At 35.4% G+C, this 72,089-nt stretch overlaps 1 protein-coding gene and 1 long non-coding RNA gene across 10 annotated transcripts; one reads left to right on the forward strand and one right to left on the reverse strand.

Annotated features, from left to right (window-relative positions):
- Positions 1-1,838: 1,838 nt before the first annotated feature.
- Positions 1,839-33,399, reverse strand: LOC147398387 (uncharacterized). Of its 9 annotated transcripts, none has more exons than XM_086447575.1 (8): positions 32,387-33,399; positions 23,646-23,836; positions 22,929-23,002; positions 21,508-21,846; positions 19,309-19,591; positions 19,106-19,205; positions 18,208-18,341; positions 1,839-1,984 (listed from the first exon to the last, which is right to left on the reverse strand). In XM_086447575.1, exons 1-4 carry the CDS (start codon positions 33,314-33,316, stop codon positions 21,836-21,838), a joined length of 1,206 nt encoding a protein of 401 aa, XP_086303701.1. In that variant the 5' UTR covers positions 33,317-33,399; the 3' UTR covers positions 1,839-1,984; positions 18,208-18,341; positions 19,106-19,205; positions 19,309-19,591; positions 21,508-21,835. The 9 variants fall into 9 exon arrangements, with proteins under 9 accessions (XP_086303701.1, XP_086303704.1, XP_086303703.1 ...); XM_086447578.1 differs by lacking the exon at positions 1,839-1,984 and adding an exon at positions 23,418-23,514 and having other exon boundaries at positions 17,788-18,341; positions 32,387-33,398; XM_086447577.1 differs by lacking the exons at positions 1,839-1,984; positions 22,929-23,002 and adding an exon at positions 23,418-23,514 and having other exon boundaries at positions 17,788-18,341; positions 32,387-33,398.
- Positions 33,400-36,099: 2,700 nt separating this feature from the next.
- LOC147398388 (uncharacterized) lies at positions 36,100-39,031 on the forward strand. Its single transcript, XR_015180162.1, has 2 exons — positions 36,100-36,679; positions 38,186-39,031. It is a non-coding gene; the product is annotated as an uncharacterized LOC147398388 (long non-coding RNA).
- The last annotated feature ends 33,058 nt before the right edge of the window (positions 39,032-72,089 follow it).

The raw sequence follows: 72,089 nt of genomic DNA on the forward strand, positions 1-72,089 counted from the left end.
GATCTGTGTTCAAGATTGACAAAAATACCATTGGTTCTTATGTAGTTGCTGAAACTGTTGTTGCTCTGGCTGCCGCTTCTTTGGTGTTCAGTAAATCTGACCCTTCTTACTCTAAGCTTCTCATTAAAAGAGCTATCAGTGTAAATGAGTTCTCTCATCGTCAATACATACATATATATTCCCCCTTTTTTTTGTTCACAAGGTTCAATCTCTCCATGATTAGCTAGTCATCCTTGGCATTAGCCCTTGTCAAGCAATACTAGATGTCAGCACAAGAAATATATCTTCTTATTGGATTAAATTATATTTTTTTTGATAATCTAGAGTTACTTATTGTATGTGCCTCATGATAGTTTCACTACATTGAATATGCTATTTCATTAATTGGGTTGATCATGCAGTTAGATATTGCACTATCTCTATAATGGATGAGGTGACGGAGATTTGTGATCCATGTTCTGAAGGAGGCCCGTCATCTGAAGTAGTTGAGAAGTAGTTACCGAAGAACCGTAGTGTGGCACATGACGAAAATTTGTTATAATTTCAACTATGATTCAAAATGATATAAATTTATCATTCAACAGTTTGTTCTAAAATATAGGGGTCTCTTAATAAAATATCATATGGAGATTCTCTACCTTTTGTCGAAACTTCTCTATTAATTGTCTAAGTAAGGGGATAATCGAGATGTTAACCTTGGCATGATGCCAAACTGGTTATTTAATATCCATCTTTGCTCCATCATTCTTTGTCATCTTAAATTTTAAATCTTTGCTCCATCATTCTTTTTTAATGTTGTTTGTGATGATGAGAGAATTCCAAGAAGTTAAATAAACTCTTCACTGATTTTCTTTATAGGTACCTTTGTAATTCATTTAATACAAGTGTTACAAACTTGAAAAATAAAAAATAAAAAGCATCAAGAGATGAAACATTATTTTCTACATTGACAAGACTACATCCAAAGGTACCATCAGGCAGGTCATAATTCTTCCTTAGAGGTTTAGTAGATTAAGGTAAGAAAGCTTTGGGAATATGTATTTTAAGAGATTTTACCTCTCAAAACGGCAATCGACCCCTCAAGAGTTTCCATATCAATGAAATAACATTACAACAAGTTTGACAGAAGAAAAAACATCTACTCCACAAATAATTTTTCAAGCAAATTAATTTTCAAAAATAAAGAATACCCGATTCTAGATAAAGAAGTGGCAGGAACACATCTCTTCCTCCATTCAATTCTGTACAAAACTACATCTTCTGTTGAATGAAATGAATGATCAAAATCTGTCTTTATACAAACAGAGTTTCTGATAGAACAAATGCTAAAAAAAATACTTAATGAACACAAGTGTTTGATGGAAAGAAAATAACAATGACTATTATGACACTAGCTTTCATATGCAATAAGAAATCATAGACTACCTTAGAGCACAATGCCTTATTGAGGAATATATAATATTAAGATTGATAGGTAACATTGTTACCATATTCAATGGTTCAACTCATTTCTGCCTAACTTTTGATTTAAAATAGATCTTCTAATCAAGTTTAAAAACAGAAAAGAGCTTAGCAAGATCAAGTCCAACTTAAATAAAATAGGCTAAAGGTAATACAATATACATTCACTCATCAAAATCCAAAATCAATTATTTCCTTAAAAACTACTAAGTTCAAAGAAAATACAGACCTATGAATAAAGACAATATGAAAATAACTATACAAATTATATGCAATCTATTAAATACATTAGATTTTTTCTTCAACTTCATATGCTTCACTTCATCGAATTCTTGCTTCAAGTCATAGAAGTGATCCTCTACTTTATAAAAAAAAAATTTAACTATATCACGATTATGCATATCTTTGATAAAATGCCTTGTGGCTTCCTCGTACGATGAAAATGATTTGTAACAAGCTGACGGATATCTATCCACGTACTGGTGACATTCTTCCCAAGTGAAAAATATACCGATCTTTTTCCCTACAAAGACAACATAAAACTTGCCCATTTTGATAGCAAACCTGACAAAACCAATTGGTAGTGGTTTCACAAAAGAAAAATTAACTGAATAGAAAAAAAAAAAAAAATACGAGTCAGTTGAATTCTTGAGCAAAGAAAGAATAAAGAAAACAACCATTACCAAGTCAATAATACATGATCCATAAATTAATCAAAGTAAAAATCTAATTGATTTACTTTTTTTTTAGCAATGAAAAAAAAAAAACATAATAATTTGCTTTAATAGAACTAGTCTTAGAACCCGCTACTAAGTTCATATAAGTACTCCACCAATTGATGACAATCAAATATGGAAATTAAAATTTCCATCATGATTTAAAAAAATTCATATTTGGGACACCAAGGTTAATCCTATATCTCGATGGACTTGGGTTAAAACTACATCATACATCCGCATTTTAGGTGTGTTTGGTTGCAGGTGTAAGGGAAAGATTTCCATGGACGATGACTATCTTCTGATCCATGGAAAAATGGGAAATTGGTCTTCTTTTTAATTCTTTGATAGGTACGGGGAAATTGGCCTACCTGTGGAACAGAGTTTTAAACAACTAGATGAAAGTGGTGGTTTGAAGTATAGACTTATAGTTTATTCCTCATCTCTTACTCTTATTCAAGTTGAATAAGAAGATAAGTTATTATGTGAGCAGAAGAGTGAAAATTCCACAGCAATACACTCGAACTACCACGAATCCATCAAAACCCTTGCAAATGTTCCCTGAACTCTAATGGACAAGTCCCATTTTTTGCTAGTTAAAAGGCAAACAAGCCTAATCATACCAATCTTATTACAAATATTAATCCAAAAAAATAGGAGGGGATTTTCGACCAATGCCCATTGAATTTATTTCAATTACCAAATTAATGTGGAGATGAAAAACTATCAAGATATTAATCCAAAAAAATAGGAGGGGATTTTCGACCAATGCCCATTGAATTTATTTCAATTACCAAATTAATGTGGAGATAAAAACTAATAGGAATCCCAAATTGGTAGGAATCAGGAGGAAAAACTCCTTCCTTGGTTCATTTAATGTATGATTAGATCATAATCAATTTAGACCATAATCATACCAACCTAAATAACTTTGGATTTTTTATCCTAATAAAATCGGAAATCAAATCACAAATATACATATTTCGCAGAATAATTCTATGATAGTCTTTTTTATTTCAAAGATATTTGATTAGATTTCATTATTTGGTGCTGATTATAATTAAAAAATCACAACCACCACCCCTTTTACCTTTGATTTTGTGGCATCAGCACTAGTAGTTGGTGTGGCAATAACATCTATCAACAATAGTTGGTGTGGCAATAGCATATCTCTTTTATTATAAATACAGTAACTATCTTGTGGTAGAATAAGTTAGATAGAAATCTATAAAATTAGAGAGAGAGCTAGGAGAGATTATAAAGGAAGAAGTTGATTTTCTCTTTGGATAAAAACAAAATCAAGCCTTCTTCTTGAGACGAACTTGCGGGCTGTGCAAGTTGTTGGTTTTCTTCATATAGTGGATTCTCTCTTCACTCCCGTGGATGTAAGCACATCGTCGAACCACGTAAATATTGTGTAAGCATCTCTTTATCTGCTATTTACGTTTGTAGTTAATTTTACTTTACTTTGATTGCTAGGGGTATTGGTCATTGCTTGTTGGTGTGTTTTGAAACTTGGTATAAGTTCCGATAAAGGGTTTCTCTCTAGGTGGTTTGCTTCCGCGGCTCCCCTCACAACAATGGTATCAAAGCTCTTATTCAAATCAGGGTGGTTAAGCTTCGATTTGAGGTATTTTCTTGGGTATTGTATGGTGTACACAAGTTGTTTATTGAAATTCCTGAGATAAGCTAGTGTTGTTAAACAAGAGGATAATGACGTCTACTAGCGTAACCGGCAAAGTGGGAAAGTATGAGATAGAGAAGTTCAATGGGAAGAATGATTTTTTCTATTGGATGATGCAAATGAAAAATTTGCTAATCTCACAGAAATTGCACAAAGCATTGGTAAGAAAAGAAAAGAAGCACAAAGACATGTCTGATAAGGATTGTGAAGAGTTAGATCTCGAAGCACGAGCGTCGATAATTCTATGCCTTAAAAGGGATGTAGCTTTCTTGGTGGATGGAGAGGTAACGGCTGCGGGTGTATGATCAAAGTTAGAAAATAACTTCATGACGAAGACTATAACAAATCGGATCTATTTGAAGTTCAGATTGTATATTTGCAAGATGGAGGAAGATACACCAATCCAAGAGTACATCAACAAGTTAGATAGGATTTAAAAGCGCCCTCGATCCGCGGGGTGCGCGGATCCGCTTTTGACCTTTGAGGTTTAGGAGTTGCCACCTAGTTATTACAGTCTAGGAACCAAATTTTGACTCTAAAAGGCAAATAAACTAATCTACGAAAGAAAAATAAGGATCCGGGGATCACGTTACGGGGTTGGAAGGTGTTAGGCACCAACCCCGCCCGGCAAACGCCGGTGTGGACACAGGATTTCGAATATTCTTCAAACATCCCTCCACTTTGAGGTATTTTGGAGTCGCCACCATTCAAATTGGTAAAGGGGTGTGAATGGTCACCCGGATTTGTATTTTTGAAAAATCATGTCATTTTGCCACTTTTTTGTTGACTCTCGTAAGATAAGGTGTATGGTCCAACCTTGATTCAAGGTAAGGGGGTCCATTTATGGAGTAGGGAAGGTGTTAGGCACCCTATTCCATCCACGTAATGTGGTAACCTCGGATTCGGTTTTTTTTAGAAATAAAAAGAAAATGAAAATGAAAAAGAAAGAAAATCGATGTGTACCCTCAAATATGAGGGACTTTCAATGTTGGATTCAATCATTAAGGGCACCCTTATGTAGAAGGGGCCCTTTGGTGATTTAACCCATGGTGGTGTGTGCAAATGTGTGGGAAAAAGGGAGAGTAGAAGAGGGGATGTAGAGGGGGTGTTCCTTTTGTTGAACCCACCTTGTCCTTGAGTTGATCTTCAAAGCTTTTCTTGATGTTCTTCTTTTGAGTTGACTTGGACTTGCTTGAGGTTGTGGAAGATTGAGTTGAGAGTGAGGTGTTGAGAGTAGAGTAGAGTAGAGAGTTGTAGTTTTTAGAGGATTTTTTATCAAAATTTCATTAGTTGTTGTAAGAGGAGAATGGAGGGGTTTTTATAGAAGTTGGGAGGCATTTTAGGGGTATAATAGGGTGAGGGTTTAGAATGAGGGGTAATGACATGGGTTTGAGAGAAGAAGGGTATGAAATTTGAGGGAGAAATAATGGTAGTTTTGTAATGAGGGAAATGGGTTGTGTTTTAACCCAAATGGTTTGGATCTTACCCAAATCCATTTGGGTAGAGTGTTTGGTGGGGTGAGATGAGTGATGGTTGATGGGAGGAATGGTGGTGTAAGGTAGTTGTTTGGAGAAGGAGTGTTGAGATGATTGAAGAGGTATGGTGTTTGATTTGGAGAGATGAGTGGTGATTGATTTGATTTTGAGAGGATTGAAGGGATGATGACATGTGGCAAATGGAGGGATGAAGAGATTAGTTGATTGGTGATGGTAGTTGGATGATTAGAGAGAAGAGTACGGGGGTGATGGTGGGAGGTATGGGTTGAGGTGATTTTGTGGGAGTGTTTTAAGGGAAGGTGATGGTTGAGGTGTGGGAGATATGGGTTGTGATGTGGGTGGTTGATAGTGTTAGAGTATGTAGGGTATGGGTTGAGTTGTTGGTTGTTGATGATGAGAGGATGGGGGATAGGTTAGGTTAGGTTAGGGTAGGGTTATGGGTTGAGTTGATTAGATGAGGGAGGTGGAAGAAGATGATGACATGTGTCATCTCTTGGTTATTGGTTTGATGTGATGATGATGGGTTGGATTTGATTTGGGTAGTGGATTGGACTTTGGGCTTTAGTGGTAGATTGGGTAAGGTTTTGGGCTTAGGTGATGGATTTGGGTTGGGTTGTAGAATAGTGTTGAGTTGGGTTTATGTTGGATTGGGCTTGAGTTGGATTGGGTATAGGTTGAATGGATTTTGGGATGGATTGAATTTATGATGGTTTGGGTTTTGGGATGGATAGTATTGGGTTGATTTTAAGGATGTATGAGAGTGGTGAGGTGTGCGGGTCCATGGGCCACGTAAATGGTCTCGAACATTTATTAATGTAGATTTGGGCTTTGGGGCCCATCCCAAATTTTTTGTTTTCGGGGTATTTTGCGTCGAGGGCCCGCTCAAATTCTGGTGTCTACAGCTGCCCTCTTTGCAGGAGTTGCGTGCAAAGAACTGCAAAGAATAGACGAAACCCTGATTTGTGCGGGTCCTAGGATTTTGCTCAGACAAGTTTTTGAAACACCGATTTGATTTGATGGTTAAGAGATGGCTACCCAAGCACGGGGTCTGACAGGGTGTCGGTCGATTTCCTCGACCTCGTGGCGCGGAGCTCGTGTGAGGTCTTAGATTTGTGATGATTTGAGAAAAGCTTTGACTTAGGTATTTTCAAACGAGACTTTAAGCAGTTGATTTTGGCTTTCGCAAGAATACCATTTTGATTTTTTGATTTTTTGATTTTTTTTTTCTTTTTTTGGTGATTTTTTATTATTATTATTATTTTTTTTTATTTTTTATTTTTTTTTTTGGTTGTCCGTTCTTGAAGCACGGACTGTTTAAATCTCATTCGGTCCGTGCTTCAAGAACGGACTCTATTTTTAATATTTTCGGTCCGTGCATGAAGCTCGGACTGCGCAAAATTAATTCAGTCCGTGCTTCATGCACGGACCAGAACATTTTTAAAAACCGAACGTCGCGCCTAGACGTTTCACTTGGCTGTTCTTCTCCGTTTTCTCCTCTGGTTCTTCGTCTTCTCCTCTGATTCTTCGTCTTCTCCTCTCTCATTTCTCTCTTGCGTGCTTGGGTGGTCGAAGAGACATGTCGGGCGTGTGGATACTTGGATTTGGAGCACTCTTGGTACTTCTTTGGATTACTCCTTCGATAGAGGTTAGTTCATCTTCTCCTTTTAGATTAATTTCTTTTTGATTTTGCAAACCTTTATTGCATGATTACCTGCTTCGAACAATCCATGACAGACACACAAACCTTGTTGTATGTATGCTTGTTAGACTAGGATTCTTGTTTATGCCTCGATAGCTTTGCCTTTACCTTCTCCTTTCCCTTCTCGATGTGGTTGACAGCCACGAATTGGTACGAATGGTAGAGTGCCTTGTCCTTTGTCATTTCGATATTAATGAAAGGCACGTCTGGGGCTCTCCCAGCTGGAATAAGGTTCTCTGCCAATACTGATATCATCCTCTGCCCCATGATAAATTTGACTCTTTGGTGCAATGAGGAAGGCACAGCCCCGGCAGTATGGATCCATGGTCTACCCAATAGTAAGTTGAATGTCGTTGGTATCTCCATGACCTCGAACGTTACTTCGAACGTACATGGGCCTATTGTGATTGGTATGTCTACTTCGCCCAGCGAGTCCCTTCTCGAACTATCGAAGCCTCGGACGACCTTGTTATTGGGTTTCACATGCAACCAATCGGCGTTCAGCTTTCGGAAGGTCTCAAGTGGACAAACATTAAGCGCTGAGCCGTTGTCAATCAACACCCTGGCGACCATCATGCCCTTGCATATGACCATAATGTTTAGTGGCTCGACGTGCCCCGTTCCTTCAGGTGTAAACTCATTTTCTGTGAAGATAATAGGATTGGAGGCCATGATCTGGCTGACCGTTTGCTCTAACTGCACCGGTGTCGTGGTCGAAGGTACATGTGATCCCCCTAGGACTTTCAACAATGCCTCTTGGTGCTCTTCCGATTTTTGTATTAGTCCTAGGATGCTGACTTGGGCTGGCTGCTTGTTCAACCTGTCTACTATATTATGCTCTCTCTTGAGGATGAGCTTAATAAAGTCTGTGGCTTCTTTGTCTGTCACTATCACCTTTTCTTCCATCTTCGCATCCTTATACAACTTGCATTTCCCCTTTGCTTTTCTTTTGTCTTCGTCGGTCACCTCTTCTGCAGTCTCTTTGCTTTTTTCCCTGATTTTCACCCCATTTTCTGACAATTTCTGGCACTTTCCCGCCCTGATTATACGGCTGATATCAGCCACCATTGCTTTCTTCATTGTTTCGACCCCGGCGGTCGTGGTGATGGTAGTCTCATAGCTCCAAGGAATTGCCTGATCGGAGCTATATGGGAATGGTTTAGGTGAGTGTATGGTTATGGGGGGTGGATCGGGTTTCATATTGAGAATGAGAGGAGGTGGTGGTGATTTGGATGTAGTGCTGGTGGAAATTGGTGGAGTCGATGTAGTGTATGGGATGACGAGTGGTAGACGTGGAGATGAAGTGTATGGTATATGGAGGGGGGTCGAGTTGATCCTTGTGGATATGGTGGTATGTACGGTATGACAAGAGGGGGTCGAGTTGAACTTTGATGATGGGGTGATCCATAAGGTATGACCAAAGGTGGTCGGGTAGCAGCATTTTGGTGAGTGGGATAGATGGTGAGGTCGGCCAATCTGAGTGGTGGTAATGAATTTTGGGATGAATTTGTCGTATAATGGTTGATTGTACTGACTGTTGGCGCTTCTGGTCCCTGAGTTAAATGCACCCTGATTTTGGACCCGACAGGTGCTATCAAGACAGACGGATTGAAATCGAGTTCCTTATGAATGACATTTACCCTTTGTCCACTTCCCCCTTCATTGTGGGTAGGTAGGGGGTTCTGATTGATATTCTGTTGTTGGGGTGGGTTGGGAGGTCCATCCAGGATAAGAGCCTTCTTATCAATCAGGTTCTGTACCTGATGTTTGAGTTGCCAGCATTGATCCGTAGAGTGCCCCGGTGCACCCATATGAAATTCACAGAACAAATTGGGGTTGTACCCTGGCCCTGACAGCCTTGACAGGATTTGGCGGACGTTTTGCGAGATATTCACCCCTAAGCAAGATTGGCAGTAACTCAGATGGTGACATGGGTAACCTGGTAAATACTCTATTTACTCGATTCGGTCTTGCTTGCTGATTCTGCCCATACTGTTGTGCTGGCTGTGCTGGCATGGCTTGTGGAGGAACTGTTCGGAAGGGATTCTGCGGTGCTGGAGCCCAAGCAGCTCGAGGTATTGGTGCCCAAGGTGCCTTAGGTGCCTGTGGCCTTTGAGCTGGTGCCTGAATGATGAGAGGTTGGTTGGGTTGTACATTATTGACCTGGGTATCCTCTTTCTTTTTTACAAAAGGCACTGATTTCTTTTGTGACGAGGTCCCCGCTGCTGCACTCAAGGCTGTAAAGTCAAATATTAGACCAGTTCGGATCCCGTCTTCGACCCGGTCTGCTACTTGAACTAAGTTTGAGAAGGTGCCTGTAGTGTGTCCAACCAAATGAGTGTAAAAGGCATGCCCCAGTGTCGAGATAAACGTAGTGTTCATCTCTTGTTCAGTCATCGCAGGCCGCACTTGTGAGGCGGACTCTCGCCATCTTTGGGCATACTCTTTCACTGTTTCTTTGTGCTTTCTCGTCATCTTAGCCATATCATTGCGATCCAAACCCACGTCTGTATTGAACCGGTAATTATGCCAGAACATTTCAGCTAAATCCTGCCAACTTTTGATAAGTGTATGATCCAATCCTGAAAACCACTTGAGAGCCGGTCCTGTTAAGCTTCTTTGGAAAAGTTGCACCAATAGTCTGTCATCCTCGCCATATTGGCACATTGACCCACAATACAATTTGAGGTGTGACAGAGGGCACCCAACACCATTGTATTTCTCGAATTCTGGGCATTTAAACTTGGCCGGCAGCTGTGCATTGGGGTAGAAGCATAGGTCCCTGAATCTTGTTCCTCCCAAAGTATTTGTGCCTTTCATCCGCCGCATTTCCTCCTGGAGAGATTCAATCTGTCGGGCCATTTTGTCGTCAGTAGCACTCTTAGCTTTAGGAGCCCTAAAGTTACACTCGTCATCTGGGATCATCACGGGAGGTGGTGGATTCTGTGGTATATAAAGCGGAGGACCCTGATATATTGGCACAGTAGGAGGTGGGGTGGTTTGTTGTTCTGGTCGTATTTGCTCAGGGGGTTCGGGGTTTGACCCGGATGCTTGATGCTGAGTTGCCTGTGCTTGCAGAAAATTGGTGCTACTCAAGACAGCCGCCAAGATTTGTTCCTGCCTTTTCGTTGTTTCTAACAGCTTTGCTATCATTGCATTGGCTTCGGCCAGTTCATTTGTCGCAGGTTGTGGTTCATCTGAGTTACTCATAGCTGATGAAGATGATCGGAGAAAGTATGGAGGCTTCTCAGGATGTTTGTGCTTTTTTCGTTTGGCCACCTGTGGGTACAGAAGACCAAGTGTTACTATCTTACTTACAAAAAAGGAAATGCATTATGTTTATTAGGTCCGGTAATTATCATGGGATGGTATTCAAAAAAGAAAACATAGTTCGTCAGCGCGGAGCTGGATTATTTTTTAGAGAAAATAATTACATCAGCATGAAGCTGGCATTGACACGGGGTCGGTAAAACAGTTTGAAAAGAAATTACATCAGCGCGGAGCTGGCATCGACACGGAATCAGTAAGGAACTTACATCAGCACGGAGCTGGCATCGACACGGAGTCGGTAAGGTATTTTGAAAAGAAGTTGCATCAGCATGGAGCTGGCATCGACGCGGAGTCGGTAAAACATTTTGAAAAGAAATTTCATCAGCACGGAGCTAGCATCGACACAGAGTCGGTAGAACATTTTGAAAAGAAATTTCTTCAGCACAGAGCTGGCATCGACACGGAGTCGGTAAAACATTTTAAAAAGAAATTACATCAGCATGGAGCTGGCATCGACACGGAGTCGGTAGAACAGTTTGAAAAGGAATTACATCAGCACGGAGCTGGCATCGACACGGAGTCGGTATAGCATTTTGAAAAAGAGATTTTCTCAGCACGGAGCTGGCATCGACACGGAGTCGGTAAAACATTTTGAAAAAGAAATGTCATCAGCACGGAGCTGGCATCGACACGGAGTCTGTAAAGCATTTTGAAAAGAAATTACTTCAGCACGGAGCTGGCATCGACACGGAGTCGGTAAAACAGTTGAAAAGAAATTATTTCAGTACGGAGCTAGCATCGACACGGAGTCGGGAGAACATTTTGAAAAGAGATTACATCAGCACGGAGATGGCATCGACACGGAGTCGGGAAAACATTTTGAAGAGTAGTTTTCTGAGATAAATCGAGTTAAAATAACCCATAATTTTTGGTAGCCTCCAATTCAGTTCTATGAAATCATCGCCGGCCAAGCAGATCTCCAAGGAAGAGGTGGCGCACAATGGCACTCTTAAATCACCTTGTTCCCTGAATAGACGTAGTCTATCCCCCTCGTATCAACAGGGTAAGATCTTTCTAGGCACCGACTTTGATCAAGGACTGCAATTGGTACTTTCCGAAATCTCTTCTTTTTTTTTTTTTTGTGAGAAAGTTGCATGTACTTGAATTGATTGATCTGTTGTTATCTTTGTTAATTCGATATGGGTCATAGATCTGGTTGAAATAGATCTGGGTCGGACCCAATTGGATCTGGGTCGTGGACCCAGTTGGATTGGATCTGGGTTGGATTGGATCTGGGTCGTGGACCCCGTTTGGTTGGATCTGGGTCGTGGACCCAGACCCAGTTGGATATGGATCTGGGTCGTGGACCCAGTTGGACATGGATCTGGGTCGTGGACCCAGTTGGTTTGGATCTGGGTCGTGGACCCAGTTGGAAATGGATCTGGGTCGTGGACCCAGTTTGACATGGATCTGGATCGTGGACCCCGTTTGGTTGGATCTGGGTCGTGGACCCAGACCCAGTTGGACATGGATCTGGGTCGTGGACCTAGTTGAGTGGATCTGGGTCGTAGACCCAGTTGGTTTGGATCTGCGTCGTGGACCCAGTTGGACATGGATCTGGGTCGTGGACCCAGTTTGGAATGAATACTTCATGAAGGACAAGTTTGGTTATGATTGAGATCGATAGTGAGCCGCGTTGGGCAAAATCCGTTTGGAGCGGGATCAATTATGAGTGGTAGGCCTTGAGTTTTATAATAAAGTGAATCATTTGATCATTTTCAAGCTTTAAAACTCAAAACTAAAATAACTTCAAGAAGAAAAGTTGTTAAGACTGACGTAAGGAACAAAATGAGTAAAAAAAATTTTTTTTTTTTTTTTTTTTTTTTAGGGTCCGTTTTTCAAGTACGGACCTAAGACTTTTTGGCTGGTCCGTGCTTCAAGTACGGACCAAAATATCAAAAAAAAAATTTTTTTTTTTTTTGGGTCCGTTCTTCATGCACGGACCTAACACTTTTTGGCTGGTCCGTGCTTCAAGTACGGACCAGAACATCAAAAATATATTTTTTCTTTCACTGGTCCGTGCTTCATGCACGGACCTAAGAAAATTTGCCCAGTCCGTTTTCTAAGCACGGACTTGACAATATTTCTTGAGTCCGTGCTTCAAGCACGGACCAGAACCTTTTCTGGCCTTCCAACCTTGCTCTGTTTTTTATCCTCATCCCATTTTGGCCATGTTTTTCTGGATTTTGAGGCACATAGCCTCTGTTTTTTGGCTTGGGCCACAAAAATGTCACTTTTTTTTTTTTTTTTTGATGCCTATGATGACATGGAAAAAAAAATAGATTTCCCCCTTTTACCTAGGGGGACATATAAATGAGAACAAAAATAAAAATCCTAAAAATCTATACAACTTGCCTTCGCGGGCTTAAAAAAAATACATCACATATGAACATGGGATGGATACGGAATTAGTTTTGTAAGCCTTAGTGTCCTTTTTCTATTAATTACGCTTCGATGCATGCGGTTTGTAGGTGATTTTTCGGCTACCCATTCTTCAAACCTCGATGTACACCGAAGTGTACATGTCTTAGGTTGGTGAATGAGGTGGATGTTCTCCTCCCAGCCACCCAAAATAGCGATCTCGGGGGCTTGAGAGTACCGGCATCCAGGGTTAGAAATTGAAAGAGGAGGGGGGTGGCTTATGCATAGGGGTGTGAATCGCATGTGCATGTGCGTGCATTTTTTTTTTTTTTGAATCGTATCCATCCTTACATTCTTTGCTCCAAAATAAAAATAAAACAAAAGCATATGTAAATAAATATTACAACCATCCAATGTGAAACTTGTGAAATAAAAGAAAAAAAAGAAACAAAGCAAACGCGTTAGTAGATAAACCAAAAGAAATAACACAAAAAGAAAACAAACTCCTTTTTTTTTTTTTTTTGAAATAACCGAATCAAGGAAGAGGATCGGACCCACTAGTGTGTACTCCCCAGTGGAGTCGTCAAGCTGTGGACACAGGATTTCGAATATTCTTCAAACATCCCTCCACTTTGGGGTAATTTGGAGTCGCCACCATTCAAATTGGTAAAGGGGTGTGAATGGTCACCCGGATTTGTATTTTTGAAAAATCATGTCATTTTGCCACTTTTTTGTTGACTCTCGTAAGATAAGGTGTATGGTCCAACCTTGATTCAAGGTAAGGGGGTCCATTTATGGAGTAGGGAAGGTGTTAGGCACCCTACTCCATCCACGTAATGTGGTAACCTCGGATTCGGTTTTTTTTTTGGAAATAAAAAGAAAATGAAAATGAAAAAGAAAGAAAATCGATGTGTACCCTCAAATATGAGGGATTTTCAATGTTGGATTCAATCATTAAGGGCACCCTTATGTAGAAGGGGCCCTTTGGTGATTTAACCCATGGTGGTGTGTGCAAATGTGTGGGAAAAGGGAGAGTAGAAGAGGGGATGTAGAGGGGGTGTTCCTTTTGTTGAACCCACCTTGTCCTTGAATTGATCTTCAAAGCTTTTCTTGATGTTCTTCTTTTGAGTTGACTTGGACTTGCTTGAGGTTGTGGAAGATTAAGTTGAGAGTGAGGTGTTGAGAGTAGAGTAGAGTAGAGAGTTGTAGTTTTTAGAGGATTTTTTATCAAAATTTCATTAGTTGTTGTAAGAGGAGAATGGAGGGGTTTTTATAGAAGTTGGGAGGCATTTTAGGGGTATAATAGGGTGAGGGTTTAGAATGAGGGGTAATGGCATGGGTTTGAGAGAAGAAGGGTATGAAATTTGAGGGAGAAATAAGGGTAGTTTTGTAATGAGGGAAATGGGTTGTGTTTTAACCCAAATGGTTTGGATCTTACCCAAATCCATTTGGGTAGAGTGTTTGGTTGGGTGAGATGAGTGATGGTTGATGGGAGGAATGGTGGTGTAAGGTAGTTGTTTGGAGAAGGAGTGTTGAGATGATTGAAGAGGTATGGTGTTTGATTTGGAGAGATGAGTGGTGATTGGTTTGATTTTGAGAGGATTGAAAGGATGATGACATGTGGCAAATGGAGGGATGAAGAGATTAGTTGATTGGTGATGGTAGTTGGATGATTAGAGAGAAGAGTATGGGGGTGATGGTGGGAGGTATGGGTTGAGGTGATTTTGTGGGAGTGTTTTAAAAGAAAGTGATGGTTGAGGTGTGGGAGATATGGGTTGTGATGTGGGTGGTTGATAGTGTTAGAGTATGTAGGGTATGGGTTGAGTTGTTGGTTGTTGATGATGAGAGGATGGGGGATAGGTTAGGTTAGGGTAGGGTTATGGGTTGAGTTGATTAGATGAGGGAGGTGGAAGAAGATGATGACATGTGTCATCTCTTGGTGATTGGTTTGATGTGATGATGATGGGTTGGATTTGATTTGGGTAGTGGATTGGGCTTTGGGCTTTAGTGGTAGATTGGGTAAGGTTTTGGGCTTAGGTGATGGATTTGGGTTGGGTTGTAGAATAGTGTTGAGTTGAGTTTATGTTGGATTGGGCTTGTGTTGGATTGGGTATAGGTTGAATGGATTTTGGGATGGATTAGATTTATGATGGTTTGGGTTTTGGGATGGATAGTATTGGGTTGATTTTAAGGATGTATGAGAGTGGTGAGGTGTGCGGGTCCATGGGCCACGTAAATGATCTCGAACATTTATTAATGTAGATTTGGGCTTTGGGGCCCATCCCAAATTTTTGGTTTTCGGGGTATTTTGCGTCGAGGGCCCGCTCAAATTCGGGTGTCTACAGCCGGTCTTTACTAATTCCCAAATAAAACTACATTGCTAACAAGACCTAAATAATAATAATAAAATAAAAATACTCACATTTTCCGAGCGCAACGATTTTATTCCCTCAGATCTGATAAAACCGTTCCTTGTACTCCTTGCTTCGTTCTGTCTCCGGATCTGATTTCTGATCTCCGAGGCAAGGTATCTCTTTCTTAGATCTGGATTCTTCGAACTTTTTTGGTGTTTTTGAAGGGTTTCTAGGTGTTTTTCAGGTTAAAATCGAAGTATGGGTGTTAGGTAAGGAGTTGGGACTTCAAAATTAGGGTTTTGGGAAGGTTGTGGAGGCTTCTTGACCTACTTTTTCTAGGATTTTTTCTTTGATACGAAAATGGGGTGTGGAGGCTCCTATTTATAAAGTTTTTTAGAAGAATTAGGGTTTGATTAGGGTTTCTTTTAGAGTTTTAATTGGGATTTTGACTTTGATCTTATGAGATTAACTTAGTCTTTAGGGTTTTAATTTAGAGTTGTGACTTTAGTCTTATGAGATTGACTTAATTAGTTTAGATTAGGATTTTGAATTTAGTCTTATGAGATTGACTTGATTAGTTTAGATTAGGGTTTTGATTTAGGGTTTTGACTTTAGTCTTATGAGATTGACTTTAATACTTTGACTTTAGTCTTTCTTGATTGGCTTTTAATATCTTGACTTTAGTCTTACTTTGTTGACTTTAAGATTGACTTTAGTCTTACTTGATTGAATTTAATTTTTGGAGAATCTATTTTTATTATATCTTTAATTCTTTGGGCCCCCAGATGGAGGGGTCCTTGAATAAATATCCTGACAACCATCAATAATTTTGCCTGAAAGCCTGATTGATCGATTTTTTGGTTTAAATTTTATTAATGTTTCACTTTACATTATTTAATGTTTTATTTATTAATTTTGAAATTTTTAATTATTAAATTTGTGAAATTACCGTTTTGCCCTCGGAGAGGATTTTTTTACGTTTTAAGTCGTTTTTCAATGTTCTAAGATGTTTTGGAATCAGTTTTTCATAAGGAATTCAATGAGAATGTTGGTTTTTGTCATTTATGAAGTTTTTTTGTATGAAATGATCGTGAACTTTATGAGGGGCATTTTCGTAATTTTGTCGAATTCTGTGAAAATTGGAGAAATGATTTATTTGGTTTCGATTTGTTATTTTATATTTTTGAATGAGTTTTCCTAATCGTAACGTAGGCTCTAGGGTTGTTTTGATGTTAGGGGTATTTTGGTAATTTGATCATTTTTAGTGATTTTTATCGTGAAGCTTCTTTTTGGTCTGCAAGATGATGATTTCTATGTTTCTAGGGTTGTATTTTCCTAGCGTAGCGTGATTTCTAAAGTTTTGTCGGTTCGAGATACCTCATCCGGATTTCTGAAACATATCTGGTAACATAATAAAGCATTGGAATAAACATCCATCATTGGGAATCGTTGCGATCGGGTTGACGAGTTGATTAATCAGGCGAGTGCAAAAATGGAGTGTCTACAGGATCATATCAGATTTAAAGGATATTGATGTAAAGGTAGAAAATGAAGATCAAACACTTTTTCTGCTTCTTTCGTTGCCAAAGTCATATGAGAACCTTGTACAAACATTGATGCTTGTGGGTGAAAATTTAACGATGAATGAGACTAGAACATCACTTCTAGCGGATGATCTTTGAAAGATTACAACTAGTGGCATGGCTACTAGTGGAAATAAGGAGCAAGCACAGAGGCTATTTGTAAGAGGAAGAAATGAGCGAGGAAAAGGCAATGGAGGAAAGTTTAGATCAAGTTCTAGACCTCTTGCGAAAAGACCGTGTTTCAAATGCGGTGAGCTTGGGCATTTCAAGGAAAATTGCCCTAACAAAAGAGTAAGCAAGAAGAAGAATAACAAAAGCAAGGTTAATGGGAAGTAATAAGGCAAGCAAGAGGCTAACTATGCATCGGAAGAAGGGGGCAACGATGAATGCTACTCCGTCACGAGTGATGAAGAAATCTCCGGTAAGTGGATTCTTAATTCGAGTTGCTCTTACCATAATTGTCCAAATAGGAAGTGGTTTACTACCTACAAAGGTATTGATGGTGGAACCGTATTGATGGGTAATAACCATGCTTGTAAAACGGTGGGGCTTGGTTCAATTAAAATCAAGATGCATGATGGAGTGGTCAGAACCTTGACGGATGTGAGACATGTTCCTGACTTGCGGAAAAACCTTATTTCTGTTGGTGCTTTGGACTCTGGTGGCTGCAAGATAATTACGAAAAATTAAGTGAAAAAGGTTGTTCGTGGTTCCTTGATAGTGAAGGGTATTCATCATGGTAATCTCTATGCTCTTTTGGGTATTACAGTTACAGAAAATGTAGCGGTTGGAACAGCTGGAAGTGGTAGAGACCCAATTAAATGCACTAGGTTATGGCACAGGCAGCTTGGGCATATGTCAGAAAAGGGTCTAAATTTGCTTGGTAAGGAAGGTTTGCTGAAGAACATGAAAAAGCCTTGCATGAATTTTTACGAGCATTATGTGTATGGAAATGCACACCAGGTTCAGTTCTCTTCAAGCAAACACAGAAGCAGAGGTATATTAAACTATGTATATACAGATGTTTGGGGTCTGACTACGGTAACTTCCAAAGGTGGTTCTAGGTATTTTGTCTCGTTCGTGGATGATTATTCTAAGTATGCTTGGATTTATTTCCTTAAACATAAGAATGAGGTATTCGAAGCATTCAAGAAGTGGAAAGCAATGGTTGAGAACAGAACGAATAGAAAATTGAAGACATTACGATCTGATAATAGTACAAAGAGGGTGCTTTCAAGGAATTCTGTGATCAGGAAGGTATTGCTCGACACTAGGCAGTCAATAAAACACAACAGAATGGAGTCGCAGTGAGATTGAACCGAACATTGCGGGAGAGAGCAATGTGTATGCGCTCGTATGTTGGTTTGGGTAAAAAATGGTGGGCAGAGTCGGTTGCTACAGCTTGCTACATAGTGAACCGGTCTCCACATTCGAAGTTAAATAGAAATGTACCTTACATGGTGTGGTCAGGAGAGCATGCAGATTATGAGAAACTCATAATTTTTTATTTCATAGCCTATTACCATGTCAACGAGGGTTCTCAATAGTATTGAAACATTGCATCTCTCATCCATGGACGTAGCTTTGTCAAACCGCATAAATCTTGTGTTTCTTCTTATTTAACAGTCCAGAATTTGCATATTCAGGTGCCACATACCTGAGATACACATGAGAGACTTCAACAACAGTATAGGCCACTTGTTCAAAACATTTTACAAATTGGGAGATACCATAACATATATAGAAGAACCATAAACAGAGAAAAAATAAAATAAAAATTTAGATATACCCAAATGTCCCTCAGATTCTTCCATCTTCATGATCCTTAACATGAACAGAGGATCCTTCTTAGACTCCACTTTCTTATATTGGGAGAGTTTCAATGTTCTAGTGACAAGTATTAACAGGGGGGACACATTTGAGCATCTTAAAACGTGTAATGTGCAAGAAAGAAAATTAAATTAAGAGATAAGAAGGCACTATATCATGAGGAGTCCAACACTAAATAACGTTGTCATCAAGCACCAAATCAAAAAATATCCCAAGATATTATTTGTTCTATTTGACTAATAAAAATGATTCAAGAAAATACATAAGATCCTCTTCATTATAGTCATGAAGAACCTCTTGACTAACACAAGGTGAATTGTGAATTCTTTTATATGGCATTTAAATAAAATTGCAGGATTTTCAAATCACAAATCCTAGGCAACAATTCCCTTTGACACCAAGAAATGTTCCATCATCTATGTGTATGGAGTAACAGAGACTGATATAACAATTTCTCAATCTAATGAGACCAGCATAATTTGGTGAAGAATTTGTACTCAATTGAGCATGCTATTTGCTAGGAAATTCCAAGATTTCAAGTGAAAAATCAACTTTTACAAATATCAAGTGGCACATAATAATGTCTCTCACCTCACGTATGGTATCTGTTCCATAATCTTTTCTCCACTAAAGCGTGTATTCCCATATTTGGATGGTTTTATCAATGTTGAATTCTCTAGCTTTCAAAAATCTGTACCAGTAAAATGAATCAAAGGCAAACGAAGAAATGAAAGGAAACAAATTTGTAACCTCAAATCCAAAATGGGAATAAATGAATTAATGTAATATCTTACATGGAAAGATTAATTCTGTAATCCAATTAGCGTCACCATTTCAGTTCTGACAGAGTCGGCAAGACTTAGAAGTCTCTAATAGAGTCATAGAGTACCCCAACCATGATCAATCCAAGTTTGGCAAATCAACAACTTGACACTTCAGGAATCTATGTTAACTGGACACTTCAAACTAGGTTTTATTATATTTTAGTAACCAAGAATAAATGAAATGTCATGCCAGTGACCATGGCGGTGTGATGTTGTGGTAGTCCTCCCCGAGATTAGACGTGGTGCGCGCAAGCTGGCCCAGACACTTGGTTAGCACAAAAAAAAAAAACACAAAACAAAACAAAAAAAAATGTTGTGCCAGTGATGTACCCTAGCATTGCTTCTACAGTACCAAGGAACATCAGGAAACATAAAAAGGGGGAAAGAAAAGCTACAAAGCCAAAGTGCAAAGCCTCTAAGTAGGCGTTTGGATAGGACTCCTTGGCTACTTCTGACTCTTGCGGGGAGTTAGAAGTCGTTTGAATGGGTTTGGATGAACAACTCATTTGAAGAGTTACTCCGCGCAAGAGCAAGAAATTACTCTTTGTGAAGAAGTCGAGAAAACCTATTTCTCAAAACTCATCTTGCGGGGAGTCAAAATCTAACGGTTCGTTTTACCAAAATACCCTTAACTTTATTAATTTTCTATGAAAATATTCCTAATTTATTTGCCTTAAATCAAACGAAAGAAACCTTTATTAATATTTAAATTTTTTTTTAAATTTTGAGCATAATTGATTTAAACACATTATATTAATATTTAATATTTAAAATATTATATTATATTATATTAATATTTATAGTTAAAATGTCAAAAACAAGATAGTTTGAAGGCATATTATGACACTAAAAGACAGTCTGTCAATTTGTTTTTTTTTTATTTTGAGTATAATGGATTTAAACACATTATATTATATTAATATTTAAAATATTATATTATATTATATTATATTTATTATATTATATTAATATTTATTATATTATATTATATTATATTATATTATATTATATTATATTATATTAATATTTATAGTTAAAATGTCAAAAACAGTATAGTTTGAAGCATATTATGACTCTAAAAGACAGTCTGTCAAATTTTTTTTAATATTATGTCCTATTATGTCAAAAACAGTCTGTCAATTTTTAAAAAAAATTTTAAGTATAATGGATTTAAACACATTATATTAATATTTAATATTTAAAATATTATATTATATTAATATTTATAGTTAAAATGTCAAAAACAATATAGGTTGAATGCATATTATGACACTAAAAGACAAAAAATAGTAACTGGTATAATATAAGGGTATTCTGATCTTTTTTCTAGAAGTCATGAGAAGTCAGTATGGTTCCCAAACAGACTTCCAGCACAAAAGTACTTCTGCCAGTACTTCACAGAGTCGATTGCCAAACGCCCTTTCTGCACAGAATTACTTTTCCAGCTCCTCCACAAAGTAGTTCTGCTCCTGTTCTTTGGAACAGTAGTTCTGCTCCTGGTATCCAAACAGGCCCTAATTATGAGATTTCCTGATTTTTTCATAATGCAACTCTAACACTGGAGAAACCAATAGTGTTGCCATAAGCACTTTGGATGGATACTCTTGTTTTCATTAGTGTCTAGTCTAATTAGTTTGGTGGTTAGTAGAGTATTTTTGGTGTTTTATTACTTCATCTTGCATCAAATTCCTAGGTATTACTTTAGCATAAGAAAATTACCTAGATGGATCACAATAAAACAACTACTCCAAGCTCATATGCCAAATGTGACGACTCTAGATTTAGAAATCTTGCCGACTCTTTCAGAGATTTATAGGTTGTGAATTCCACAAGTTTACAAAAGCCACAAACTTAACGATGTCTTCTTTTCAGTTCAATGCCAACATTTGTTTTCCATTTTTAAAGGCCCTTTCATGTTTATGACCAACGCAAAACAAGTTGGGCTAAATTTTTTTTATAAATCAATGTTTGTCAAGTAATAAGTTAGCCCCAACATTGTTATTAGACAATTTCTGTAAATGAAAAGTGGCGCTGATTGTGTTTGCAGATATAGAATCCAATGCACGGACTTTGATTTTTTTAGTTTAGACAGTAACGAAGCAATCCATCAAATTAAGCAACGAGTTCATATAAAAGGAATTGTAGAATATATTGAAAGGAAATGCAAACCTAAATAGTGTGTGGTAGTCATCATCCCTCAGCGGCAACAAATCTCTAGCAAGTAATTTCTTAAGCAATTCATTGACCACACTCTCCTCCTTTGCATTGTGTAAGTCCTCTATGGAAACTGAAGGAACCCTGTAATCAAATTGAGAATATATAGTGGAAGCTGATCCACGCTTCTGTTTGTCTAAGTAGTTGAAGTAGGGGGTCTCATCAGAGAAGGTTGTGGTGGCAAAGCTGTAAAGGAATAGGTGAGTCTGGATGAAGAATTAGTAACTCCAGCAGCAGCAGATTGAGCATTTGGAGGGAAAGGATCATGCTTTTGATCTTTATATCACTCCACACCTGCAAAACCGAAGAGTGGTTTAATCATAGATTCCCAGGACAAAAATCAAGGGCTTCAACCACAAGTAAGAAGAGAGAACATAGAAAGGGTGGTCCACCAAAAAATTAACATATCATTGGTTTTTTATATTTCAAATATTAACATAGGAATTTTTTAAAGATGATTCATAAGACATCTTCCAATATACGGATGCAAAAGAAAGTGCATGTGCTAAAATCATTTTAGTACCCTCCTAGTATTCACTTGTAGTTATAAGAGTATTGAAGAAACAAAAGAATCAGCTCAAATCTAATTAGTTGGTCAAGCAAAGAAATCATTTTGGATTTGTATTATGGGACAATGGACAGAGTATGTTAGGCAAGAACTTCAATTCAATGTATGGGTTGATTCTGAAAATACTTTTGCAGTCTCATCCCATTGAATAAAAGTAAGAACTAAGGTTCAGAATAAAATTTTACAGGGTATTAGGCATGATACCAAGTTACCTAGAATATCATTGCCAACTTCCATTCTCAACCGAAGGAACACCCTAAGAATTGCCAGCCGCATAATTTCCTAAAACATCTATGAACCTGATATTAGTATAGAATCCCTAGGGCGTGTGGTTATGCTGAAATAGTACAAAGGAGACTTATCCAATTACCTGAATAAGCAAAAGAATTATGTCTTGTAGTGTGGAACAATGCAAAGTATGGTAGCCAAAATAGTAGAATGTTATTGAATTAAGGAAATATAACTTTTTTTATAGCTCAACAGTAAGATCTTCTTGACTAAGACCTCTTTAGGATAATCTTGGTTACTACCAATTAATAGAAAATGTCTTTAAATATAATAATTATTTGGAATATTTCTCCTAAAAAATGTTTTATGCAACCCTGAAAGGCCTAAAACATAAATTCTTCATTGAACAAAGAGAATAGCAGTGAGTAAATAAACAAAAAGAAAAAAAAATCAAGCTCATCAATGGGAGCTTAGATTTCACAATGTTTGATTAAGAGATTGTTAAGGAGAAAATGTTTGAAGAGAGGAAATTGTAAAAAAAACTGAAATTATATTGATTGGAGCCTCCTCTAGGATCTACCTAATTCACTCATGGAGCATCTAGTGACCACCCAAAACAATGTCAGCATGTACCACTTGGGCAGCTCCTTGAATCTACATAGTTTGAAAAGAGCATGTGAGTAAGATGAGAAAGAATAACAATCAACAAAGCAATATAAAAAGCAGATGAGTGATTCAAAAGCTTTGGAGGTGTCTACTTTGTAAATTGGTTTAGTCTTTGAAGTGTATGTACCCTAGAACTAGCTTCAATTGTTTAAGAGATCAATAACTCGACCAAACATTCAAGACAAGGGAAAAATAGCCATTGGTCTTGTGACTTTTTTTTTTTTTTCTGATAATTCCAAACTTCATTGAATGTGTTATGTGATCTATAAGTGTGATAAATAATTTGAGAAATTGGGGTGTAAAAAGTAAAAGTTGGGGTGCCAGTAGCAATTCTCCTAAAATTTCATTAAAGAAAAAGTGGTCGAGGTGACCAAGCCAACAGAATACAAGCTAGAAACTCAACTCCCTCGCTATAATTCTCAAGATTAGAAGCCCCAAAGATGGTGTGATTACATGGAAGGACCATTGTGATTACACGGAAGCACAATAACTAAATTGCCCTGATAAGGAAAGAAACAGAAAAAGGTTTAAGAAGATTCTAGAGAAGAAACTGTTATTTCTATGATGTAAGATTAGAGAAAATAATCAGAAAAATGATGTGAAATAAAGTAACAAAATAAATTATAAATACCGTAAAAATACTATCTTAATGTTGAAATGAGCGAGGCTTGTATTGGACACAATAGCCTTAAAAGACAGATTTCTCCCCTGTGATGCGCTAGCAATCTTTGGACGTCTATCTCCCAAGATACAACGCTTCACATGTGTACAAGGCAACATTCCTAGTGTACATGTACAACTGAACTTATACTGTGCATTGCACTATCAAGGACACATGAAAAAATCTCTTGAAAACAGAAGGGCACTATGCAAGTAATAACTCAAAAATTGAATGAATGCAAAAGAGGGAACAAATGAGAATTTATTAAAGGGCACAGTTCAGCAGCCCTAAAGTTTGCCAAGTTTGGTGCCAAACATTTTTCAAAATATGGGTTAGAAGCTTTGGAATGAGCTGATTTTTTGTGAGGATGATCTCTATGAAGAGGAGATCATCCTCACCAAAAATTAGCCAATTCCAAAACTTCTAACCCCATCAAAAGTGATTTACAAAAATTGGACGGTCCACGATTCTTCAACTTGTACACTAGGGTTAGAAGTTTCAAAATGAGCTGATTTTTTGTGAGGATGATCTCTTCACTGTAGAGATCATCCTCACAAAAAATCAGCATATTCCAAAGCTTCTAACCTCATCAAAAGTGATTTACAAAAAATGTTTGGCACCAAACTTGGCAAACTTTAGGGCTGCCGAACTGCTCCCTTTATAGAATTAGAAGTATCTCCCTGGACATGCACCAAGACTATTGAAAAGTGAGCTTGGGTTGTGACTTTTTGAACAGACACACATGTCTATAGAGTTTAGGTAATGACTTTTCGAACAGACACACATGTCTATAGAGTTGAGACACCATTTGTGTCTCTTAGAACAATCATGAGTTGACTCTACTTGAGTCTCTTAGAACAGTCACGAGTTGTAACTCATTGAGTTCAATTCAGTCCAACAAAGTTTCAGCAAAAGTAGGCTTTTCACACGCACCCACGTGAGGTTTAAATCCAAATATTTGCACACCTCCCTACACGCTCATCACATGCGCACACACGCACTAAGGTTTTTCAAACCTTATAAGACTATATAAGAGCATTTGAAGCTAAATGTAGCCGGACAAGTTATTAGAGATCAAATAAGTTGGATTAAAGCCAATTGAAACTAATTGATCATTCACATATACAAACGGATCTCTAAACTGAATAGAGGGACGCATTGATAGAATTGTTAGCAATGGACCAATAAAACAAATAACCTTTAAATGAAACAGAAACATTCAAAATCAAGAGAGTTTAAACCACCGTCAAGAAAAATTCCACCATTTTACTTGAAGGTAGTTCTTAGTTATAGATCGAAAGAAAGAAAATGGATCAACTCTAAGTTGCAGTGGGAGTTTGAAGGAAGTACAAGCCAAGAGGGCTGTTTTATGTTTCTAGAGATTCTAAGAATCACAATATCACATCTTTGTAGAGTTAAAATGATTCCCCGGATTAGAATTTTAGCATCATCTAAAAACAACAAAGATAATTATTTTTTTCCAATAAATAACAACTATATGACTAGCTTAGAATCCACCCATCATATCAAAGTCCTAGAAAAAGAAGAGATTTGAAAATCTTGTAATAGTTGGCCACATTCAAAATTTCTAAGATTGCTTGCACCGCAGGAAAGGATAAGAAAATGTGGTCCTAACTTATTCGAAATAGGATAGGGCAAGTCAATGTAATCCCCAATGCACAGTTCAACAAGAAGAAACAATTCTATGTTTGAGAAAAAGGTTGGCTATCTCGAATACATTATATCGAAGATTCTATTTCACATATTAACAAATTTCATTATTTCTATTGATGGTTTTTATGATTATTTACACGGCATCCATGTATCCAGAACAAGACTACTAAAATCAAAATCGATTATATTAAAGAATTTTTTCATATATTGACAAATTTCATTATTTTTATCGATCAATTTTTATGATTCTTCACAAGGCATCCATGCATCCAGAACAAAACGACTAAAAACAACAAAGTCAACTTTTATTTATTTATTTATAAATAAAAACTAGACGACTAGCTCAAGAAACCCCCACCATAGGAAAGTCCTAAAACGAAAGAGAATTTGAAAATCTTGTTCTAGATGACCCCATTACAAATTTCAAAAATCGCTTGCACAACCTGAGTCTAAGAAAATGTGACACAAAGAAAACAAAGGTATGAGATTGTTACTGAAGAACTTTTAGACATGAATTTGTAAATTATTACTGAAATATACAAAACATAGAAAAGAGAACACATCTTTAGTTGAGCTGATTTTTTCTGCAAAATCAGGGTTGCAATTTGCCCCTTATGACGTAGTGAGACAACCTTGTTTATATATTTCTTGTCGTAGCTTATCAGTGATCTCAGTTTTCCTAGGTTTCATCATATCTGACCCATTAGGGATAATACATCCTGAGGAATGGAAGATTGAGGGGATCTATGCTTCGAATGTTCAGATCAATGACATTGCTCAAGAGGGTTGTTTCCCTTGTAACGATCAAGACTAGAAATGAATAGGGTTTGAGAATAAATTGGTGTGGCAATAGCTACTCTAAAAAATAAAGATATTAAGAAAAAGGTTAGAGAATAAGTTTATGCTTGGGTGCCAATAAAAGCTCTTTTTTTTTTTTCTAGAATTCTCTATTTTGGGTTTAAGATTTTATTATGAGCCCAATCATAACTGTAAACAACTATTGAAATTGTTTGATCGATTGTCATAATGTAATGTAATGTTGAGATTAATTTGAGCCAATAGAAGCCCTCCCATATCTTTTTTTGCAACTCTGAATGTGCGATCTGGTGCATTTTAAAGAATATATTCAATTTTCAATACATATGGAATATTCAACGTTTAAGGAACATGTGCAAGAGTGACTGACCCGGCCGTAGGCACGGACATTCACTAATAAGAAAATATGATGCATGAGATACATTGTATCATTATCAATGTATCTCATCTCAAAATGAAGGTATTGATGGAAATAATATATGTAGAAATATCAATCAAGATATTCTACATTAAGAAGTATAATAAATTAGAATATTAGTGATTTCTAAAATGAACAAGCTAGTGTGATTGCCCAAGATAATGCATTGGACACTGAGCTGACATGGAGGTGTGCTCAAAACTAGGGTTACCCAATTCGTTAGAAAGGACCCCAACCGCAAACCAATTTTGTTGTGGGTTCGTGAAATGTAGCACATTTAGAGAACTCCATTTTACTTTAATTTTATTTTTCAAAATCCATTCCACATGTTCATAATATTTGTTACATCCTCCTAAATTTTCAAACTAATAACATTCCCCTTAGACCTTGGTCTTTAGTAATAGAAGTCTACTGAAGATTTGACCAAATACCCTCATGTTCAACATATAAATAAAAAAAGCTTGATTTTTTTCTTCCCAAAATCTATCATCTTCAATCTCTTTTTTACCATACTTATTACTTCAACCTTCACATGTTCCAATCTCTATCTACCCCTACCAACTGGGTTCATTCTTCAAGGGGCGAACCATGAACCATGAACCCAAATTTGAGCTAAGCGAACCCACAAATCAGGTAACATAGCTTTGAACCATATAGGTCGTATCTTGAGGAAAGGCATCTATGGTTCTGAGCACACCTCCCCATCAACTCAATGTCCAATGACAACGTTGTACTTTGCATTATTCTTCTAAAATAACTATTTGGTTATTTAGTCAAGATTTAAGGTTGTTATTCATTTATTTAACCCTACTTGTCTAGTCCATCAAAGCTTCAAGAGAATCAACGCTAAAGTTTGATTAATTTTTTGATAAATTTACATAGGGTTTTGTTAATGTGCGTCCTTTAGGATAACATTAAAAGTGCATTAAATACAACCTTGGAAATAAGCATTTGAGGGTAGTTTTGGAAAAAAATTTGTTTTGATGCAAAAATCAATTCCCAATGTACATTTAATGCACTTTAACGTGTGCCCTTAAGGCACGTGTTATCAAAACCCATTCACAGAAAGGAAAGATGAATGTCCGTAGGGCTTAAAACGGGTTGGATTCGGGTCAGATATGCACATATCCATATCCAGATTTTTTATCCGAGTCCAAATCCGGATCCGGATCTAACTCATATCCTACAAGCTTAAACCATATCCGAACCTTTTTTGCTTTCATTAAACCCATATCCAAATCAGATTCGACCGAATTAATTGATTCAAATCGGATAAATTCAAAAAAAAAAAAAAATTTTGCTAAAGGTGTGGCTAAAAGGTGACTTGAAATCAAGGCATCTTCCTTTTCAAAGATAGGCCTTGATCACTACGCCCAACACTGGTTGATTGATAAAAGATAGCCTGATAAATTTAATATACAAAATAATATATCATTTGGATATAGGCAGATATAGGGATGGATTCGTATCCGACCCATATCCGACTTGGGTCAAGGGACATCAACTCATATTTGTCCCATATTTTAATTTGGATATACTTGAAAGAACCAAACCTGCTAAAATTGAATTCAAATCACTCGGATTTCAGATAAAATTCGACCTATTTTAAGCCCTAAATGTAGAGATGAAAAGTGATTGTAATTTGTATGAGTATACGTATTAGTATTAGAAGGCACAAATTAAACTCAAATGCTTATTTGCAAGGTGTTTTAAATGCATGTTAACATGTGCCTTTAGGGCAAACATTAACAAAAGCCAAAATCTTGATATCATAGTTTGAGTTTCGTGGCTGGATCAAAGCTCAGCTTTTATCACGTAAATTTCTTTGTGCTTTCAACAAAATAATTTATGACTTCCAATCTTCTTGATGTACTTATCTGCCAATTCTCTATAGTGTCTTGGAAAGATGTTGCACAAAACGAAAATCTTTCCTCTCTCCAACCTCTCAAGGAGTTGGAACGCACAAATTCAACAGACATCTCTAATTAGAGTCGTTTATGTTCAAATAGTTATCCAAAGATCATCAATACATTAACTAACAGAGATATGTTATGAGACCAGATGACAGGAGTGTTTGGCAAGCTGAAATATAAGGAAATACAGTTATTATCTATTGCAAAGTGATGTGTGGAAATGAGATTTTTGGAAATTAAAGGATTATGCACAATATTGGTCAAATTGAAAGAAGAGGATGGGATAACAAGGACACCTTTACCAGTGTTGTGAAAAGGGATAGAATTGCTATTACTAACAGAGATGGTATCTGAACCATGGTATGAAGTGAATTTAGAGAGGTCATGGTGATGTGATGGCTTGCTCTCAAGTCTGCATACCACAAGGAACCAGTCAATGCATTGTTTGTAGCAACACAGGCTTGTTTCTGAGAACGTGATGAAGGCGCAGACCTCATAAAGTCGAGGTTGAGACAATGCCAACATTCGGCTGCAATATGATTAGCTTTGCCGAATACTTGACACCAAATCCTGGGACGACCATTCCCACTACAACAAGATAAACCATTGTTACCACCAAAAGAACCAGACCAGGAACGACCACCTCTGTTACTAGATTGATCGCCGAAAGATGGGACATGAGATGCAGAAAAAACAGTATTAACAGGTTCAAGATGCTGTGGTAGAGCTGCTGATTGCTTTTGTTTCTCTAATTGCATGGCCTTTTATTCCATATCTAAGAGATGGTGAAGTTCATCTATAGTAATAAGAGAAGGCCTGGTACGGATGGTTGTTTCAAAGAAACTGTAATAAGAAGAAAGGCCATTTAGAGAGTGGAGGACAATGTCCTCATTATGAAGAGGGGAACCCACTGCAGTAAGTTTGTCAGTGATTAGCTTAATAGCAGCCAAATAATCCTTCATGGACATGGAACCTTTGTCCAGGTTTTGCAAATCATTCTTTATTTGCAGAATATTGACCATAGAGATGGTCATGAATCTAAATTCTAGAGCAATCCAGGCATCTCGTGAAAAATCGACATTAAGAATGAAAGAAAGAAGGGTTCATGCATAGTGGCCACAATACCACTAAGCAGGAGCTGATCATCAAGCAACCAGGTAGAAATAATGGATTTAGCTCTGTCTTACCCTTGTTAACTGTGATGAACTCCTCCGTCGATTGTGTAGTCGATCTATCCAGTGTGGTGATGGGCATGAAAAGCGATGAGAAACTGGGTTCTCCAAGAGAGATAGTTGCTTCCATCCGGTTTAACAGTAAGGAAGGAGGGTAGGTTGGATATGAACTGCTGGACTTGAGAAGATACCATTAATGACAGAAGTAGGCTGAGAAAGAAAGGAAAGGTGGGCTAAATTTGGATCGAAGAGAGCTCATCTTCCATTAATGGAGGTGAGCCAAAGGACTGTGTCATTGACATCTGATGCCATGATGAAAAACAAAAATAATAAAGAGAAGATGGTTCTCTCCTAAATAACTGAGAGAGAGAGAAGATGACCTTTTTTTTATATAAGAAGCTAGAATGTTCTAGAGAAACAAATAACAGAAACTGTTCTAACAACAAAACAAACTAGCCTAACAAACTAACAACATATATGTAAGCATAGGCCCATAAACCAATGTCCAGGTCGAAACACAGGTATGCTAACAATTCATACTAAAAAGAACGATTCAAATATTGGGACACCATCTACTCATATATACAAAATTATGGGATATTTTAATTTTAATAGTTACAAATGGGCATGCAGCCATCCTAAAAAAGTGAGATTAAGATTTAGAAAGCATTCCCTTGGAATATTTAGCTAATCTCTTGGAAAGACTGACAAACTTCATTGTAAATTCCATACCACCCCAAACACATTTGCAATCAACCCAAAAATAGTTAAAGAGTTTGGCAGAGCATCATAGAGCCTAAACCGAGGTCTTCATTTGGAACACATGGACTTCCCAATCGAGGTCCTCAATCAACTGAGATCAACATAGAGCTAGAATAAGTCGGTTTAATACGTTGAAGTAACTTAGGTTAGTTAACAAAGTTTACAACTATCCCAGTCCCTTTTATGTTGTAATGCTCCAGTTTGCTTGATTCATGAGGATAAATTTTTAACTAGCAATTGCCTCATGAAACATATAGAGCAGAAGTGTTGCCAGATGTTCTATTGGAATTCAACTACACTAGGAATAGCATTGAATTTTCGTCACTCTGCTCAACAAGAGTTATCAGAGTTGTTTCAATAATTGGTATTATGGCAGGTTCAAGACTAGTAAAATACACTTCTAGTTCTTCCTAATAAAGAGTCGTCACAACAAGGGTGATCCTTGCATTAGATTGTAAGGAACACATTGTATTCAATATAGAGAGAGATCAAAATCGTTAGTGAGAAAGAAGACCAACAGACAACCAACGCTTTATTTGGTACACAAAGTCAAAAACTATGGTCAGTAGAGGTGGTACATGAAGTCCTACCTCTAAGACAAAGATTTTAAAGAATTGTGTGGATGAGAGTACAAAATTCTCATATTGCTTGCCAAAACTAAAGATGGAATATATGATATTTACAATGTTATGGATGATAGAAGCAGTTCTGGTGACCCATGAATTAGAAGGTTAAATTATTAGATAGAAAATAAAGGCATGGAAGTTAACAGGTGGTTGAATAGAAGAAGATTATGCTTGTTTCTTTAAACATATGGGCTTCCTAATATTGAATATCTATGCAATCTCTCTCTTTTCACCTCTTAAAATAATCAATTTTGTTTTGATTTAGAAAATGCAAAAGGGCTTCCCTAGTCTTGAATATATATCCACTGTTTCTTTTTTACATCTCTTCTATTTTTGTTTTTTTTTTTTAAATGTGCTTCCATCCATAAGTAGTTCGAGATTGAATCTTGTTCTCCATTAGAGCAACATCAACCAGTCTCTAAATATCTACATTTAGAGATAGAGACATCCAAATCTAAGTCCAACTGATCTCTAAATCTCCGGCAGCCCCTCTAAAAAGTGATGAACTCTAACTTTAGGGATGCTGGAAAATTTTAGAGCTTGTCTCTAAATTGTTGCTCATGTACTATTTATATTTTTTTAATACCAATTAGTTCGAAGGAGAGCATCTTCTCTAAATTTAGAGGAGATGCCAATTTGAAACAAAAAAATTTAAAGACCTGAGTTAGAGCTGCTCTTAAAGAGCACACTATAAAACTATTAGTCTTTTTTCAGTAAGCAAAGCGATAATTAGTAGGTGAAGGCGGGTTTTGATAACCAAGACCTACCATAATATTCACATTAATAGTCTTATTTAAATATAAATTTTTCTAATGACATTGGAAGAAACCTGATTTTTCTATAATACAACTAATATATATTTTATACTACTAATGTAAAACACAACATTTGTCCTGAACAAATCAAAAAAGCACAAAAGACAACACTAGCTGTATAACATAAAAATAAGCTTAATCTAAGACTAACCTGCAATTGAAGGAATCTAAGGTTCTGATATCCAATCCTAAAATTAAAGTTTTAAAGGAAGATTCAAACCAGGCTCCAAAAGAGTTTGCATCTACCACAAAGATTATGTGAAAATGAAATTTAAATACTCTGTTTTTGTATTTTTTTTCTAAGGAAGAAAGAACTATAAATTAGGCTATCCTAACAAAAACAAAGCATTTAAGTTTCACTTCCACATAGTCTTTGCCATAGATTCAAATTCTTTTACAGCCTCAGTTGAATCTTCCTTTAGAACTTCAATTTTACGCTTACGATCCGATATCAGAACCTTAGATTTCGCAATTTCAGCTTCCAATTCTAAAATGTGAGCTCGGAGATTGGTTACCATAGCCTCTTTATCTTTAACTTCAGCCTCAAACTTCTCTATTTCAACTCGAGACGATCGATCACGTTCTGCTATTCTTTGAAGGGTATCCAACCGTTCCCTCAGCTTCTCTACATTGTAACCCATTTCTTCCAATTGCTCTAATTGATCCGTGAAACCTTGTAATCCCAACAAGAAGCTCTTAGGATCTACAAAATTCCGAATCTCCTCAGATAATTTAACGAAAGCCAAATCCAACCCTAACATCATTCCTTCACGCACTTTACTAGTGTACTTCTGAAGCGGGAGATAATGTGGGTTTTGAGGCATGTTATCAAACACTTGGTTCTTCAACTCTGGAGAAGACGCAGATGGTTCTACCTCAACATCATCACCACAAGAACAAGAAACCACAGAATTTGTTCTGGGTTTCTTTCGTGATTGAAGATACATTGTAACATCAAGAACAGAGATGGGAGGTTTCCAATCCAAATAACCCTCTTTAGAAGGTATGGGTTTACTAGAAATCGGCCCATCGTAGAACCCAAATTCCTTTCTTTTAGAGTCGAATTTGAGACGCTTAGATTGATCACAGAGCACAGATTTTGCTTGGTTGAGTCGAACAAGAGCAAGAAAGGCACCAGGGAATCTCATTTTCTCGAGAAGGGTTACGGATTCAATGAGAAATTGGCATTGGGTCTTCACTTCTGCATCGTTGGATAAAGGTGAGAGGTGTAGAACAGAATACCAATCTATTCCACATTTAGAGAAGTTCATGTTTCCGTAATAAAGAGTTTCACAGACAACTAACATTTCAAAACCATTATCTAAATCTGGGAAAAACTCCAACGCTTTTTCCACAAAATATTTTGCTTGTGTGTAGAATTTTTTCTTTATCAACCACTGAGCCTTTTTAACTGATTTGAGACCTCCGTCTTTGTCACTCTCCATTTCTCTCTCTCTCTCTCTTAAAACCCAGAATTTTCTCTGCAACTTCTAAGTAAATTCTTACTTGGCCGTGTTAAAGACTTAAAGATGGAGAACACTAAACGACATTTTGACGTTCTATTCGAAGTAGGAGATTGATATCTAAGATCTGTGTTTTTCGAGGAACATTTTGCTACACATCCTTGGATCCTCGTCATTACGAGTCCGACTTTGAAGCGACCAGTCCGCTTTAAATTTTGAAGTACCTCTCTTTATTATAAGACGCGTGGCATTTTCATGTACTTCACACCGTATATTTCCACCAAATTTTACGCGTGGAATCCATTCGAGAGGGTCTTCAAAATTTTGAAGCGGTGTCCGCTCCAAAACTTTTTTCTAAATTTGAAGATAGCTATCGGTTTCACTTTTGCCTTCTTATCCATGACGTATCTCACAAGCTCTAACCAGAGGTTCTATTGCCGCACCAACTTTTACTTAGAACAATTCCGTACCAAGAAACCTTACTTAATGTATCACGCTAGCATGACTAGCTTAGTAAGATTTATAATCTTAATAAGTCATTGAGCCCACGTGGATTATCAAATTGGTAATCCAACATAAATTTTATGGAAAATTAAGATTTGAAAAAAAGAATAATTCAAAAATAATATTTTTTGAGCTTGATCGAAGGCGTTGAAAATGGATGGCTATTGAACTCCAAAATTAAAACTAAAATTTAATAGAGAAAATTAACTTCTACTTTTTTCGAATTGTTTTCCAAAGTGCTTAGAATTTTGTCTTTTATACCCCTATGGCATCAGATCATGTTTTTGGATGTTACAAATTGATCTTGTTAGGATCCACTCCAAGGTATGTAAAGTAACAAATTAATCACATCAATTTGAATCTTACGGAGTGGATCGCCACTCCATGGATTGCTAGGTGACAAACTTGATAAAGTAAGGTTCTCTAGGAATTGTCAGAACTTCAAGGAACTTTTAGTAATAAAAATGCAATGGCTAGGTCAATTGAGTAAATCTCTCTTTTTTATTACTCTCTTCAAATAAAATTCAAAATTTTGATTTAACCTATTACTCTCAATGGAATTTTGCAATCATATATCTTGTTTTTTGTCATCACTTAGTGATGTGTGATTCAATGGGTTGTAAATCATGCAAAAGAGAATATTTGGATTTTAATTTGGAAATGTTTTGGGAATCATAATTGATAGATGGATGTGATAATTAGTTGTTTCATATTCACATGGAATGAAACTTGATTTGGTTAGTCAATTCCAATATAAAATGATAATAGCATGGTCCTAGCCAGCATCTTGATTAAACTTAAATCGAATTAACCATAATTAGTTGATGGATCGTAGTAGAGACCGACTTTTGAGTCGAGTGGAATTGGTGCCTAACACCTTTCGGATTTCGTAACCTGACCCTTACCCATTATTTCTATTGTAGATCGACTCGAATTCCATTCGAAGTCGAACATTGGTTCCTAGACCTAAATTAGGTGGCAACTCCCGATATCGGATCTGCACCTGCAGATCAAAGGGTATTTTCAGTAGCGACTTCATTAGGGATTTAGGGTCAAGCTTGACCCGATTTATTGACTTTTAGGTTAACTTTTGAGAGGTGGCATGCTAGATCAGGGTTTATGTTTGTTTTCTTACCATTGATTAATTTTGATCATGTTTGGTTCCTATCTTGTTGATTGATCATGTGCTTCATGTTGTTTCCATGTTATCTGTATTGACTGATCTCATCCAGTTTCATTATCTCGATTGATCTTTGATAATCGTTTTGATTGATATTTTCTAATATCTAATATGCATGCTATGATCTTATTTATTAATATCTACATTTTATGATGAATATTTTTAGGTAGGGTTATAGCCCTCTAAAGAATCTACGGTCTTCTATAGATCTATGAGGATAAGCTCGGGCGCATATCGTAACAACCTAGTGAACATCATATCATAGTCTATAAGTGATAGATTACCCTGCACTAATCTCAAAAACTCCTAGTATTTGATTTCTCGAACAGTCTTGGATATAAATCTATCAACAAACATCATCTCGAAGTTTACCCACTCAAATAATTTCTTTCCTAATACATTCCTTTTAAAACATTACTAATGATTGGCATCCCTATCCAACTGGCATGTTGTAAAACCCCGAATTTTTAATTCGTATCTCGAGGAAAAATAAATAGTGGAATTTTAAGAAAATCTTGAAAGTGGGACCTTATTTTGATCATTTTTAATAGAATCTGACCTCACCATTATATTCAAAATGATCGAAAAACATAGTTTAGCCTATAAGCACGCTCAAATGCGAGTCCAAATATAAAAGTTGCAAAATCCTCGATTACCGGGTCGGACTAGGCTAAAACAGTAACTTTTTATTGGAGTAATAATTTTTAAAATTCGATCATACCATTGGTTTCATAACGAAAAATTATTCAACATAGACTATTTATTTGTCATTTTTGGAGATCAGGAAGTTGAATTATCGCCAAAAACGAAAATGACATCAAGTTTATGGGTCACGTCAGGCCAAAAATATAAATTTTTGATGGAGACATAATTTGTAGAAATTGACTATACCATTAGATCCGGAATGAAAAATTAGATGAAATAGAGTATTCATTTGTCAGTTTTGGAATCCGGATGATCAAATTATCATCGATCGAAACAATTGACAAAATACCGAATTCGTCCCACATTTTATTTAAATAATATTTTTAAAATTTTTTTTTCTCTCATCTTCCCCACTCGTCCAAACAGTGCGAAAAAAAAAAAAAACGAAAAAAAAAATAAATTTGTTTTTCTCCGATTTTTCCACTTCAGATCTCTTGCAAACGGTCCACTTTCGACGATCGCCGCAGAAGAGAAAAAGGTCCGCAGCTTCGTTCTCTACAAAACCCACCCAACCTATCTTCATTTCACTTTCTATTTCACGCGATATCGTCAAAAATCAACCGTATTTGGATACGGAAATTTCGAAACTTTGACCTCGGATTTCGTCCGTTTCGGGGTCAAATCGCTTTCCGACGCAGAAGGGAGAAACGTCCGCAGCCTCATTCTCTACATAACCCAATCAAGTTCCTTCCGTTTTCTCGTCTTTTTCACCCCGTATAGTCAAAAATCAGCCGTATTTTTATACGGAGATTTTCGTAACTTCGACCTCGGTTTTCATTGATTTCGGGGTCAAACCGTCTTTCGCCGTAGAAGGGAGAAGAGACGAGTACATCGAGATCTTCGAAATCACCAAGCCAGTTTCAAAAATCAGCCACTTCGAAGTTCGGTCCGCCTCGATTTTCGTGCCAATCGTCTCGATTTCCGCGCACGTGCTTCAATTCCGTCGCCTAGTGATTGTAAGGAACTCTGAATTTCTATTAATAATCATAGATTGTAAAAATTGCATTTAGAATTTTATTGGAAAAATTTGGATGTATTTTCGAAATATAGAATTCTTTGTTTATTTTAAAATTCACGCCAGAAATTGCATGTTTGATATGTTTAATTGTATTTTTAACAAATTATACGTGGGTAGAATATTTTAACGGGTTATTGCCATAAATTGGGTCTTGTACACTGCTCGGACCCCGTTTTGATATGAAATTTGTATTTTTTTTCAATATTATTGATAGAAATAAATTGTATAGTTGAAAAATGTGATTTAATATTCAATGAACTCATATTGAGTTGATGAATATCAGAAAATGGATATTTTATGAAGAGATTGAAAACTGTAAAAGTCGAAAAAAAGGGAAAAATGGTATGAAATGGTAAAATGTCAGAGTCACACCTGAGGGGTGATGTCTGCATTTTACGTTGTTGTGTTGTATGCAGGTTGGTGAACGGATATTCAGGGATAATGTTACTGGTTGCATGTTTATTTACTTTCTGTTAGCGCGAGGCGCTCTGTTATGTTATTTATTTTAGGCCGGGTGGCCACACTTGCATGGTAGGAAACTGGATATCTATTCTCAACCTTGTATTGTTAATTTCTCTTTTGTTTTCAAATGAAAATAATATATATAAGTAGCTATTTTGTGAGCTGTTAAAGAGTTTGTGAATGCCTGAAGGGATAGTGCATCATATCATCCGGAGTGGTGTACTATCCTGGGATGTACGGTAGGGACCACCAAACTCATACGTGGTATGGGACGCGTATGAGAGTGGAGTCACAACTGGAATCCGGGTTTATTCCTCTCTATCTTTACTAGTGAACTTGTAATGTAAAGGTGGTCGTATACGAATGGTTTGTATATTTGGGAATCACATGTACGCCTGATAGGCATAGACGAAAATGATTAGTCAGTGATCACTAACAATCTATAGTAGTCGAACGTTCTGACACATCGAAAAGAGACCCATTGCTTACGGTCACGTCAAACGGCCAGCCTGAGCCGGATAAATGGTCAACCAAGCGTGGTAAACAGCGACCAGCCACAAAATCAGGAACTAAAAGCCCGAGAAGAATTGTAACATCATGTCCCGACTGGGAGCGATCCAGTCGTGAATCCCAACTCTCTAATTCCAATACTCCACCATTGTGTATTATGTATCTGTTGCTTATTTTGATATATAAGATGAAATGCATGTTTATTGTTTCCATTTGATCAATTAGATTTGTATAAAAAGAGAATGTTATAGTGAGTACTGCTAATCGATGTAATGTGAGTTTTAAAATGTTTAGTTGCTCATCCCTAGCTATATGTACCAGTTAATCGTAGTTTTCTTCTGTAAAATTTTGTCTATTTTAAAATGATTCAGTATGCTTATTCGTTCATGTTAGGAGGGGTTATTGGCAGAAATTGTTTGTTTCCCTACTGGGTAACCATTGTTACTCACCCATTCTTTCTCCATTTTTTTAGTTTCAAATCCGAAGTTTGGCGAGACAGATATAGAGCACGAGTGAGAATCATCTGGTGGGTCAGATAGACAGCCAGAGTTCGTCACTTGGTGAGTATTGGGGTTATTACCCCTAGTGGTGTCGATTTATCCGAGAGTATTATACATGTTGTTCTGAGTATTAGGATTTCTGTTAGAGTGAGAAATTTTGTATAATCCTGTATCCTGGTTATTCTTCCGCACTCTGATATTTCGTACGTTATTAGACTTATATAGGCTTCCGCTAGTATTATATTTTATATCTGTATGCAGGATTGTATGCCGTTTATCAGGTGCTGATTAAACGCCTTGGATTGCTAACAAAAACAGAGGAGACCATGCCGAAATTTCGAGGTGCCACCTAGTACCTCGAGATCTGACATGGGGATTTGTGTTAGTGTTCGGCAGGGCGCCACACATGTAGTCACCGCCACCCACTGATCTCTCAGGCACCACATGGCACTCAAAATCTTTTAAGTCTTCAAAACCGACTCATTGACCTCAATCGGATTGGAAAAATCCCTAAATCTCGGTGGACGTAATCGTTGAAAATTCTACAACAACATCCATGGATTTACCTGTCCTTTGGGCTAGGAAATTCTTTCATTCTTCAAAGGCACGACTTGTGGTAGTGGTCCCTCAGGTGGAATAGTATTTATCTTTTACGAAGAAATCCAGCGTTCCTTCATTTATTAGATTTAGTGGTGCACCTTACAATTGTGGTAAGTCTTGTACAATTTCTCACTTCCGATCGTTAGTCTTATCTGTTTGGGATGGCACGAGTACATTATCAACTTTATTAAAATCTGGTGGTCTTATTGTTCCTTGAATTGGTTTGTCTAGCATCTTTTTTAGCCACGCATCCTTAATCGATTCACGTCGACTCGAACATTACTCTCTTTTATGTCCCAATTTGCCATATTCGTAATATATCACAACTCTTTTTTTCGACTGATATAATAGTATATGTTGTTGTTTTTTTATAAAAGTCTTTCATCTATTGAGTTGGTATGTCTATAATTTTACTTCTCATATATGATTATTTTTCTTATGAATTTATTAGTTTCGTAATTGTTTATCTTTTATTAGATACTAATTGTCTTTCTTCCATTTGGCTTCGAGGTTATGATAGTTGTATTATTCATATTTGCTCTCTGAACTTGACATAAGACTCAGCCATCTGTCCCATAAATGACATTAGTTGTGCTATAAGGTTAGTGGTCTGATTCAAAATCTATTTCGTTTCTGTTGCGTTTCGACATCTACTTCATCCACTGTCTTCGCTTGTGTTTATCCGTAACAAGGCACTTATCAAAATAAGGCCAAAATCGCTCTTACATGAATATAAATTACTACCGTAGCTTGAAACTTAGTAATAGACTCAATTTCCATTATTAATAAAATAAATCTAGAATCCTATCCTAGGTTTACTAGGCTCTATAGACTTCTAGATCCGGAAGAACTCGTAATTCCAATACAAAATTACTAATGAGCTCGAATATTGGATTCTCTAAATATCACTTTAATATCTATAGTATTAGCCCACTCTTTAAAACATAGTAGATCTGTATCCCATACGGATCTAATGCTATGCTCTGATACCATCTGTGGCGCCCCGCCAAATGCTAACACAAAATCCCATGTCAGATCTTGAGACACTAAGTGGCATCTCGAAATTTCGGCATGGTTTCCTCTATTTATGTTAGTATTCCAAGACGATCAACTTGTAGCTGATAAACGACATACATTATCCTGCATATATACTTACAAAATATAATACAAGTGGAAGTCTATATACATTTAATAATGTACAATAGATCAAAATATGGAAGGATAACCAAAATACATAATTATACAAATATTTTTCACTCTAACAAAAGTCCTAACGCTCAATACAACATTTATAATACTCCCGGACAAATCGACACCACTAGGGGGTATAGCTCTAATATTCACCGGGTAACGAACTCTGGTTATCTATTTGACCCACCAGATGATCCTCACTTGTGCTCTATACCTGCCTCACTAAGCTCTGAATTTGAAACTAAAAAAATGGAAAATGAAATGATGAGTAACACTGGTTACCCAGTAGGGAAGCAAACAATTACTGCCAATAACCTCTCTTAACATAAACGAATAAACAAACTGAATCATTTTAAAATATGCAAAATTTTACAGAAGAAACTACGATTAACTGGTATATATAGCCAGGGATGAGCAACTAAATATTTTAAAACTTACATTACATCAATAAACAGTACTCACTATAACATTTTTCTTTTTATACAAATCTAGTTGACCAAATGGAAACATTAAATATGCATTTCATTTTATATATTAAAATAAGACAACAAATACATAATACACAATGGTGGAGTAGTGGAATTTAAGAGTTGGGATTCACGACTAGATCGTTCTTAGTCAGGACATAATGTTTCATAATAATGTATTAGTTCTTAATTTTATGTCTGGTCGCTGTTTATGTAGCGCCCCGCCAAACGTTAACACAAATCCCAATGCCAAATCTCAAGGTACTAGGTGGCACCTCGAAATTTCGGCATGGTCTCCTCTGTTTATGTTAACGTTTCACGGAACTCAAACCTGATAAACCCATTTATAACAAAACCTGTATAAAAAATGTAGATACAGGAAAATAACAGCGGAAGACTAATTACATCTAACATGTAAGTAGATCAGAGTGCGGAAGATTTAATCATATACAGGCTTACAAAATACTCTCACTCTAACATAGGCCTAAACTCTCAATCCAAAAACTACATACATCCTGGATGAAACTGGCAATTCTAATGGATGTAGCCTTAGTGCTCACCAGGCAATAAACTCTGATCGTCGATCTGACCGACCAGATACTCCTCAAATACTGACTCTACGCTTGCCTCGACAACTGCAAGTGCTGAAACTAAAAAAAATAGAAAGGAAATGGTGAGTAACAATGGTTACCCAGTAAGTCCACAACCAATTCCTACTAATAACCCTTCCTAAGCATGATCGAATAAAGCATACTGAACATTTTAATACATGCAAGGTTTTACAAGATAAAATACGATCAACTGGTACATATAGCCAGGGATGAACAACTAAACAGTTTAAAAATTACACATAGCATCAATCGTCCATACTCATTATACATTTTCCATTTTATGCAAATAGTATTGACAACATTGAAATAAATGACATGCTCCTCAGTTTATAGTTCGAAATATAACAACAGATACATACTACAAATGGTGGAGTATTGGAATTAAAGAGTTGGGATTCACGACTGGATCGCTCCCAGTCAGGACATGATATTCCCCAATAACATCGTAGTTCCTGATTTTGTGGCTGGTCGTGTCTACCACGCTTGCGGAACCATTTATCCGGCTCAGGCTGGCCGTTTGACGTGACCGTAAGCAATGGGTCTCTTTTCGATGTGTCAGAACGTTTGACTACTACTAGATTGTTAGTGATCACTGACTAATCATCTTCGTCTATACCTATCAGGCGTGCATGTGATTCCCAAATGACACTCCACTCGTATACGACCACCTTTACAATACACGTTCACTGGTAAAGATAAGAAAGGAATGGACCCGGATTCCAGTTGTGACTCCACTCTCATACGCGTCCCATACCACGTATGAGTTTGGTGGTCCCTACCGTACATCCCAGGATAGTGTACCCCTCCGGATGATGTGACACACTATCCCTTCAGGCATTCACAAACCCTTTAACAGCTCACAAAATAACTACGTACATATATGATTTTTCATTTAAAACAAAAGAGAAATTAACAGAACAGGGTTGATAACGAATATCCAGTTCCTACCATGCAACCGTGGCCAATCGGCCTAAAATAAATAACAGTACTCAGCGCAAGCGCTAACATAATCGGAAATAAACATGCAACCCTTTCATTAATAACCTGGATATCCTTTCACCAACCTACACACAACATACAATGTAAAATGCAGACATCACCCCTCGGGTGTGATTCTGACATTTTACCGTTCATTCCCTTTTCCCATTCTCTCAACATTCTCATTTTTCATCCTTTCAAATCAACCATTCATTTTCAATCTTTCAAAGTCATTCTTTTGGTCTTTCCATTGAAAACCACCGAAGTTTATTCAAAAACAAGGTCCCGATGATGCACGGGGCAAAAGCTGTTAAAAATCATGAAAGCTGGTGAAATTTGGCTAAGTGTCGGAAACTCAATTTTTTAAAGTTCTCAAAATTGAAAATGGATTTTTCGAAATGAAAGTCTCGATCATGAGATTCGACATCATATAGTTTTTGTAATCTAATTCAAAGGAACGCGAAAGTTATTTCATTTTGAAAACTTGTCGAAAACATCGAAAATTACGTTTTTGTTCTTGAAACCAAAATTCGGATTTTTATCCTTTGAGATTTGGATCTTAAAACCATTCCCATTGTTCCAAAATGGGGGGTAAAACCTTAATTTCATTAAAGAACTTAAAGTAAATGGAAAGTAAAAATTAAAGAGGACTTTACTTTAATGTTTTTTATGAAAAAGGGTGAGAAATAGTGTATAACGTGTGAGGAGGTCAAGCCAAGTCAGAACACTGTTCTGAAAAGAACTGTGTCTGTCGGTGGCTGTCGGCGGCAGGAACAAGATGCTGTCGGTGGAACCGACATAATACACATCGGCAGATGTCGGTGGGACCGACGGTCCTGCCGACAGTGTAAAATTTCTCGCGCTGTTTAGCTTCGTCGGTGGCAGAAGCTCCATTCTGTCGGTGGGACCGACAGAATGCCTTCGGTAGGTGCCGGTGGAACCGACCCTACCCGCCTACAGCCTGAACCTCACTCGCTATTTTTGGGTTTTTCGATCCCTTTTTCGATTTCCTTTTCCATTCTTCGAACCATTCTACCCACCCACGATTTTGTTATCAAAATTCGATCAAACATAAGCAAAACACCCACCTCTACCATGAATTTGAAATCAAACACAAATTTCTATGATTTAAATGCAAACAATAAGTTTTGTTTCAAAATCCTAAATGCACATTTCGGAAATCTAAAGCCACCAATAAGAATCGGAAGTCCCTTACTTGGTTGCGGACGTCGAACGTAATAAACTCACACAATGATCAAGGTTGGTGGCTCGAGAGTCGAGGTTGGGCTGACTTGGATGCCAAATGAGCAAGGGTTCGCAAGGTATCCGACAATGACGTTCTCCTCTCCCTATAATGAAGCATAGACCTAGCTCCTAACTCGATGAAGCCCTTGGATGGAAGGTGTTGAGGTTTACTCGAGCTACCAGGCTGGTTTTGATGGAGGATGGAGGAGAAACGAACAAGAATGAAACAACCAAAGGTGGTGAAGTTGTAGCTCTCGACGTGGCCGACAACTTGTCTTCTTCGTCGAGGTTCACTCGGCTTCGTTCGGCTAGAACTTGAAGGGAATGGGTTGAAAACCCTAGGGTGGAGAAGTGGCTGTCGTTTGGTTTCCTTGGAAAAGAAGAGAAATGAAATGAAATAAATGAAATAAGAATTCTTTTATAATAAAGTTGATGGCATACTTGTAATTTTCCCATCATTTCTAACTTCGTTCGTAACTTAACCATTCGGACTCGGAATTGACAAGTGATATACCATTTCGAATAATTTTTTCGCTACGGACCTAATGGTATCATCAAATCTTTCCGATTCTCGCTCTAACAAAATTCCACTTTTTGGGTCCCACTTAATGCGAAATTCGAGGATTTTATAATTTTTCCTCCGAACTCGAATTTCAAACACTGCTTACAGGCTAATGTATATATTTCGATCCTTTTGAATTTAATGGCGAAGTCGATTTCCTCCTCAAAATTAATCATAGCAATATTCGAGTATTTTACTTTAAGTCTCTCATTGATATTTCCCTCCGAATCTTACCATTTACTTCCTCGAGATATTGAGTTGAAAATCTGGGGTGTTACAGTTTACCACACTTGCGGGACTATTTATCCGGCTCAGACTGGCGTTTGACGTGATCATAAGCAATGGGTTTATTTCGATGTGTCAGAACGTTCGACTACTATAGATTATTAGTGATCACTGACTAATCATCTTCGTCTATGCTTATCAGGCGTGCATGTGATTCCCAAATATACAAACCATTCGTATACTACCACCTTTACACTACAAGTTCACTGGTAAAGATAGAGAAGAATAAACCCGGATTCCAGTTGTGACTCCACTCTCATACGCAGTCCCATACCACGTATGGGCTTATTAGTCCCTACCATACATCCAAGGATAGTACACCATTCCGGATAATATGACACACTATCCCTTCAGGCATTCACAGACTCTTTAACAACTCACAAAATACATCCAATGATATATATACCATTTGAAAACAAAAGAGAAATTAACAATATAAGGTTGAAAATGGATGTCCAGTTTCCTACCATGCAACTGTAGCCACCTGGCCTAAAATAAATAACATAACGGGAAAGTAAACAACGCCTCTCTCTAAAAGAAAGTAAATAAACATGTAATTAGTAACATTATCCTTAAATATCCGTTCACCAACCTACACACAACATAAAAATGTAAAATGCAGACCTCACCCCTCGAATGTGACTCTAACATTTTACCGTTTCATACCATTTTTTTCTTTTTTCCATTTTTACAATTTTCAATCTCTCAAACAAAATATCAATTTCCTGATATTCATCAACTCAATATGAGTTCATTGATTATTAAATCATTTTTTCAACTATGAAATTCATTTTTATCAATAACTTTGAAAAAGTACAAAACTTAGATCAAAATGGGGTCCGAGCGGTGCACAAGACCAATTGATGGAAATAACCCGATGAAATATCCTACCCACGTATAATTTGTTATAAAATATAATTAAACATATCAAATATACAAGTTTTGGCGTGAATTTGAAACAACGAAAAAAAATTCTATATTTTGGAAATATATAACAAATTTCTGATAAAATCATAAATGTAATTTTTATAAATCTACGGTTATTGATAGAGATTAAGAGTCCTTACAATCTATGTGCTAAAGGATTGAAGTACGTGCATGGCACGAAAACTGAGATGGATCGAACTTAGTGGTGGCTGAGTTTTGAATTTGGCTCTGTGATTTCAAAGATCTCGATGTCGTCGTCCTTTCTCCTTTCTGCCACGGATGATGATGGTTTGACCTGGAATCTGATGAGATCTGAGGTCGAAGTTATGATACCCCCGTATATATATATATATATATATATATATATATATGACTGATTTTTAATGATATGAAGTGGAAGAGAAGATAAAACAAAAAGAAGTTAGGTGAATTTTGTAGATGTCGAGGCTACAGACATTTTTTCCTTCTGCGACGGAAGGCAACGACAATTCGTTCGCGACGGATCTAAGTTTGAAAATTTGAAAAAAAAAAAATTTGTAAAAAAATCCATTGGCTGGTTTTGGGTTGTTTAAAACGAAGATGAATATTAAAAAATTTTAAAATTTTATTTATATAAAATTTTAGGACAATTTCGATATTTTACTTATTATTTCGTTCGACGATAACTTGATCGTCTAGGCCTCAAAAGTAACGAGTAAATACTCTATTTTATATAATTTTTCATTCCGAATATAATGGTGTGGTTAATTTCTAAAAATTATGTTTCTAACAAAAATTTACATTTTTTGCTCAATGGGACCCAAAAATTGATGTCATTTTCGTTTTTGACGATAATTCAACTTTTTAGGCTCTTAAATTAACAAGTAAATAGTTCATTTTCTATAATTTTTTGTTACGAACTCAATGGTATGATTGAATCTTAATAATTATTACCCTAACAAAAAATCATTATTTTTGCCTGGTCCGACTTGATAATTGAGGATTTTGCAACTTTTCTGTTCGAACTCGCATTTGAGTATGCTTACAGGCTAAAATATATTTTTTGATCATTTTGAATCCAATGGTGAGGTCAAATTTCATTAAAAATGATCAGAAACATCTTAAAGTTTTACCCTTAAGTTCCACTTTTAAGATTTTCTTAAAATTCAATTATTAATTTTTCTTCGAGATACGATTCGAAAACTCGTGGTTTTACAATACCTCTTTATTTTTTTTTCAAAATTCAAAGGGATTTCATGGCATTCAATATAAATTTACCAAATTCAAAGACCTATGACAACTTCGCCTATCCAAGAGAATGTTTTAAAATTCTGTGTGCAAAGACACTCATATCCCTAGGTTGTTAGAAGCATAGATATGTATAAAGTCTAGAATATTTAAAATTCAAGCACCAATTTACATGTCATTTGGCTTGATTCTCTTCCAATTGACTCAAATTATAAGGCCTAGGACCATTTTGACACATTTCAAAAACTCTCTAGAAGTTAGTGGGATTTTACTAATCTATCCTTTGATCATCTTGATTGGTTAGATTCATAGGTGAATGAAAGTCCATCAAGGCCAATTTGATGAGTGGTAGATGATGTCATTCTATATGGTTTTCTTGTGAATAATAGGAAGTTTAAGTTTTAGGATCAAACTATCCCCAAGGGTCTCTCAAATCTTATAAATAGAAGACCTATTCAAGGCAAAAGAAGAAGAGAAAATTTAAAGCTCTAGAACTTTGTTCAAATCCTTTCTCAAAGCTCTTAAGCCTTTCTAAAATTCTATCCAAATAGCCACCCATTATCTCAAGAAACCATATCCAAGAAGAAAAAGAAGGTGGGAAAAGTTCTAGCACAACCTTCATTTTTAATCCCTTTATTTCTCATCTATCCATTCTCACTTTTATTGTTATTTCATTTCAAGCTTTCTTTTATGCTTTTAGAAATGTAGATATCTAATTTCTAGTCTATAAGTTTAGGGGTAGAAAGTAATCTTTTTTTTTATATAATCTCCCCCAATAAGCTCCTTGAGAGTATTAGAGTAGACTGTCTTTACTTTTATGTAATTTAAATTCCTAGATTCATTATTTACTTTTATTTACTATTTCTTACACTTTAAAATTCTTAGAATAATTTTCTTTTATTTTACTTTTCTTTTATAGCAATAGAGCTAGAGAGTAAATCCTTTTTTGAGGTAATCTTTTCTTGCTAAGTCCATCCCATGCATTCACTTCCATGCACACACACTTAGATTTCTACAATGGTGTAGGTTCCTATGGGCCTACACCTAACTTTTAGAGCCAACAAAAAGATTATCCTCATTTATAAGGTTTTGACTTTTTCATAGTCTTGTTCAATTAATGAACATTGCCTATAGGTCAAACCAATAAATAGTCTTCCAAAGGAGTACATAAACTATTTTGAAGCTTTGAGACCTCAAATGATGAAATTCAAGTGACCTTTCATCAAAGTCCCAAACTCGCAAAAAATCTGACAAACATACACTTTGGTGTATGGCTTACTCATCATCTCTTCTTATCCATTTTACAAGGTTAAACTACAACAAAATTTCTTCTTAACTCCTATATAATCTTTTACTTTCAAAAGAAAAAAAAATTTTAAAACTTCATTTAATGATCATATTGGTAAACATCTTAAGATGGGAGGGATAAGCTACCTAACATCTTCCTTGTCCTTAAACCGAACTCTGTTCTTTATAATCTCTAGGAAAACTTTTCCCTTTATCCTTTTGATATGAGAGTCACTACAAGCTAAAAAGAAAAATAGATTTTAAAACCTTTTTATGACGACTCAAAACCCCAAGCAGATGAGCTCAAATCTTCAAAGATTTCAAAGTCCGTGTATCTACAACTATTTTACTAAGATTTAAAATTTTACTAAGGCTTATTGGGCCCTTATGGATTATCAAATTGGCAATCCAGCATGACAACCTTTTAGATTTCATGGAAAAAGTCAGATTCAAAAGAAAAAATCAAACGAAAATCCCTTAAGAACTTAATAGAAGGTGTTGAAAATGGATGGCTATCAAACTCTCAAATTTAAAACTAAAATTCCACGGTGAAAATTAACTTTTTTTTTTCAAAGTTCCTAAAATTTTGTTCGTTATAATCCTGTGTCATCAGTTCATGTTTTTGGATACTACAAATTGATGCGATTCAAAGGTGTTGTAAATGTATGTTAAGTAACAAATTAACCCATGAATTTGAATTTTATTATGTGGATCCCCATTCCAAGGATTGTTGGGTACTTGATAAAGTAGTAGAATTCTAAGGGAGTTTTTTGAAATATAAATACAATAGTTTTGACTTTTGCACTCAAAGTAATTTTAAAAAATGCAACAGTTCTCAATTTCTTTTCTCTTAAAAATAAAAGTTAGTGCATAAATGGGCATCGGAAAATAGAACATAACAGAAGATAACTATGTCTTGCTTAACAGAAGACTAACTTTGTTTTTCTTTCTTAGAGTACCAACAAAGAAGTCTTAAACATTGGGGAAACAAATATGAGGTTTTGAGAGAACTCTGTGTTTCTTTCTGTGATCACAGCCGAATCTTCAATCGCAAGGTTTTGACTTGAGAGAAATCTGTGTTTTCTCCTTCGACTGAGACAATTTGATCTTTTTCATGAAGGAGATAAGATGTCAAAATGAGTTTTGAAACCATGATGACTAACCTCTATTTATCCTTTAAAAAAAACAATGTAATATAACAAAAAATTTAATAAGTCAAATAAAAAATCCTTTAAAGAACTTTCTTCCAAAGCCATGAATGTCGTCCAAACTGAAATTTTATCATAACAATCTATCAAATGTCTAAATTAAAAAAAAAAAAAAAACAATTTTAGACTAAAGAAGATTGTACTTTTCAATACTTCTTCCTCGATATCATAATAATTGTTAAATAGCGATACCTTATTGATCATCTTAAAAGAATGGAAAATGCTCGAATGACAAAAATGGAGACACAAAGGTGACAAAAATGATGTGGTGGCTCACACATAACCGTAGATGCTTTTTACTCATATCTCACGGAAAAGTATCTATAGTAATGTGCACGACACCACGAGTTTTTGTCACCCTTGTGTCTCCCTTTGTGTCACCGTGCACGAAAAGAATTAAAAGAAGCCATGTACCAAATTATTATACATGCAATAAATTATTATATCACGCATATCAATGAATGGAAATCTCACAACTTAGTAGAATGATGAGTTCTAATCCCAAGGGGCTGGACTAGTGGCAAGTTAAACCTTCATAGGCTTCTAAGGAAGGGTAGGTTAAGTCTCGACTCAACCAATTGCACGTTGGACTTTCTGAGGGGGCGATGCATGTGACCATGGGATTAGTCTCACCTGAAGGTTGAGGATATCAATAAGCAAAACTAAAAATAAAAAAAAACATTCTAATGAATTCTCTTTATTGAATGAAATATTAATAGAAACTAAAAAATGACTTTGTTCTAGCATTATTTCTAACATAAACTTTGCCTACCCTGTATTGGGCTTCCAATGTTTCAGACCCAATTCGGCCAATAGTCGACAATAGGGGCTGGGCCTATAGCTTCTGTATTTATGTGCTGTATTGGGCATATAAATATGGAATCCAAGCAAGGGCCTACACTACTGTGGAGTGGCCTCAATTTAACCCATAAATATCCAATTTGTTGAACATTTAATGTGTTTGGCCATTTCACGTGTCTTTTTTTAAGTCTGATGATCGAAATAAGGAAGCGTAGCCTGGTAGGGACAAAACATTTTAATTACGTTATTGACGGCAACACCTTAAGATTTAGGTCACCCATGCCCCCCAACATCACGAGATATGAGAGGAACATTAACAACATCTCCACTACTTCACATTTAGTACGAATGAATTTATAAAGTTACTGAAAACGAGTAACTCTTGGAGAATTCTTCTGCATGTCCAACATCGATGGAACAAGAGGTTGGGATGGGAAGAGATTCCCTAGAGATCCTTATAGAATTGATCCTAGTAAATTTTACTGATCTCTAAGAAATCTTTACTTCACTCTGTATCAAGTCTGCTCCATGGTTTTAGAAGTTGAAAACTTGAGTTGATTCGGATGAGTCATATAGCAATATATTAAATTTTATAAATATTTAAAATATTTTTTAATATTTTAAATCCACAAAGTTATTGCGTACAGATAAATACCGGGTGAGTTTTTACCTGACTCGGTGCATTTTAAATAATTGATTTATCGCACAAGTTGATTCCATCAGTTAGCTCTATTGAGTTGTGGAATGAGTCACGTGGAATATTCCAATTGCATTGAGTCGACTCGAAGAGTTTTAAGACTATATATTGTGTGTACAACATCTATCCTTCAAAAATCATCTTCATGTCAAATTATCTTGCTTGGGATGCTATGAACTTCTATAGAGACATGTTTATTAGATGTATTGAAGGTACAAACTTACACTATGTCATAATGTGACAAAAATGACTGCCCCCATAGTTGCAAAAGGAATCGTTTTAAAAGGAGTGATTTTTTAATAATGTAACCAACTTCACACCTATCTATTACCCTTGCTCGCCTAGTCAAAAAATGTTTATTGGATGTATTTAAGTGAAACTATGGTTATGAAACTATTGTTAAGTGAGAGTATGTAGAATATCTTTAAAAAAATAAATTGAACAATATATTTGGTGATATTTTTATAGTTATTTATATCTTGGAAGCACTCTAAGGATATTTTAATTATTAACAAAATAAATAATATAAGGATATTATTTATCAAAAATAATGTAACCTTTGAGTTCTTTAGAAGGAAGGTACCAACTAGTGTGAGTACCATTGATATGACGACTTGAGTTCAAAACTTGCCTTTACCTAAGTAATCTTGTTTGGCCAAGTGTAGATATAGTGATGGAAATGTTCATGGTCTAAACCTTACTTCTACAATGGGTTTAGGAGTCACCACTATTCAAAGAGTTTAAAATGTGAATAGATACCATAAAAATAATTATTTATTTTTTTTTGAAACTTAATTTTCAATGGTTACTCAAATCTGACTTAAACCTAGGGGTTCAGGTAATGGGGTTCGGTTGTAAAACAAGGAAAGAGTTAGAAATCTCATCTTACCCTTCAAGTTGATGGTTACCATATATTGGCTAAAAGTGAAAATTAAGACAGTTTTTTAAAGAGTTAATAAATTAGAACAAGACGAATGCATGATGAATGTGAGCGTGTGCAAGGGTGTACGTATTGAATGTTCCCATTGTTAGGACTGTTTTTTGTTTGCTCTGAGTTGTGAATGTTAATCCATGGGGATAAAACTCTTTTGACTCTTAGCATTTTTTTAATAAAAGTTATGTTCTCAAAGTGAGTTTTTTTCTTTGTTGGTTAAGTTATAAGGATCCTTCCATTAATTGGAAAAACATCTTTGGAAAATTCACCTTATGATGTATGAATGGGTGTGTGCAAGAGTGTATGCATGCAAAGGTTCCTTAATGAATCTATTATGTACTTAGAGTGGGATATTACCTCACATGAAGGGATAGCTCTCTACCACCACTATGTGAAAATTGCAAAAAAATTCAAGAAAATTTGATAGGCCAAAGCCTACACATTTTAAAAATAGAATTTTGACAGCCTATAGCCGTTGAAATTTTTTATGTTCCCCTATTCAACGGCTTAGAGAGATCAAATTTCTCCCATCCTCCATTAATTTGACTGTTTCCGTCCAAAAAAAAAAAAAATTGACAATGAAAAATTCAATGCCTTGGTCCGTCGAAATTTATACAATTTAACAGCCCTAGACCATCAAACATTGGCTTTTTTCATGTTGTGCACCCTTGCCATTTGAAGTGCTTACGCTACATGATGCATGCAAGTAAAACTATAAAGTTAACAAAAAATCATTAGAAGGTAAGTAAATATTCCATAAGAAACTTATTATGGACTTAAATGAGGAAATTACCTCATATGTAGGGATTACTCTCTACCACCCTTGCCTTTGAAAAAGAAAGGAGTTGCACTACTTGGTTGGAAGTAAAAGAAATGAAAAAAAAAACAAAAACATTAGAAAAGGAAGATTACCTCACATAGAGAACTTATAATGGACTTAGAAAGGAAGATTACCTCACATAGAGGGATTATTCTCTACCACCCTTGTCATTGAAAAAGAAAAGAATTACACTACATTATTTAAAAAATAAATAGACTTAGAAAAATAAAGAAATCAGAATAAGGGGGATAGAAGTGGGATTGGAAATGTATGTAAATAGCAAAACAAAAAACAAAATCATTCCCCCCACCATGGTCTTCTTCCTTCTTTTCTCATTCATCTTCTTGTTCTAAGAGTTTTAGATATTTGTGTAGGTAATTGGACAGAGTTGGGACTTTAGAATATTGCAAGGAGAGAATTGGACAAAATGTTGAGAAGGTAAAAATTGTTCACCTCTTTGCTTTGGAGGGTCATCTATTTATAAGGCTTTAAGAGACCCTTAGGGATGTAAAAGGTCTACTCCACAAGTTTCACTTAATTTAAAAAAAAAATTAATGAATGATCTTGTTTATCCTCAATCAACGTGTCTTCAATAGTCTTTTGCTTATTTTTGAGTCTTGTCAATCATGATTGTAGACACCCCAATTTTGTAGAACCTATCTTGAAAGCTCACGAAGTCCAGTATGCATAAGCCAATGCAAGTCTTCAAATTGGATCAAGTGGGGTCCAATTTAGTGAGGCCCAACTCTTCAAATCAATTCCATAACTCAAATTAGGCAAGGCCATGGGGTACCCACGACCTAGAGGAATTCTTCTCAGGGTTGTAGCTTACCCATAGCTCAGGCCATATTGCACAAAACCTTGGGTAGGCCATCATTTCAACCAAATAATGCATTCTAGCACCTAGCCAAGGCCATTCGGTTGAATTTGTTAGAAATCATGTCCTTACAAGATTTGCTAAGGGGAAATGACCTCTCCAATTAGCGAGGCCATGGGGTACTCACGACCTAGAAAAATTTTCCTTAGGGTCGTGGGTCACCCATAACTCTGACCATTTTGCATAGAACCTAAGTTAGGCAATCATTTTAGTCAAATAATGCATTCCAATACCCCCACCCAAGGCCCATTCGATTGAGTTTGTTAGAATCTATGTGTTTACAAGATTTGCTTAGGGGAAATGATCACTTAAAATATTTCTTAATTACTATTCCTTAAGAAAGTATTTTTCCTTCGATTTCATACCTTTGTATTAAACCCCCATTATCCTCCAAACCATAGACTTTTTAGCCTTTCACCTCTTTTTCTAATCTTGATGCCAAGTCAATTGTTGGTTCCCACATGAGTTGAATTGCCTCTTTAACCCCATCTTTATAAGAGTCAATTAAGGCGATTTACTCTAGTGTACCTAACCTTGCTCATTATTTAAGAAGGTTTTCCTACCATTGTTTATAAATTGACCATGTTCAAGAGGCTATGACTATTTTTTCTAACCAAGAGAATGTTCTAGAACTTGTGTGCAAAGACTCTTCTATCCTTAGGTTGTTAGAAGCCTAACTAAGAAGAGTAATAAAAAAAAAGTCCAAAAATCACGCACCGAATTATAGTCATTTGGCCTAGTTCTGTAGAGGTTGACCCAAAGTCAAGGATCTAGGACAATTTTTAGCCCTCTGATCATAGAAGTTTTTAGAAACTTATAGTCTTTTACAATTTTATCCTTGATCATAAGGATTGCTAAGACTCATAAGTGTATAAAAGATCATTAAGAACAAGATGGTGGAGGACAATTAAATACATTCTTTGAAGTTTATTTGAGAATATTGAAAACTGTAGGAATTTGGACAAGTTTATCCCTAAGAGTCTCCAGAAAGCCTATCAATAAATCCTTATCCAAGGCAAAGAGGAAGAAAAATTTGGAGATCCTAAAACTCCATCAATTTTCTTTCTCTAAGCCCTCCAACACACCAAAATTTTGTCTAAATAGTCTCTCACCCTTTTTAGAACCAAAAACAAGAAGAAAAAGAGTACCAAGGTGGGGTGAAACATTTATAATCTTTTTTGTTGTTAATTTTCCCTTAGTTCCCCTTTTCCATTACTTCCCTTAATTTATTTTATGCACATTTATATTTCAAGTAATGTAACATTTAATTTCTTTAGTTTAATTGTGTAACGCCCCCAAATTCTAATACGAATCCCTATGATCCATGCTAGATCTAAGACACTAAAACAACATCCCTACAATGATGATATCATAAATAAACTAATAAAGTGATAAAGTAATAATATTAATATTGTAACGAAAATTGTATAACTATTAACCAAAATTGTGAGGATGTAAGAATATTCAGAACTATAACTCAAATAATAGAAAATGAAAAAATTGGCAAACCACACTAAAACAAAGTCTTGCACTAACATAAAAATCCTACTCTCAAGCTCAACTAGAGAAAATAAAACAAAAGGTCCTAACATCTAATATGTGACAGGAATAGTAAAAATAATATCACTTTTCATCTGGAAGTGGGCTCTGATCATCAATATGACCTATGAGTTGGTACTCCTCAGAATGTTCATCAATAGGGGGATGATCTGCAACTGAAATGTTTGAGTAGGTAATGGGGGACTTACCTAGTAAGAAACAACTATCTCAAACTAACAATTTCCTAAACATGAAGGAAATCATTATAATATATTTGAAATACATGCAAGTTTCAATATAAATAGAAATAAATAAATATAACATGCTAGATATATAACTAGAACATTATTTAGCAATTTGCAAGATAAATTCCAATTTAACAAAGTAAAACATATTTAAAAGATATAAGTACAAGTAGTGGTAGTATAATTGCTAAGAGTGTTGAGAATCATAACTAGATACCTTTCAGTAAGGATTTGAATTATTCCAAACTTTATCGGTGTGGAATCCTACTGTTAATTCTTGATTTTGTGATTGGTCGCTGCGTTTACCACGATTTGGTGACCAGTTATCCAAATTAGGTTGCCCGCTGAATGTTATCATAAGATTTAAAATCTTTCATGAAGTGTCAATACGTTTGATTACTCTAGACTGTTAGTGATCATTGACTAGCCATCTTCATCTAAATTTATCAGGCAAACATATGATTCTCTAATGACATCTCTACACTTTCACAAATTATCGTTACATCACATAGTTCACCGATAAAGATATTGTGATGCTACTCCCCTATGTATCCCATACTACATAGGAGTTTACCATCCCAACTGCATTTCAAGGAGTATGTCACTCTCCTATGCATGCCAAACTCTTTAACAAATCCCATAATAACTACGTATATATACTTTTTTTTTAAAAATAAAAATCAAAACAACATATAATTGTGTAGAATGTACATCTGGATTCCTACCATGCAACGACCCAACCTAGTAAATAAACAACAATTCACATCACCTCACGATAACATAAATTAAATATTTACTTTCAGAAATCCAGTCACATCCCATGCAAAGAATGAGAGTCCACACTCTTGTTTATAAAATCAAATACATCGTATCTACAACACGATCCTTCAAAATTGGAGACTTTTCAATCATTTTTGTTGAATTAAAAAATGTATTTTCTCATTTTTCATTTAAATAATCCATTTCGCAACCAAATATTTCTTTCGACTTTTTTTTGCAATATAGAAGACCATATGAATAAAAAATCACATGCCAATGTGGTACCTTTACCACATCGAACCTATCACCAAAAAGTTTCTAGTTCTTTTAGGCAGGCTTAGAATGCCCTATAGATGGTAATGGTGATAAAATATTTGGATTTTTTGACAAAAGGTTTTTTACTAATAGAAAATATGAAAAATTGATATTTTTCAAATGTCTAGGAAAAATAAAGTATTTGATCATAGTCTCAAAACACTGATTTATCCGCATATTTTCTCAAGTCTTTATCTCGGTTTAAGTCTCTATTTCTCTATATTAAGTAAATAATCATGTTAAGTCTCAAAATATCATACTGCATATTCCATCATGTTAATTAGGTATAGTTGCATATAAATAATTACATTAGTTGAAAATCACTGATTACGCACATGTTTGTTGTAGGTCAAAGGCAAAATCATCAAGTGATCCCAAAATCAACCAATTGACTTTGCACTACAATCAAAAGGTCAAAAGAAGAAGACCAATCAAAACCCAACCTTAAAGGAGTCAGTCTTACCCTCAGAGCGGTGAACCTTATCCTTAGAGTAGTGGAATTGTGATGGATTGCCCTAATTTTGTATGATTTTGTTTCACACATGATCTTATTTGCAATGTTGATGGCGGCTTGAATTGGATCCTTCCAAAACCTCAGATTGCTATAAATGACCTTTTTTGTCAATGATAAAATGACCTCTCTTCCTATAACTTAAGACCCTTGGCCTTTTTCTTTTGTATTTCTATTTTTAGCTTAAATTTCCATTAAAGTTATGTAAATTTGTAAATAAGAGAGTGTAATTTATCTTTATTCAATAAAGTAATGTTTGTTATTCTGTTTCTATATTTTTGTACCACTTGCAATGACCTTAGGCTAATCTCTTCTCTATTGGAGAGTGAAGAAGCTTATAACAAGTTTACATTATGTTTTAAGTTAGTTTTTCTTTATCTTTATTGCTTTAATGATTAAGAGTTCACTTCAAGACTTTTTCAACTCCTATGGATCAAGGCTAAATTGAACTCCTACACATTTTATACTAGAAATGATGAATCATGCTTAGATTAGATTAAGATAATTTATGTATGTTTAGATATTTGGTGGTAGAAGCTTTGATGTCGTTGTGATTATTTCGTCATAAATTAATATTTTTATACTCTCCTTAGTTTATGGGTAAGAAAGGGATTGAACCCAAGAGATAGGGGGTCGTTACCAAGCTAAGCAAAATGAAGTTAATCTAAGTTATAAATTTAAAATCTATTTTTGTATTTTTGTGAAACAAAATTAAAAAGTAAATGCTATTGGAAAATAAAGCAATAGAAAGGGAATTTATACTAAGAAACTAGAAAATAAAATTTCTAGTGATTAGAGTAGTTTAGGATTAGCAAATAACACTATATCTAAATTATTTTCTTCTTTGCGCTCAACTCCAAGGGTTTGGTGTGAGATCCTTGGATTGGAAGATATGACATGAAGTTTGAAGTAATACAATAGTTACGACTCCTTCACTTACTAATGTATGAAGTCCCTACTACCAATTATCTAAGTTAAGAATGTTTTATTTTGATCTTATCTAAGTTAAACATAAGAGGTATAGACATTCTTCTAAAGTTTTGATCCATTTGAGTTGGATAAAACCTTGAAGAGAACCCAATAATCATAAAGACATGGAAGGATAAAGAACATAAACATAGAATTAAAGATTGCTCATAGGTGTCCTCCTCTTACTAATAGAAGGAGTCTAGCCTATGATCTTGCAAGGATACAAGAAGCCATAAAATCAATACTTGTATTCATATAGTAATCAATATACACTATCTTCTTCTTTAAGAAATTACAAGGAATTACTGAAATAAAACCTATCTAAATGTTGAAAATTACAGAGATAACTTAGGGCATTAAGGGGAGAAAAGAGAATAGACCAAGGGTTAAAGACCAAATACCCTTTCCCAATTGGGAAAATGATCTATTTATAGAATTGAGATGCTCTAGAAGGACCCAAAAATAATCGTTATCACTCTTGCGTATAATATCACGTGCGAAACATACTAGAGCAATTTTAGGACAATCCATGTGAAAATCACTACGCCATAATAGATTTGGACTGTACCACATTGATCTGAAGACATATGGATCTTTAATTTCGTATGATTGCTTGATTGGTCTTCTATATTATAATGCATACTTGATTGATTAATTTGGTGGTCCATTTTGATGATTTGATGTTTGACTTGTACGACGAACACACATAATCAGTCTTCTGATAAATGCATTAATTTTGTGCAATTAAGTCTAATTAGTATGGTAGAACATGGAATGTGATTAATGAGGCTTAACACAATTATTTACCTAATTTAATGAAGTAAGGACGGAAAATCGAGATAAATGCCTAGAATAAGTGTGAAAAATCAATGTTTTGAGACACTGATTACATCCACAAACCATTAGGTTACCCCTAGTGGACAAGTTTGACTCGTGAGGGTTTGTAGTTCAAAACAACTTTTAAAGTAACAATGGTCAAAATCAAAACTTATATTTAAAAACACAGGTAATTTATGATTTGTCAGTCATTTGGAAGTAATATTGGTATAGAGTCTCAACTCTTATTTCTCTATAATAAAACTATGACTTAAATTGATATTTAACAAATAATAATTCTAACTTAGCAAATTTAGAGATTCGATTTCTTAGAGCGAGCTCGAAAAAACTTTCAATCTATCTAGGAATAGTTGAATTAACTTAGAATTTAATTCAAAACTTTACATCCTGTATGGGGTAGTGGGAAGTGTGAATGTTTACTTTAATACCTTTAATGGGCTTTATCTGTGATATTCAAGTTTACTCACATTTTTACACTTGATGGCTTTTACCCTACTGAAACTTTAAATTTATAAATTTTGAATCTTTATTTTTTTCTTGTTTCGAGGGATATTTTCATTTTCTTTCTCATTTGCTTTTTCTTTTCTATTCCATTTTCGTTCTTTTTCTACGAAAAGTAGGTAACCCTTTTTACGGTGTCCAGTCTAATTCAATGGTTGTTGTTCAAGATATATTCAACCTAGTTCTATTTTTCTTCTAATCAGCCAATCAAATGAACAAGGAAGTTAAAGTTTATCAACCCAATTTTTCCTTATACTCTAGGTAAAAAGCTTACTTAATTCAACTTAGACTCTCGATAACCTTGTTCGAAGTAACTAAAAACAAAATATAACTTTACTCTATTTTTACCTAAGAAAAATTCGAATGAGGACTCTAGATCAAAGCTTCCAATCAAGTATTGATTTAATATTTTTAATAAAGTGCTTAAAGATAGAAGCTATGATCTTGAACAAAATACAACAAAGTTGCTACCAAAATATTTTTCAAAATTTTTAATTTTCTATGATTTTTAGAATGAAAGAAGAAAACAAAAGAATATAGGTGACCATACACCCCCAAACTTAAACATGATATTGTCCTCAATATTTCAATATGCACATGCATATACAAAATTGAAATTGACAAATAGAAATAAAATGAGTTGGATAACACTTGAAAAAGATCTTAAAGTTCGGTTGATACAAATATTGTCCTAATGCATGTTGTATGAAGTCGAGAGGTATTGTGCTCATAACCTAGGTGAATGGTTCCTAAGCTATGTTAGATAAAAACACAAGACAAAATAACTACTAAAAATAAAAAGTAGGTTGCTTCATAATAATGCTAAGTTTTACGTCTTCAGCCAGACTTATTGGTGTCGAGGGTCTTAACTCGGATTACATGGGTTGCCTTCTAAGCAACGCTAAGTTTAACGTCTTCAACCAAACCTATGAAAAGGTGTTAATGAAAGAAATTTTCTTGTCATCAAATTTGATTGACACCTTAATTGATTTTTGATCCCATGTATAACTTAGATAAATTTCTATGGCTTTAATGGTATTATTATGTATAACTTATAAAAATTTCTATGGTTATTTGATTTTTCACCCAACAACCAATCCTTAGTTTGTTGGAGACTCTCACAAGAAAAATGACTAAAGAGGTCAAAAACCTATAATCTAATTATATGCCATTTGACTTGGTTCCCTCAGAATTGGCTTAAAAGCAAGGTCTTAGGATTACTCTTCCCCTCCAAAAGAATTCTTTCAAAACCATTGGGCTTTTACCAATTTATCCCTTGATTATCTTTATTGGTGAGATCCATAGGTGAGTGAAAAACCATTAAAACCAAGAAGATGAGATAATTAGGGCCTTCCATTGATGTTTTAGTCAGAATAATGAATGCTTTAGGATTTATGATAAATTTGTCCCCAAGGGTTTTCCAAAATCCTATAAATAAGAAACCCTACAAGGAAAAAGGGTAAGGGAATTAGAATTATAAAATTCTATCAAAATTCTTTTTCAAAGCACCTAAGCCTTCCAAATTTTTTGTCCAAATAGCCACTTGTTCTCTTAAGAAGTTGAAGTCAAAACTAAGAATAAGAAGAAGAAGATGATAGAAGAAGAAGACCAATGTGGGGTTAAACCTTTTATTTTCCCATCTAATCCCCCCTTTTCTACTATCTATTTTCTTTAATTTCAAACAATTTTACTTTATTTACTTATTTCAAAATTTAATAATGTAGCTCTTTAAATTCTTAGCTAGAGGCTTTGAGGTAGAAAGTAATCCCTTCTACATGTGATTTTCCCTATTAAGTCATCAGGCTCTTTAAAAGCATTTGGTTATGATGTTTTATATTTATTTACTTTAATGCAATTTAAATTCCATGATATAGTTATTTTACCTTCCATTTAGTTTTCTTGCAAATTTAATCCTTTAGACTAAATGCGTATTTTTCTTCTTTTCCTTGGTGGCCTTAAGAGTTAATTTGCACACACCACTTTAAAAATGGCCAAACAAGTGTGTAAGTCCCTATAGATTTATATTCAACCTTTAAAGTAAAAAAAAAATGGTCCAAAAATGGATGAAAATTTCATACATAATGTAGACACGTGATTTCGCCATTACGATGACCCTATCTACGATGGTTTGGAGTCGCCACCATTCATATTGTAAGTGGGTGTGAATGGTCACCCGATGTGCATTTTTGAAAAAGTGACATTTTGGCATTTTAGTGACTCACGTGGATAAGGTACGGATCAAACCTTAAGATCCGGGGTAAGCGGCTCGGTTGGAGAAAAGGGAAGGTGTTAGGCACCCTTTTCTCCCCACTAAATAGTGGTAACCTCAACTCAACTCGGTCATTTGATTAAAAAAAATACGAAAAATGATGTGCCACGTGTTGTGCATTTGTACCCTAGATAGGGGTTCATTTTCGGCTTGATCATAGGGTCATTCCATTGATGGAAATGACCCTTATAGATCTTTAGCCTTGGGGTCCATTCATCCTAAAAAATAAAATGAAGGGGAGAGGGATGATAGAAGAGGGAGGAGGAGAGGATGTAGAAGAGAGAGGGGGGGGTTGCCTTGAACCCACCTTGTATCTTCTTTCTTCTTTTCTTCTTCTTCTTTGAGTCTTCTTGAGTCCTTAGTATTTTAAGCAAATACAACTCTTTTTTTTTTTGGTTGAAGGAGTAAAGAAGAGATGATGAGTATGTAATTTTTTTTTTTATGAGACTTGAGGATGATTAGTGAGAGAGAAGTGGTAATCTTGGTGAGAATTGGTGATGGTTGTTAGTAGAGAGAGTGTTGGGGAGAAGTTTTGTAATGAGAAGTTGGGGGCCATTTTTGTGAAGAGGAGGAGGGTATTTATAGATGTTGAGGAGTTATTTTAGGGATATAATGGGGTGAAGTGAAGAAAAAGGGTAGAATGGTTATGAGTTTGAGAGAGAAGTGGGTGTAATTTAGAGGAGATTGGAGGGTATTTAGGGAAGGGGGGTTAAATGGGTGAGTTTTGACCCAAATGGTTTGGATCCTACCCAACCCATTTGGGTGGAGTGTTTGGTGAGGTGAGTTTAAGATGGTGGTTGTGATTAAATGGTATTTGATTTAAGAGAATGGAGGATTTAAAGAGGTGGTTGATGATATTTTGGGAGGGTGAAGGAGATGATGCCATGTGTTAAAGTGGGTGGAAATGAAGGGTTGGGATATGTTGATGGGAGAGGTTAAGTGTTTGACTTGAGAGGATGGTGTAGGTTTAGGTTGTAGATGTAGGTTTTGTAGGGAATGATGATGGTAGATTAGGGGAGGTATAGGTTAGGGGTGTGGGTAGATGTGTTTGATTTGAGAGAAAAGGTGATGGGTTGATGTGTGGGTAGATGGGATTTAAAGCAAATTAATGGGGTAGGTAGTTGGGTGAGGGAGGTGAGATGGGGTGATGACATGTGTCATCTTTTGATGATAAAAGAGTGATTGGTTGATGTGGGTTGTGGTTTATGGGTTAGGGTTGTGGGTTGGATAATGAATTGGATATGGTTAATGATTTGTGGGCTTTGTAGTGTTGGGCTTGGGTTTTAGAAATGATTTTGGGTTTTAGGGATTGGTTGAGAGTTGTTTTGAAATGGATTTTGAGGGTATAGGTTGGTTTTAGACTTTAGGTGATGTGGGATTAATTTTAGGCTAGGGGTAAGATGAGAAATCGATTTAGGAAAGTGTTGAGGGCTCATGGGCCTTAGGTGGGCCTATGGTTTTTTGCGGATTCGGAGGCGGAGCGGTGGTAGTAGAGGCGGGGTAGGCATCCCAAGTCTCACATTTTTAATTTTTTAATTTTTTTTAGATTTTTGCAATCATTAGTTTTGATCAAAAATGCCACGTGTTGGCGAATCGGGCTTTTTAGGCCCGTTGGTGAAATTTATCGAAAATTTGGCGTTTTTTATTTTGAAGCGGAGCGGTGAATATTGGGAAGACGTAAGGTAGGCCGAGTCCTTTTGGTAGGTCTCCTAAACCATTGAGAGGTCTTAGGGGCCTCGGGTTGGTAAAAATGTCACTTTTCAATGACTTGGGCCTTTAAGGCCCGTTGGCCCATTTATTTAGAAAATCGATATTTTTGGGCCCTTTCGAGAAGTGGCCCGTTCAAATTGAGGTGTCTACACATAAGGTTTGGTTTCTGTAGACACCCACCCCATTTTTGCCTAGTCTGAACTCAAGAGCATCAAAACCCTTTCGAGAAGGGCTTGACGTAAGGTGTATTTCAAAAGGATTAAAAGCCAACTTTTAAGTACCCACAAGGCCCAAAGGCCATTTCAAGTCCTAAATTTTAAGCTTGGCCCTATGTGACTTATGACCACATCACTTTTTAAGCCTAATCGTACCTTACCTATGACCAAGCTTATTTTTTGCTTAGCCAAGAGTGATATCTGGTTAGGAGATTTTTTTGTCTAGTCTAAGGGTGACCTAGGGTCAAGAAAGTTTTTTGTCTAGTCCAAGGGTGACCTACGGTCAGGTATAATTTTGTTCAAGCCTTGGCTCATTCAATACCAATTCTGTTGGGAAGGTACAAGCCCATGTGGACTGGAATCTTCTAAAGGAAAATTACATTTTAAAACTTCTCTTTAATGATTTTCCCCCTAAGAAATCCCACATTTTACTCTTTTACCTTTTTTCTAACTTTTCAATAATCCCACCACTTTGGTCTTCTTGTAATTTTTCATTTCTTTTAACAAAAATCCTTGAACAAGTGTTGTTCCATGAGTGTAATTACTATCCTAACCTGATCTTATTAGAATTAAATTAAGGTAGTTTACTCTTATGCCCTCCAAACTTATTCTCAATCCTAGAAGGTTCAATATAATTTGACCAAGTTCTACGATTTGTAACAATTTTAACCAACCTATAGAATTTTCTAAAACTTGTTAGCAAATACTAGATTAGTCCTAGGTTGTTAGAAAATTAAGTAGGCTAAATTACATTAATATCCAAAATCCAAATCCATATTTACATGTCATCTAGCCTAATTCTTTCTTATTTGACCCAAAATCAAAGCCTTTAGACCATTTTAATCCTTCTTGAAAATTCTCTAGAACTTCTTATATTTTAAAATCCTATCATTTGGTCATCATGATTGTTTAGACTCATAGAATTGTAAAAAACATTCAAATTTTTTTTGATAGAGAGTATTTGATATCTTTTATTGAGGTCTTATTGAGAATTGTGGGAACTCTAGGATTTAAGACAAGTTTATCTCTAAGGGTTTCCCAAAATCTTATAAATAGAAGTCTTATCATAGGCAAATAAAGGAGGAGCTCAAGTGATATGAAATTCCATAAATTTCTCTTTTCAAAACCTTCTAACCTACCTAAACTTTGTCAAAATCCTTTCTCAAACACCCAATGAGCCCTAACCAAAAAGAAGAAAAAAAATACCAATGTAGGGTGTAGTTATAATTTTTTTTTGATTTTCTATGTAATCTCCTTCTAAACCCTCTTCTATCTACTCCCCTATTTATGTTTAAGTAAGTTTACTTTTAACAATGTAGATCTTAGTTTTCTTTAACTTGAGGCTTGGGGGTAACGAGTAAAACCTCCTAGAGGTAATCTTCCCTTATAAGCCCTCAATAAACTCACAAAAGCATTAGAATAATTGTTCTTTGCTTCTTTTCTTTTCCTTGCAAGTTTTAAATTCCTAGAATAGATGTTTTTTTTTTACTTTCTTTAATTTCTTAAAAATTTAAATTTCTATAATAGGCATTTTATTGTTTTCTTTTCTAATGTCTTAAAAGCTAGAAAATAATCCATCCTTCGAGGTAATATTCTCTTTCTAAGTCCATTACATACATACACTATGTGCACACACATCACAATATATTTCTTTAAAATGGCTAAGGTTAAAGGTAAGGATTTACATAGATCTACACCTAACTCTTTTAGGGAGCAAACGATTTGTTCTGTATGGCTTAAAAATTTCGGATTGAGCTAATTTTTTGTGAGGGTGATCTCTATAATATTGAGGTGATCATCCTAAAAAATATATTTAAAAAAAAATCATCCCAATTTGAACCTTCTAACCCCATCAAAAGTGATTAGAATTGTGGATCGTTAAATTTTTATTGATAATTTGTAAACCACTTTTGATGGATTTAGAAGCTTTAGATTGGACTGATTTTTGTGAGAATGATCTCCTCACCCTAGAGATCATTCTCACAAAAAATCAGTTGGCTTTTGAACGTCACTCATTTAAGAAATAGCTTGTGTAGAAATATGAATTTTATTGAGAATTCTTGGATGAATCTTACAAAAGCCTTGATAGGGTATTTATAGACATTCCATCAACCAAGATATATGAAAACTACTTAATATAAATATTCTAGAATATCCCAATTGATATATTCTAAATATCAGTATATATTTTAGAATATCCTTCATCACAATTTTCCATTTGTGATGAGATACACTAGCAATGATACAGTGTATCTCATGAATCTTAATACAGTGCATCTTATTCTCTAACAGCTTGCTGTCCCTGTTTTATCATCATCGATTTTCAGCCCCCATCAAAGCCATGCCAACTCCCACCCTACTTATTCCAAACCTTGCCAACTCTTTCCTCCAAAATCAAATGGAAAATACATGGTCGTTTGTCTTTGAAAGTAAATGTATTCTCCTTTTGTGCAGATTTTCAATTGTAGCCAATTTACTTTGGATTGCCAACTAAGCTAGTAAAGAATACTTGGAAACTCTTTTTCGATGCCAAATGATACATTTCTACTCCACCTTCCTTCTTCCACCCATTAGTGCTCACTGCTAGCTAGGTAAGAACTTTTTAATATTTGTGGTTAGTATCCATACTACTTTGTCTTCAATAATCCCTTTTGAGATTGATTTTTCTCTAACCAGATTTACCACTTCCACCATCCTTTCATTGTTAGGTTTTCATCAACTTTCAATTATTTTCCTCAACAAAATCACTTACTAAAACGTCTATCAAGCTGATAAATCATGAAAAATATCATTAAAAGGCATTATTTAATGATACTGAAACCAAATGTCTGATTACGACTTGAACTAGGCCTGATGAATTTTTACACTGGACGCAATCCTCGCCTTTAATCCAAACTTGAGTCTATCAATGTAAAATAAATGGAACCCTAGACAAGCGGGATTTTGAAATTTTGTTATATGGAAGCAAAAGGAGTAGATATCAGTTGAGTTGCTTCTTGATCCAACCATTTTCAACTTCTTGCAAATAATATAATTAAGCACTTCTGTGATCCTTGATCTTCGTCCTGGTTGATAATGACTTGACCCCATATCACATGGTTGTGCCTACGAACACTCCAATGATAATCAAGTCAGTAACAATTTTAAATAGGTAAAGGACTTTTTTACTTGGAATATTGCATATTTATTGATTTCCAAATCTATCTCAGACTCTATGGCATGGCATACTAGCCATAGAACTTTCGAGAATGCTAACATATATCTGTGAAAAATCGAAACAACAAAGACGACAAAAATAAAACAAGGATTTACGTGGTTTGAAAATATTCCTACATCTTTGGAGTGAGCAGAACAAGAACAATCAATATTTTCTCTTAAGTTTTACAACCCTAGAGATCTCTATTTATAAAATCGAGAGTTACTAAAACTTAATTATCTCTCCAAAACAAAAACCCCTAAAAAATAGAAAATTCTTAAGAAAATATTACACAATTACCATTTTTCGTCATCCTAAAAATTTTGGGACGAGGGCACTACACCTTCGCAACTCTGCGTAGCACAACAACATATAAGACATCTTATACACAACCGTATCATCTTTTGGGTTTTGCAGACTGCCATTCTATGTGGGGACCGTATGTCGACTTCGTATCATGGTTAACATATTTGTTAAGTCTGACTACTCAGTGTCGAGTCGAGTTCACATTATGACTCTGTTGGAAAGATCCATTTACCATTGATTTGCACTTGCGATCTTGTTTGCATTCGTTGTCCCAAAGCAATCCCTACATTGCTATATCCTTGGCTTAGTAAATTAGTCGATTAATATTTTAATTTGAGTCAACTGATCAAAACAAATCCTAGAACAATGCGATTTTTTCTCTCTCAATTTGGAGAGAAATTAGAAAGTATCTGTGGAAAACGTAACTTTGAGAGAAATGTTTTTTTAGAAAGTATTAAGTAATTAATTTCTTTTTACCTTTTTTTAAAAGTTAATTGAAACAAGTTTTGTAAAAAATTATTTTGCTGAATGAATCCAAACAATGATATGACTTGTAGAAACGCTTTTGAATTAATGCAAAATGTGGCAAAAAAAAATATGCGACCAATCGATACCTATATATTCCCAAATGCTAACATAGCCATTGATCAATAAGCAAAATGCCATGCGCATATGCGTCCATAAACAACAATGCATTATTGAACTATAAAACACCTCTCACTTTCTAACAATTAAACTGTTCCTCTCAATGATTCCACCAAACAAAAGACTAACATATAGATGAGGACCTGAAAAATATCAAGCCAAGGGTTCTGAGATAGAAGATGGTCATGCAATTCCAATTATAGTGATCACAACTTGTTAATAACCTGCATGAAAGTCAATTGTTGTAATGAAGTCATAAAATTAAAGATTATATTTTCAAAGTCCAAAACTCAACTCTAATGTCTAATGAATCGATTCAGGTTGATGACTAGCAAGTCGACTCGGCGGCCAGAGCCAAATAAAATATATTAAATTTACATTTTTTCGCTCGAATCAGGTGATCTTTTTAGCTGACTTGACGAATTAATTCCATCAAATTTTGCCTCTCCGTCACCTAAAAATCCATCTGAAGTGAATCAACTCAGCCCAATATCCGAGTTGCATAAATTATGATAAAAACATTTAGGGTGATTTAGCACATACATCTCTATGTTTTGATGAATATTTGAGGTATTTTATGTTATTAAACTGATGACATGCTTATTGACATTGGTCTTCCATAATAGATTATAATAAAAATTATTTAAATGCCCTGGTCTTCAACCTTCAATTAAAAGTCCTCATTTTACATTCAAATTTCTTAGGTAAGAAGGGTGGTGCTAGGATTTAATTTCTTGCAATGGGGGCAAACTATAGTCAATGATAAAGTCGAAGAGCTTGCATATGAATGTTTTATAAGGTAAAAAACTGGAAGGTTTTTGGTTACATGTTGAAAAAAGGGGTGTTTAACGCATTTCTCATTAGTTTATGAGACAAAGACCACGTCTAGGGATAATGTTATCTTCAAAAAGATAGGTTATCTCAAACGTCCACCAAAATTCCTTCATGCCCCCATTGACCTCGCTCGTATCTAATAGACAATTTATTTGACTTTATTACCCTCTTCAACTTAAAATCAAAAACTTTTTTGAATTTGATATCTTCATAAATTAGTTATCTAGAACGTCTTGGGTAAAATTTGTATCCTAATTTTCAACCTTAAGATCTACTTTACTCTTCAAATCTAAAGAACAATATAGAATTTTTGAAGTAGAAGATAATGAAATATTTTTTTATAAAAAATTCTAATTTTTAGAGAAAGGATTGAGACAATGTTCAAAATAATAGATTGAAAACTGAGTTAAATAGATTAAATTAATTTTATTATAGAGCTTGAAGTATTTAGAGATGACTAATTTTAGGAAGAAAAAAAATTAGTTTCAAGTTGAAAATGAGGGTATTTAGGTCATTTTTGTTAGTCTTTAGAAGAAAAATAGGTTGAAAGGAGCACGTCATTAATTTGAAAGTGGGGGTAACAAGGGTTGAGAGGGAGGGGGGGGGGGGGGTCAAATCCCATTAATTAAATATATATGGGCATTTTTAAATAAAACATAAATGCAAGGGTATTTTATATACTTAAGAAAATTCAGTGGTGGCAATTGCCCCTACAAGCTCCGTACTAGCTCCACCCCTATTCTAGTAAAATATTTTATCTTTATCTTCAACATTACAATTTTATCTACTTCAACCATGAAACCTCAAGATTAAGATAAGATTTTTTACGGAGAACAAGATGATGAGGGTATTTTAAATACCTAAGAAAATTTAGTGGTGGCAATTGCCCCCACAAACTCCTTAGTAGCTCCACTCCTATTCTAGTAAAATATTTTATCCTTATCTTCAACCTTACAATTTTATCTACTTCAACCATGAAACCTCAAGAATAAGATAAGATTTTTTACGGAGAACAAGATGACGAAATTTTGACAAAAAAATCAAGGATTTTTTGTTAGAGTTTGAGGCGAGATTGGGAACAATGGATTGAGGATAGGGTTGAATAGGTTAAAAAACTTTTCAATAAAGATAGAAGAATTTGAAGAAGACGGTTTTGAAAAAAAAAAAAAAAAAAAAAATCAATGATTTTTGGGTAATAGTTGAAGATGAGGGTATTTAACTCATTTTTTGATTAATCGATATTAGAAGACCAAGGTCAAAGTGCATGTCATCAATTTGAAAATATAGGTTCATCTCAAATATTTATCAAAACATTGGCGGTTATCTCCAAATCACCCCATTGTTTATAATTTTTTTAAGGTGATTTAAATATTACCCCCACATTTTGGTAAAAATTTGAAATACATCCCTATGTTTACAAACAGAAGAAACGTGTCCCTTGACCTAGGTCTTCTACATTGACTAATAAAAAAATTACTAAATACCCTCATCTTAAATTTTTAAGCCAAAAACCCTTGATTTTTTTTCTTTTCAATACTAATCATCTTCAACTATTAGGTAAACTTTTTTACCAACATCTTCGACCTTAATATTTTATCTACTTAAACCTTAAAAGCCTGCAAAACATGCATGATTTCTAAAGGGCTTGAAGATTGTTGATATTTGCAAGAAAATCACTTATAATTAATAGAAGATGAGGTATTTAAGTCATTTTCATTAATCAATTTAAAAAAATCAAGGTCAAGGGACTTATCTCTCAAATATTCACCAAAACTACTTGAAGACCTATACAAATCATCTAAAATATTGTGGAGGAAAGGACAAAAATAAGGTAGGAGTGCACCCGAGCAGTCAATTTGAACGGTTCGGTTGCCAAATTTGGAGGGGAGTTGTACATTTACATGGAAAAATTTGTTGTGGATGGACATCTAGTGTCCAACGAACGGTTATGATGATCTCTACCTAAAGTGATGTCTAAATTCCAACACTAATCTCTAGAAAATCATTATTTCCCCTATTATATCAGCCGTTCGTTGGACATAACATTAGACCTTAAAAAAGTAATAACTTTCAGTAAATTTTTTGGAGAGACGTTTTAATGTGGGCAAGAGTAACTGTCATGGTTGGATAGTTTGAAGCTTGAAGTGATGAGAGAGAGGCACGTGGAGAGATGGAAAGTAACATTAAGCAACTTGGATGAGAAAAGTAAGATAGTTAATAGGTGGGGGGATTTAGCTGGCGGTGAATAAAGATGACTCACGAGAAACTTGGGGTTTCGCACACGTCAAATTTATTCTCTATTACTCTGCAAATGAACAGTAGCCATGCAAGCAACTACTCTCATCCAGTCATCCTCACTCCCTCTCTCTTGTCGTTTTCTCTTTATTAACTCTCTATATGTAAAATTACATTAATGACCTTAACTTTTAGAGTCCAGAATGAACAAGATACAATTCTTTTAGGTAGATGACTAAAATATCCTTTGATTTATTATTTATTAACAATTTTCTTCTTGTCAAATGATAGTTTCTATTGCCACACCAACTTTTGCTAACCCCACTTTAAATTTGTGGTACTTCCATATGAATTGGAATGGCCTTAGAAAAAGTTGGTGTGACAATAAAATCTTCTTATAAAAGTATGAAGTATCGTGTGATTTAAATATACCCTTCTATATTTTGGTGAATATTTGAGATACCCTTTTATTTTCAAAATGATGACATACCCCACCTTCATTTTCAGTATCATATTAATTCTTTGTAGAAAACTTTAGATTTTTTTACTCGATAAAATTCCATTATTTTATTCTTTGCTGAAGGTTGTATTTTGAATTGAGTTTTAAAGTTGAAGAATAAAGAATCTTAACTTGAAGATGAAGACAAAAAAATTTATCCAAGAGATCGAAGATGAATGGTTCAAGGGATTTGGTTAAAGGCTGAAGATAAAGGTACTTGTGTCATTTTCTATTTGTTTGCTAGAGAAGAAGGAGGTCAAGTGTCGGGCAATCAATTTGAAAACAGAGGGGTATCTCAAATATTTAACTTTTTAAGTCCTATATAATTGGGCGTTTGTTATGACTCTTTGAAAGAATAAAAAAAAGATAGATTATATGCAATGCAATGTGACTTTATAAATTGATTCTATTATTATTGAGAGAGATTGATGGGGGTATTATTAATAGATTTAAATATCATGAGTGGTTAAAATCAAGGCGTGTTTCCAACGTGTTTTGTGATTGTCTAATGTTTTGCAATTTAAATTATAAGATTATAATAACACTAATTATGCTACTTCAAAATGCTCTCATTCACATAATTAGCCCACTTGGACGAGAATGTTGAAATAAATGAGGACAAAACAAGAAGAAAGATTAATTACAAATTCAATGGAAAACTGGTGGGATAAATTGGGCACAAATTTGTCGTTAACAAAGAAAAAAAAAAGAACAAAAACAAGGGACAATGAATTTAATTATTTCTCTTCTTTATAGAGAACCAGTTAATTTAATTTATCGAATTTCTCTTTAAATCTCCATCTACGAAGAGAAGAAATGAACATTTGGAAGGGAGAAGTTGGTGGATTTGAAGAGGAGAGGTTTAGGTGTGACAGACATTGTGGGGTTGGGTGGTACATAGGCCCTGTTTGGATACATGGTAAAAAGTGAAAAGTAATTGTCGATGAAAGTAATTTAGAGAGTAAATATTTTTTTTATATATATTTTAAAATTAATCCAAATTTTCTTTTTAACTTTTATTATTAAAAAAATAAATCTTTTAAGTCTTTCCAAACGGATTGGTCGTGAAAGAGGATTAGATTTAAACAAGAGTATGGCATTGCATGCTTGGAAACCCCTAACATGACATTTAACTGAAACAGTCTAAATTCCTTGCCATTTCTAGTAAACATGGAGAACATGTCTTTATATATTTCTTTAATCATCAAAATACTTCAAAAAATAATGCAAAAGAAACCTCTATCATTGAATATATATATATAGCTTCAGTCCAAGACATTGACAACATGTAATAGTGTCCAGAATGAAGTTGTGGATATCTCCTTTGCCCACCATAAGATGGTCCAACCTACTTTACAAACAAACTAGAGTTCTCAATTTTCTTTCCTCTCAACTTTAGGGACAATGACAACTCACAAGAAGGCCATTTGTCTCTATTTTGGAAAAAAAATGTTAAAAAGCGTAACAGATTTATGCAACCACTTTAGTAGTAAATACATGTCTCATGTGTTGGGTGGCACGCCCACAGATCCACTAAAGTTCAGTCCGTTACTTGGTGGGTCTAGTCTTGACTC

The sequence above is a fragment of the Akebia trifoliata genome, chromosome 7 (genome assembly GCF_017979445.1).
Source record: "Akebia trifoliata isolate Shusen 1 chromosome 7, ASM1797944v1, whole genome shotgun sequence".
Taxonomy (NCBI): Eukaryota; Viridiplantae; Streptophyta; class Magnoliopsida; order Ranunculales; family Lardizabalaceae; genus Akebia; species Akebia trifoliata.

Excerpts from the sequence above, each read along its gene's own strand:
- LOC147398387 (XM_086447575.1), bottom strand. The coding sequence starts at position 33,316 with ATGGAGAGTGACAAAGACGGAGGTCTCAAATCAGTTAAAAAGGCTCAG. Across the intron at positions 23,837-32,386 it reads TTAAAGATAAAGAGGCTATG|TGCAATGCACAGTATAAGTT; the intron begins GTAACCAATCTC and ends TGTCCTTGATAG. Across the intron at positions 23,003-23,645 it reads ATTAAGATAGTATTTTTACG|ATTCAAGGAGCTGCCCAAGT; the intron begins GTATTTATAATT and ends CAAACTATGTAG.